The 72,089-nt window shown below is 42.5% G+C and overlaps 1 protein-coding gene across 2 annotated transcripts; it reads left to right on the top strand.

Annotated features, from left to right (window-relative positions):
• Positions 1 to 16,204: 16,204 nt before the first annotated feature.
• LOC122940336 (ovostatin-like) lies at positions 16,205 to 71,235 on the top strand. 2 transcript variants are annotated; one of them, XM_044296957.1, is made up of 36 exons: positions 16,205 to 16,343; positions 27,465 to 27,648; positions 28,312 to 28,468; positions 28,897 to 28,949; positions 30,101 to 30,121; positions 30,831 to 30,999; positions 32,380 to 32,464; positions 32,549 to 32,675; positions 33,169 to 33,280; positions 35,192 to 35,307; positions 38,178 to 38,336; positions 39,179 to 39,412; positions 42,017 to 42,074; positions 44,876 to 45,018; positions 45,343 to 45,492; positions 45,644 to 45,811; positions 46,159 to 46,243; positions 46,335 to 46,464; positions 48,492 to 48,723; positions 48,830 to 48,953; positions 49,048 to 49,163; positions 52,837 to 52,888; positions 53,034 to 53,117; positions 53,508 to 53,684; positions 53,792 to 53,870; positions 56,202 to 56,355; positions 56,828 to 56,911; positions 59,729 to 59,891; positions 60,005 to 60,222; positions 60,312 to 60,527; positions 62,604 to 62,728; positions 64,765 to 64,855; positions 66,120 to 66,191; positions 69,187 to 69,289; positions 69,532 to 69,578; positions 70,709 to 71,235. In XM_044296957.1, exons 1-36 carry the CDS (start codon positions 16,276 to 16,278, stop codon positions 70,742 to 70,744), a joined length of 4,392 nt encoding a protein of 1,463 aa, XP_044152892.1. In that variant the 5' UTR covers positions 16,205 to 16,275; the 3' UTR covers positions 70,745 to 71,235. The 2 variants fall into 2 exon arrangements, with proteins under 2 accessions (XP_044152892.1, XP_044152893.1); XM_044296958.1 differs by having other exon boundaries at positions 69,532 to 69,582.
• Positions 71,236 to 72,089: the final 854 nt, after the last annotated feature.

The raw sequence follows: 72,089 nt of genomic DNA, 5'->3' as shown, positions 1-72,089 counted from the left end.
ACACATAGATTGTATTTAAGCTAATATACTGCTATAGTAATATTTTTTAATAGTGTACATATTTTACAAAACTTAAGTTCAGAAGAGGCAAAAAAAAAATTAGAGGCAAAAAAAGGGATTATAGCAGTATATTAGCTAAATTACAATCTATATGTGTATTTTACGAAATTTCGTAATATTGCTCTAACTTCGTCTTTTAGAATATTCGTAATATTCTAAGAGACGAAGTTAGAGCAAATCACGAAATTTCGTAAAATACACATATTAGCCTAGCCATAGTCAATTAGCATAGGAACGTTGCCTTATACTATCAAGATAAATAATCGCAATACGCGAAAAAAAATATATATTCGTATATTATTCGCGATAATTGGAATAATTACGAATATTCGATTTCGACGAATATAACACGAATATTCATTCGAATATTCGCGAAATATCGCGAAATCGAATATGGCACCTCCCGCTCATCACTAATGTTCTATAGGCTCTACAAAAAATGCAGTGTTCGCCCAATCAGGCCTGATCTTGTGCGCACACTTGCGTTCAGTCCGCCCCACCTCAGTGACAGATTTTTTTTCTCTGATCACTTCAAAAACACAGTAAAATCGCTGCGGCGCTATAAAGATCACTTTTGAGGGGCATGGCAAGTTCATAGAAGATTTATTTATTTTTGCCACAAGTTAGCAGAATTTTTAAAAAAATTTTTCATGGGGGGCCATGCTCCCCAGAACCTATTCGACGTGCCAGGTGAGATGTTGTCATGCTGTGCTGCGGCTGTTGTGCCTGGAAGCCAAGAGCCACACCGGTCCTGCTCTCCTTTGGCTTTGCGGTCACAGGCCAATCAGCTCCCCTGGCTTAACCCCCCTTAATGACCATGAATGGAGTGAGTGTAACACCTGTGTATTTTATACAATACATATCAAAAACCTAAAAACTGAATCCAGAATACATGTAGTGATGTCTTGTAGACTAGGGAGTTACTACTGGCAAGACTATTGGTCGTAATGTCTCCAAGGGCCCCTGGAGATTTGGTGTAGACCTGACATGTAGTGGAAAGTTTCAAAACAGACGTTTCCACCACTTACTGTCAACAAGAAGAAAAAAAGATAAAACTGTCACAAGACAAAAAAACAAACAAAAACCAAACAACAAATTACAACCAAGACTTTGGATGGTCATATGCCTTGGCCACAAGTTGACCTGCTGGTAAGATCACCCAACTATCTAATGTGGCTAATAAACTATCTATGGGTAGGGACATAACTATATGTAGGGTAGAAGATGCACATTGGAGGACACATAGACCATATACTGTAAATATATACTTTACCAGTATTATAAATAACATGTGGTAGGTGGTGGGCTCAATGGTGCAACTGGACTCAAGAGCCTCAAGATCTAACTTTGCATTCTCGAGACTTGCATAACAACAGATGTTGAGGGAAAGAAGGATTGAGCATGTTGGAGTCCCCTTTAGCAGCAGCTTGTACTCCTCTCCCAATAACCAACCAGGCAGTAGTTGGGAGAGATAGCATTCGGCAGAGCAATAGTTTGGACAAAAGCTGTATCATGGACCGTATATACAGCCAACTTTAGCTTGACCTAGTTATGGCAGTTACAAATCGGTACGATTCATCTCAATGACATTTTCAATCACTGTGTTGCAATGTAGTAAACTGCAACTTCCTACGTACTTTTTCTTGGTGGGTGTTAATTGCCCCATTGTCTTAACATAATGAATAAACCTGTGTTGTAATTCTGATGATGAAATATATCATCAGCTTACTACTCATCAAGATGTAATTACGTAATTAGGATGCTTTAACGGGGTGGTGTGAGATAAGAAAAAACATTCAGCTTTTTTTCACTAACATTTGTTACTCCTGCCCATTGGCCATGTCTGGTATTGCAGCTCAGATCTATTTGCTTGAATGGAGGTAAACCACAATATCAGAAAAATCCACATGGACATGATGGGAAAAAGTAGACCACTTTTTACATCCTGAAAATCTGTGAACTGTGAACACTTAAATGTTTTTTTCCCCCGGGTATAAAGATTTATAAGCAAGTGGCCACAGCCTGACTACTGAAACAGAAGATTCATACTTACCTGCTCCATGCAACTCCTGTCCTCTGCACTGCCCCCACTGTCTCCATCTCCTGGTCCCTGCCAGTCATATGTGACCATGCCCATGCACCACCGGGTATAAACAGTGCAGGGACTGAAAGATGGAGACGGTGGAGGCAATATGGAGAACCTAGTGGCATGGAGCAGCTAAGTATTAATCTTTTGTTTCAGCAGGAAGGCTGTGGGCACTTACTTAAAGAGGACCTGTCCCCTCTCCTGACATGCCTGTTTTAATAGCTCCATGCATTCCCCATGTAATAACAGTTCTGGAACATCTATTCTTATGGCTCTATGTTGGGCCATTAGTTTATTATGTCCACTAGGAATTATGAATAAATTGCTAGCAGTCTGCAGTAAGGGTACAGAGGGGAGGTAACCAGTTGGGGGGGTGTACCTGCACAGACTGAAAATGGCAGCACTGATTGGATAGAGTGAGTCTGTGCCGGTACACCCCCCCCAAATGTTACCTCCCCTCTGTAACCTTACTGCAGACTGCTAGCAATTCATTCATAACTTCTAATAGAAATAATAAAGGAATGGCACAACATAGAGTCATGAGAATAGATGTTCCAGAATTGTTATTACATGGGGAATGCATGAAGCTATTAAAACAGGCGTCAGGAGAGGGGACAGGTCCTCTTTAAAAAGTATTATAGCCAGAAAATCCCTTTAAAGGTGTTTTCTCAATTCGATCAGCCAATCGCCTCTGGTCTACGTCTTCTGAAACGCTCAGCAAAGAGCAGTGGTCATTGGTGGATAGATAAAGTATTACATGTCGGTTATTTAAATGTATGGCCTGCCCTGTAATACATGACAAGATGGGTCTAACCAAGCGGGAGCCAGTCTTTGTTTTGCTCTAGTCAAGCCACTCTTGCATTGGGACCATTTGGGGAAGTGAACATGTCTGTAGACTTTAATGGGTCCACCTTTTAGTGTCCTTTTTTCAAATATTCTGGCAGAATGTGTTAGCATAACTTTTTTTTGTAATTGTATTGAAAAGCATAGTTGACTATACAAAGGAACCAGCAAAAATGCCTATGTGATGTACATTTTTAAATACATTTTTAAAGTCAGGCATGACATATACAACTGTACTGCATACAAGGTAGAATGCAAATCACTTTGTTTTCTCCTCTCTGGATATAGAAGGAGGTCCATATGGACATAGAAAACAATTCAAAAGCTTGAGCTAGCATAGCTCAAGGCTCAGATGCAAACATGGTCCCCAAGGGTCCAGCATAACATAACCACATTTAGAGTCCATCACTTGGGATGACCAGCATTTAACCAAATAGACTTTATTTATGGTATGTCTTGTGTGTACAATAATAAAAACAAAGATTACGATGGGCAATTAAAAGTGGATGTGCGCATGGTTTGAAAAGATGGACTGTGGACCTCAGAATCGTCTCCTCTGATGGGCCTAAGAAACCCGAGGTGTTGTTGACTATGACTTGGACAGGACCTACTAGGAAGTTCACATGATTAGTGATGGGTTTGATGTGTACTACATAGCAAGCCAACTAACCATAATTAAATAGATTCTGAAGCTATCATTACTATTTTTAGGTAATGAACCCTTAAGATGCATTTACAGTAAAGCAGAAAGTCATGAGAGGACACTGATTTTATCAGTAACTCTTCACCTTGAATGATGTTCCTCTGTGAGTCATTCAGATTATCTTAACCAAATAATTTCCAGATGAATGAAGATGTTCATGTAAAAAGATCAAAAAGTTTTATGACTTATGACTTTATTGTAAAGTTATATAAGTTTGAAAATGTCAAAGGGCAATCAAGTCCAATGTAAGACACTCTCCTGTTCTGCGATCCACTGGGGCCCCCAGGGGTCCTCGTGGGGCTCGGCCTGCGGGGGACCCCGTTGGCGTAGCGGGATAGGTCACACTTGTGCCTGGGGAGTCTTCAGTTCCGACTCCTTTGCGGGCAGACGCGGCAGTGCGTCCGCATGGTTGCCGGAGGGGGAGACCGCCGGGGTCTCGGAGGCAGATTGACTGGACTGGTGGCGGCACGCAGCAGCCAGTCCTGTCTCCGGTATCACCTACGGGTTCCGTTCCGGCGTCCGTGCCGACACGATTGTGTATTCATGCTGGGCTGCTCAAGCGTCCGTGTGCACGCTCGAGGGGAGGTTCGCAAAAGGGTACGCGGCCGAACGTATGTGCATCTTATTAGCTACGCCGGCCGCTGACGGGGAAAATACCTGTACGTAAATTCTAGTAGATTAGAGGGCAGGCATGGGTTAAATGACTATGGACCAGCCTAGGCCGCACAAGTGTCAGGAATTAGGATCATTATACAGTATGACCTATGAGGAATAGACACATGGCACTTTGTGATTGGCTAGCAGGTACTTAAAAGGTGATCTCCCTGGCTGGTGAGTGCCCACTGTTGTTTTGACATCCCGGGTGTATGTTGCGGTTCATATTCTCCCAGACTTACCTGTGCATGACCTCTTGATTTATCTCTAGAGACTGCCTCTGGATACCTCATCTTTGCTGAACAGTTTGTCTCGTGGATGTGGAAAGACACTGGGTTTTGCAGATGCTCACCCGTCTATTGTCATGTAAGGTGCTCTAAGTCTAACTGGCTCACCCAGCCAGTGGAAAATTGCATAAAGATAGGTGTGGTAGATAGACTGGCACACTAGATCTGGAGGCAAGTAGAGAGCAGACAGGGTGGGTATATTATACATTTATTTATTGCCTTTTAAAATATAGTATATAAAAGTCTGTAGGGTAGCAGAAAAAATAAATATAAACAGAACAAAGGAAAAAATGTTAAATTTGAATCACTTGTGGTAGTACAATATTCAACATCTGCCTTCCTAGGGCTTAAAGTATGAAAGTCTCAGTTCATCAGTGGTGCAATTGCCCTTAGGTAGCCCCTTGGTTGGTTAACAGTCAATATAGCCCGTGAATATACGGATGTTAGGTTGTGAGTTGATCCGTAATATGATGAATAGTTGACTGAACAGGCAGGGATAGTCCACTGGGTGGTTATAGCAGTGGATTTCTTATATATCCACAGGTATATGGCCTTACATAGAATGGCTATTTATGGTAGAAAAAACTGTCTCGTGTAGGACCTTGAATCGGAGCCTGGAAATCCTGACGTCTCATCCCTAGGTACCACGTTACACGGACTAATACTGCGCATAAGAACTTTGGCCTGGTCACTGGCTGTCCCCTTGGTGTTTCCCTGCACAGGTTATTATTTGGGTTGGTTACCTGTATACACTTACTGGTTTGGACTGTACTGCCGTTTATTTAATAAATCCACTATTGTTTAACCTCTGTCTGGTAGCTTGGGGTTCTGCACCATTACATCCAATCTGCAGAAGACCATGATACCTATGCTTTCCAGAACCGAAGACATGACCTGATTGGGATAAATATATTGCGTTGTAATGTAGGACAGTTGAGGTCAAATTAGTAGGACACATTTGTTTTGCTTTAGATAATGAAAATCTTTTAGGACGCTTCATGTTCTTGCAAATTAAACTGGAAAAAGACCTCCACTATAACAGGCTTTAGCCTGCCCCATATGTACTCCTAGAAAATAAACTTGTGATATGTTTAGACCAATAGAAACTGATTCAATGGGTTGAAAACCTAATTTAAAATACCCTATTAAGAAAAAGTGAGTTGATTGGGGGTGGACAGCAAAATGACTGCATAGAGCATCTCTGGAGGACCAATGTGTATGACATTGATTTTAGAAATCACTGTGTAATACTTAATTTCTCCTCTAGAGGTGCTGTAGGTGCTGAACAAGAAGTGAATGTCTAAAACAGACCAGACCTTTAAAGTATCAGGATATAGGTCATCAATATCATAATGCTGAGGTCCGACACCTGGCACCCCACCTATTAGCTGTTTTGGGCAGCCGCTAGTGTCAGAGACTATACAGTGGCCAGAACAAGAACCAGATCATTCTGTCCACTGTATAGTGTAGTATAGAGTGTAGTACGCTGGTGCTGGAAACTATACAGTGATCAGTCTGGCTCCGTCCACTCTACGGCTTTGAGTCCGAAACAGCTTAATGGCCGGGGTGCTAGATTTCAGACCTGCACCAATCTGATAGTGATGACCTATTTGAGTCCAGGAAAGCCCCTTAAACATGCCCCCTTTTAGTACGTTGAAGTAAAAACTGGACCAAACTTCAGACGATATTTATTAAAATTTTTAACCCCATTATGTCAGAGCAGGGACAGACGAGGACAGTGAATCCCTGAACTAAACTCATCCTACTAGCCACTTGCAGTATAAGCCCTAAAAGGCAGAACCGCAACTGGACAACGGTCCCTACTCTATATAGGTGCAGAGACGAACAACAACACACAGACAAACACAAAGTTCAAGTCGTCAGAAATGGGTCAGAACCAGACGGGCTACAAAACCAAGAGACAAGCTGGGGTCAGGAGACAAGCCGGGGTCAGAAGCTAAGAATATCAATCAGTAAACCAGAAACAGGGAACCAGGAACAACGCTAGTGAGCCAAAAGACTATCACTGGCAATAGTTCCATTACAAAAGGGGATTTAAATAGAGGACCAGAACCTTATTGGACCAGTGACCTGACTCTCCATAGGTCAACCACCAAACAAAAAATTTAATAGGACAGATAGGCAGTGTGCAGAATGACAGCCTATCTTGCCCAGGGCATGCATCTCCCTGCGTGGAGAAAGCAGAGCATTGCAACTAGTAACTAAGGACGTGGCCGTGTCACTAGGAGGGCGTGGCTCAGCGGCGTGTCTCTCCTGGCGTGACCATGTCGAAACTGAGGATCGTGCCACTGGAGCCCAGCCAGGCAAGTTTATTACACATTATTTGCCTTTTCTTATTTATAAGACAAAATTGTAAGATAATTGTGCAAAATAAATTCTAGAATAAAAAGGCATGTAAAAGGTGTATAATAGAGCGAGGCCTCAGCAAAGGAGTTTTCCATTTGGCTCTTTAACAAACAAAAGTGCAACATTACCGGCGGTAAGCCATGTTTCACCCACAGGGTTTGGCAATATTTTATGTAGTGTTTATTTATTTTTTCGACCCTTATATTTGTTTGCCCTCTATTAACAGTTTCTTAAATGTCTATTTGCAGGGTTTTAGGTTTTTGGATTTTAATGGCATTCATGTTGACAGCTGTGTGTTATGGAGATTTGTGTTAGGTCCCTTTCACACGAGCGAGTTTTCCTCGCGGGTGCGAAACGTGACGTGAACACAAAGCACCCGCCCTGAATCCACGCGCTTGAAAAACGCATCAAAAGTGATTGCACCCATGCGGGAAAAAACTGAAACACTGAACGCAATCGTAGATAAAACTGACTGAACTTGCTTGCGAAATGATGGGAGTTTCCCTGAACGCACCCTGCCACAATCCGTATTGTTCGTGTGAAAAAGGCCTTATTCTCCACAGGCTTCACTATAGAACTAAAAAAATGTCCCAAAAAACCCCACTTTGGCCTCCTGCACACGACTGTATGGCTATTTCAGTGTTTTGGAGTCCGTCTTTTACGGATCCGTTGTTCAGTTTTTTTGTTTCCATTGTGTTTCCGTTTCAGTTCCGTTTTTCCGTATGGCATATACAGTATACAGCAATTACATAGAAGAAATTGGGCTGGGCATAAAATCTTCAATAGATGGTGTCGCAAAAACGGAACGGATACGGAAGACATACGGAGTACATTCCGTATGTGTTAGATTTTTTTTTTGCGGACCCATTGACTTGAATGAAGCCACGGAACGTGATTTGTGTTCAATAATAGGACATGTTCTCTCTTTCAACGGAACAGAAAAACGGAAATATGGAAATGGAATGGATACGGAGTACATTCCTTTTTTTTTTGCGGAACCATTGAAATGAATGGTTCCGTATACGGACCTTATGCGGAGCGGAAAAAAAACGGCCCGTAAACTGGAAAAAAAAAAGTTGGTGTGCAGGAGGCCTTATACAAAATGACGTAATAGCAAACAAAGGACTCTATGGCAGTGGGTTCACACATAGGTTTCTTTTAGTGATTTTTTTTGGTGCTCTTTTTTGTTTTTGCTGGCTTTTTTTTTGCCCCTGTGTTTTTTGCTGTAAAAAATGTCAGCTCCAGCTGTCAGGGGAAATATAAAACACGGGACACGCAGAGGTTTTTGTACATAGATATTCTCCCTATGAAGTATAGCTTCATATACACAGCGCTAAAGGAGCACACCTTGTGCACTTCTATTAAAGTCCTATTACGGCTCTGTACAAGATAGAGCTATAATACGGTCATGTTCATAAGCTCTTGGGTTGTAAGCAGGATCAACCCTAATAAACTAGGCCTACCTGGTACTATTGATACTGCTGATTACAATCAGTGCACTGAAGTCCTCATTTGCATAAGCCATGGAAGTCTTTTTTTCTTGGGAACACCAAGACCGATCTTCACAAGACAGGTATAATTTTAATCGGCAGGATCAGCCCGACCAGGCGGTATACATGGTTTAATAGTGTTGATCCTGAAGACAGGTCTTCTTTAAAGTTCTCATGTGAAAGCTGTAGCCACACCGCTGTTTCTATCATTTCCTATGGAATTCTATGGACTATCACATAATCTCCTCTCCAACCATCAGAGATAGCTTACATGTGTGAATAATGCCTCATGTACAAGGGTATGAGACTATGAGGCTATTCGGTGTCTCTGTATCCCAACGCCTATAGATATATTCCGGCAGACTTGTTGTACAATTTCTGTGACTTTCTGAATGAGACTAAATCTGTTTGCATGTAAAGGGTATAGCATGCCCCGCTGCTGCTACTTGCATTATAATAGGGTTGCACCAGCTTCTTATATTACAAGGCCCTGATGCCTTTAGGGGGTCTCTGCATTCATTTGTACACTGCCCGGTTTCAGAATCACCATGATCACTCCTGAATGCACCTCATCTGCGCATGCGCCAAGGAGAGGTATAGATCTGGCCCCGTCCACTACAGAAGTGTTATCCCACCCATACCTCACAGCGGAAACCTGGTAAAGGATGTGATGTCGACGTAAGTTGCATTTTCAAAAGAGGAGCGGGGTGACGCTAGGGAAGCTCGTCGCCATCGGGGTCTGCTATTGGCTGATCCCCCCCCCCTTTCAAATCGTCGGCGGATGTTTTGACTGGGAGATGCAGTGGCGGTCGTGCGGGCATCAGGAGTGACGCAGGTGCCAGGGAGGGGGGTAAGTATGACCAGTAGTGATGGTCTTGCGGGTCGCCCGACGGTCGGTTCGCGGCAAACTTTGCGAGTTCGCCGAACATGCGAACATATGGTGATGTCCGCGTGTGCCATATTCTTTTGCATTGCGCCGAACTTTGACCCATGACACATCCATCAGGTGGGACAGGACAGCCAATTGAGACGTTTCAGCACATGGACATACACCCTACCTTATAAGGTGTGTCCATGTGCTGGACACAGTAGGTGTGATACACAGAGGGGTGTGATATACTTATAATATACTTTCTGACATGGAAAGTATATTATAGTGCATTTGTATGCTTCCAGAAAATACTGATTGAGGACTGCGATCTATCAGCTTCCAAAAATAGTGTTTGAGGTTTTTCAAATACCTGCGTCCACAAAATTACTTCTTGAGGGTGATATATCAGCTTCAACTAACAACTGATTGAGGCCTGCCATATATTAGCTTCCACAAATACTGCTCTTCCCTAGGGACTTTGGCACAGGGTCATTTTGAAAATGACAGGCAGAGGAAGAGGCTGGCCGTTCCGCAGGGGTGGTAGGGGTTGGGCAGGTGCAGCAGCCCGGAGCCTAAGTGGGAAGTTGCAGAAGGTGCGCGCGATTATGTCAAAGGACGCACCAGAGTTGGTTGAGTGGCTCACTCAGCCTTCCGCTTCTGCATCCTCCTCATCCTCTGTATCTGCACCCTCCTCACTCTCTGCTGTGTGCACCCCCACAGACACCACCACCAACACCACCAAAGCCCCTCCACTCGAGTCAGAGGAATTACTTTCCCATCCATTCCCAGACCTTACCGATGCGCAGCCATTCTTGGCATCAGATGAGGAAGAGGAGGTAGCAACGGTCGCCACCCAATGGTCTGACGACAGCACCCAGATCAGCCCAAGGAGGGTGGTCCCCGCTGTTGCTGCCTACTCTGAGATCTCTAATGTTAGTGGTGGTGAAGGTGACGATGATGACGTGTTGCTGGATGTCACGTGGGTGCCACCAAGAGAGGAAGAGGAGGGGAGTTCTGAGGGAGAGATGGAGCAGCAGATAGGGAGGAGAAGGAGGAGAAGCATGCAGAACTCGCAGTGCACAGGAGGCAAAAAGCAGACTGCTAATGTATCTGGAGGAAGCCATCCACCATTCGCTCCCGGGACGCCAGCACATAGCTCCACAGTGTGGGCTTTTTTTTACGTGTCAGCTGCTGACAATAGTGTTGCCAACTGCAGCCTGAGCTTAAAAAAATGATGACGCCGGATAATCCTCTTGCCCAAGGGCTGACCGTTGGCTTGTCGGAACTGCTAGCCCGCCAACTACTGCCATATAAATTGGTGGACTTGGAGGCCTTTAGAAAATTTGTGGCCATTGGCACACCGCAATGGAAGGGTCCCGGAAGGAAATATTTCTCCCAGAAGAGCATCCCTGAACTATATGGCCACGTTCAGTGGCAAGTTAATATATCTCAGACTTTTATTGCCCACTGGGTGAACCTTCTGACGACCATCAAGCATGTAACCCGTGGCACCTGTGTGGATTTGGTGTTACTGCCACGGATTGCATGCAGGCCGACCTCTTCTTCTCCTCCTCCTACTCCATCCTCTGTCTGCTCCTCGGCTGACTCCTCCTTTTCCACTGCTACCACCTCTTCCGCTGCACCTCCCAAGCTCCCCAGAACATATTCGACGTGCCAGGTGAGATGTTGCCATGCTGTGCTGCGACTGTTGTGCCTGGAAGCCAAGAGCCACACCGGTCCTGCACTCCTTTCAGCTTTCCGGTCACAGGCCAATAAGTGGCTAACCCCGCTCAATTTGACAGTTGGTAAAGTGGTGTGCGACAACGGTGCCAATCTGCTGAGCGCTCTGAAACAGGGCAAAATGGCAAGTCCTGAACTTAGTCGTGCAGTGATTCATTGCCAAATACCCTGGGGTCCAGGACGTCTTGTGGCAGGTACGACCCGCTGAAACTCCACCATATATATGCGGGATAGTCTGCTCCAGCAGAAACGTGCCGTTAACGACTACCTGTACGAACTCTGCGGCAGGACAGGTATTGGGGAGCTTAGTTTCTTTTCACCGCACCAGTGGCTGCTCATGTGCGACACATGCATTTGTTGAGATCACCAAACTGGTCAGTAGCAGCCAGGGTGCCATCAGTGACATCGTACCTTACGCCTTCTTTCTGGAGCATGCATTGTGTTGTGTTATTGATCAAGCTGTCGAAAAGGAGCGGGAAGATGAGGAAGTCGCAATGCTGAATGAATTCCCAGGAGGGGCTACTCCATCTGAGACAAGTCAGCAGGAGTCTGAAGAGGAGTCAGAGGAGGATGGTGGCTGGGGGGAGGAGGAGGAGCAAGAAGAACAGTCTTTAAACTTTCCGGGGATCCCTGGTGTTGTCCGTGGCTGGGGGGAGGAGACTGAGGACGACATTCTCCTGGGTGATGAGCAGGAGCCAGGGCGGTCCACCGCTTCCAATTCAGTGCAAATGGGGGCCTTCATGTTCCAGTCTTTGAAGAGGGACCCCCGTATAAAAAGCATAAAGGTTAAGGGCCTGTACTGGGTGGCAATGTACTTAGACCCCCGATACAAACACAAAATGGCGGACATGTTACCAGCATCTCAGAGGGCTGTCAGAATGCAGCATTTCCAGGCCTTGCTACGAGAGATGCTTAATTCTGCTGTTTCGGGCACTGGCAGAGGAATTTCTACTCACAGAGAAACAGGTGCGGGTACCAATCCTACCGCTCCTGCAAAAAGAAGGAGGTTTGAAGATGTGTTGGTCACTTTGGATATGAGATCATTCTTGCAGCCAACCCAAAGACAGCTGCCCTCCGTATCAAGCCTTAGGGAACGCCTAAATCGTCAGGTGTCCGACTACATCGGGTTAACGACCGATGTGGATGCTCTGGGAAGAAATGAACCCCTTGACTACTGGGTGTGCAGGCTTGACCTGTGGCCAGAGCTGGCACAATTTGCCATGGAACTCTTGGCTTAGCCCTCATAGAGTGTCCTGTCCAAAAGGACGTTCCTAGCGCAGCAGGGGGGATCGTGACCGTGTGGACTACCTCACATTTTTTAAAATGAATGAGGCATGGATCTCGGAGGATTCAACATCTGTGATGACACCTGTGATGACCACGTGTAATTGAATTTCCTCATGCCAGCCCACATATATCCGCCACCACCCAGAACAAAGAATGGTCCTTGCCTTATGTATATACATAAAAGGCCTTTTCTGTCAGGTGAATGGCTAATTTTTGGGGCTTGTACTGACCGATAGGTACATATTTCTCCTGTGACCCCCTCCAGCCACAGAATTCAAAGTTCTTTGCTGTCAGGAGTATGCCTATTGCATAATTTTTGGGGCCTGTACTGGCCAACAGTTAAATATTTATCCTGTGACCGCCTAATGTTCCTCCACCCACAGAATCTAAAGTTCATTGCTGTCAGGTGAATGCTTATTACCTAATTTTTAGGGCCTCTCCTGGCCGACAGTAATTTATTTTTTATCTCTAGCCACATAATCACACCCTTGTCTCACTCCTCTGCCTCTCATTATGGTGGCATATGAACCGCATTCACCATAAGGACCTTCTAATGTCACAGGGTCATGTGACTGTGCCCCTCACCCAGTACTGTGCCTCCCACACCCTGCATTGTGCCCTCTTACCACACCCTGTGCAGTGCCCCTAGTCGTTCCCTGTACTGTGCCCTCTTATACCCTTTTATCCAGTCACCGTATGGCGGTGTTATCCGGTCAATGTATGGTGGTGGTATCCAATAACTGGATGGCCATAACTGTATCCCTTTCCCTGCCCACGCCATCCTTTTGTAGACCTTACATGAGCGTGAAAAATATGCAGATTGCGGTGTTAAGGACCTTTGCGCCACAATCTGTGTCAGAAATACGCCTAATATAGACGTATTTCTATATAATGAATGACCACCTAATTGTATTATTATTCAGGGCAGGGCTAATAACTTTATTTTATATAGATTCTAGTGTATTATACTGTGCCCTGTATTTCCCCGTAGAAAATGATCCTTGGGAAACCCAGTCCTCATCCCTGACCACCAGGACCAGGTAGCGCTCTGTCAGTACATGGCGGCCTCCCCTCTCCGCCACGCTGCTCCGCTGTGTACTGGTGCTTATTCTGACACTAGGGCTGGGATCACATCCTAGTTTTGGCATCCATTTAATGCACACCAAAATTGTATGTGTTAACAGATGCCTCAGACTGATGCCGCACAGTGGCGCCCGTTCACCATACAGTTCCATAGAATTTTTTTTTTAACGTATGCATTTGGAGTGCTGCACATTTGTATACATCAAACCAATAGGATTAAAAAAATTCCAGGCTCCAGCAGTGCACATTTTTGAGAATTTCCCTTTAAGACGCATAAAAATGGCTCTTGATTAAAATACATATTTTTTGTGGGAATTTTGGCCAATGATCCCCCTCTGGTATACTGTATCACTGTCCATCTTGTGGGACTATTTGTGTACTTCTAGTAAGTGTTTGCTGACTGCAAATATGAGCTGAAGGATTTTAAGGTTCGCCTGCCATTAAAGTGAATGGGGCCCGACGCGAACACGCAGTTCGCGTACATTTGATCGTGAACGCGCGTTCGCGAATCATCCCGGCCGATGTTCGTCCATCACTAATGACCAGTATTAAGGGTCCTGGGTATTTTGGGCGGCATTATAGGGGTTGGATAACCCCCTTTAACTTTGATGAACAGCACAATCGTCAACTTGACAGCAACTTTACTCTTTACGCCTCCTTGTCTTTGCACTGTTCATTACATGAGTTAGGAGAGTAACTCCAGAAGATGGTCCCACGGCAGCAGCTCACTAGTGCAGTCATCTGTAGACACGATCCCCAACGCACATTCTTTAACAGTCTGGGACTCCAAGCGGTCAACCAAAAGAAGTCAACAGCACAGGAAAAACAATGATGGGGCATCTGTTCCAAAAGTTCCTCTATAGAAGACATAATGGAGATCCAGGCAGCACTCCAAGTGAATGACTATTTGCACATGCAACATTTTAGCTCATGCTTCAACCTTTCTGAAGATTAAAAGATCCTCAAACATGTACCTGTCACTTCAGGTGACTCCAGAATAAGCCATAATCTGTGTGTGCATAAGGGATAACACAATATCTGGCCATTATATGGCACATTCTGCATTTCTTCTCTGAAGACGCCATCTCGATTTTCAGTTTTCCCTGAGCTGGTGGTTGGAGATGAGCTACTATGATGTCTCCCATCCACAGCACACCTTGAAGCAGTGGCGTGCCTAGGGTGTTTCGCACACAGGCTCGAGTCCTTTCTCTGGAACCCTTACACACACTTTAAAACATTGTGCCCCCTCACATTTGTTATGCATACATTTTTCTCCCACACAGTAGTTATGCCCTCATTGCGCCCCTTCACAATGATTATGCCCAAATTATGCCCCCTCACTGTAGTTATGCACGGACAGAAACCCCATGGTGGCACTCTGTAGAGCTTCCGTGGGGATCCGTGCCTCCGCTCCGCACTCACCTTCCAGATTGTGGACCTAAGGGTCCATTCACACGGACCCATTCATTTCCCCCGCACTTCCGGGTCTGTAATTCCGTTCCCGAAAAAAATTGCCGGCAATGTGCGGTCCGCAAAATGAGGAACGCACATTGCCGCTGTGCATGTTTTGCGGATCCGCGGATCCGCAAAACACGTTGCGGACGTGTGAATGGAGTAAAATAGTCACAAGTCCCTTTTTTTTAACCGGTCGAGTGACAATATTTGTTGCAGCCAGAGGCTGACGTAGTTTTTACGCCAGACGCACGGACTGCCACAGATGCGCCTAATTTACCACGAGGTGCACACCACATAATAAATTAGACGGCAGCGCAGAGGGGGAAACTAAGGGTTGTTTCACACAAGCGAGTCCAATGCGGGAATCACCATGGTAACGAGCAGTGCATAATGTGATGGAAAAATGAATCCAGCCAGCAAAGGAAGCAAAATGGACAATCACAGTACATTAGTAAGTGCCTTGTGTTCACTTTTTCTACATCAGGGGTAGGCAACCTCCGTCACTCCAGCTGTTGTGAAACTACAACCCCCAGCATGCATACTTGCTCTGCTCTTCTAAGAACTCTCATAGAAAGGAATGTAGCATGCTGGGAATTGTAGTTTCACAACAGCTGGAGTGCCGCAGGTTGCTGATCCCTGCTCTACATGATAAATTCCATCTGCTGCAGTGAGACGACCCCTTTAAGGCCTCTTGCACACGAACGTTGCGTACCCGTGACCATATTGCGGGTCCACAATACACGGGCGCCGACCCGTGTGCACTCCGCATCGCGGAATCACGGATCGGAACCCCACGGAGTGCTTCCGTGGTGTTTATGTCCGTGCCTGCGCACCGCAAAAAAAAATCTATTTTTCTGCGGTGCATACGGATCACGGACCCATTCAAATTGAATGGATCTCGATCCGTCCCGGCCACCGCACGGACGTTTCCCGTGCATTGGGGACCGCAAATTGCAGTCCCTAATGCACGGAACGGATGCACAACGGCCGTCTGCATGAGGCTTAATTCTTTCCCCTTTTCCGATTCACTTCTGATTTTAGCTTCCAAAACTGCACGCAGAAACCTGACCGCGTGGCGGTGAGATCCCTGTATGTGTACAATGTATATAGCGAAGAGTTTCAATAGTAATAATGTCCTTTTTACATATAACAACCTCCAAGAAATGCATCAGGGCAGACGTGACTGAGGCCACAGGTCTGCCTGGTTTTCGCCTGCACCCCTCCCTTGCTGCTTTTCCTGCTTCCTACTTATTCCTGCAGTGAAGCAACAATGCAAATAAGGGACGGCTCCTGCCCAATGTGTCAGCTTATAAAGCACACAGCAGCCGGGAACCTGTCAGTCTGCTACCATGGGGAGGCTGATGCTGCTGCTGTGCGCTGCTCTCCTGAGCCTCGTCACCGGGGCGAGATCTGACCCGTAAGTCCGGCTACCTGTCGCATATTTCTCTTCATTGCTGCATTATGCACTAGGGAATGCTTCACTCATTGCTAACAGGAGGGTTTCTCTGGCTCAGGTTCCTGAGATCCATGTGCAGGGAATCTGCCCTGTAGGTGTGGATTAGGGTGCACTCCGATGCTGCGGATTTTATTGCAGAAACTTCTGCTACTGAAAATCAGTTCTATTCATTTGAATCCATGTGCTTGCCGGCCCTTTCAAAGGAATGGAACTAACTTTCAGTTGCGGATTTTTCTTCGACAAAATCCACAGTGTGTGAGTGCAGGCGTGTTTTTTTTTTTTTTTTTTTTTTTTTTTTTTTGCAAGGACAAACCTCAGCGCAAAGGCTCATGCACATGACTATATGTATTTTGTGGCCCCAAAAAAAAAAAAAAAAAAATGGACGACCTCCATATTTCATCCATGTGTTTTTTATTTTTTTGCAGATCCATTGTAACAATGCCTGTCCTTGCCCACAAAAAGGACAAGAATAGGACATGTTCTATTTTTTGGCGGAACAGTCATGGGGACATACGGAAATGGAATGCACAGAGTTATTTCTGTGTTTTTTGCGGACCCGTTGAAGTGAATGGTTCCGCATACAGACCTGTAGAAAAAATGGAAACGGAGAGGGTATACGGTCGTGTGCATGAGCCCTAATACAGTACCAGAAAAGTGTGAGATTAGAAAAATCTAATGTACAATTAGCTTTTTTTCTTCCGTGCAGAAATTGACCTGCCGTGCAGCTTTCGAAAATGTCAATCGTCGTGTGTTTTTTTTTTTGTTTTGTTTGTGCAGATTTCAGCCTTTTCAGTGGAAAGGTGAGATCTGCAGAAAACCCCCATTACATGCACACCAAAAAAAAATAAAAAATAAAAAATGCACAAACTGCAATAGTATGGATCTATGCCTGTTTTTGGCACAGCCACCCTTATAAGTTGTATTGATTTTAATGTAGAGTTGCACAAACTTCTCTTGACCATCTGGTTGGATTTTAGCGCTGATGCAATGAAATCTTGGCCCCATTTGCGGTGCACGTTTTAGAGCGTATTGAAGACTCCTGACCGTAACATCTCTGCTGAGGAATTTGCTGCAGGGACTTTTTGGGATGTAGATGAGTTAAGTTCTCCCCCAGGTTGTGATGATCCACCATGCTGCTCCTGCTGAATGCACACGTCAGGGCTCTGCATAGTATTGCATCAAGACCGACTATCAAGTAAAAATAATAATCCACGGCGTCTAGTGAGGAGAATGGCTGCAGATGCAACGGCGTGGCCAAATTCAGCTGCAAAATGTTGATTCAAAATAAGCCAACCAGTAGGCGGTGTAAGGCTAGGTCCGCGCGACACATAGGGCACAACTACACTGCAACATGTGTCGCGCAACATTTTTTTATAATGGTAGTCTATGGTGTAGTGCAACTGCGATGCGACAGTCGGCGAAAAATTCATTTTGGATGTTTTTTGGGCGACTGTCGTGTCGCAGCTTGACACCATAGACTATCCTTATACAAATTTTCGTGTGCCAAAATGTCGTAGTGTAGCCCTAGCCTAAAGTTGGACAAAGATGTCTAGCCATGCAAGAGACTTGGGGCTCATGCACACGAACATATGTGGAACCATTCATTTCAATGGGGCCGCAAAAAAACGAAATGGCTCCGTGTGCATTCTGTATCCATGTGTCCACAAGTCCGTTCCGCAAGAACATTTCCGATTCTTGACTAGGACGGGTATTGTTACAATGGACCTGCAAAAAATACTGATGTAGCACGAATGTTATTGCGGACCACAAAATGCATACGGTCGTGTACGTGAGCCCTTTAGCCTACAGCCATGGTCTGACTCCAAGGCCCCAGCTTACTGGGTTTGTCCAATTAGGAAAACCTATCCACGCATTTGAGATATGGTTCTAGTTGGCCTGGGTCCGACAGCTGTGTCCCCACACCATGGAGGGGGCCTGTGCTCCCCCATTTTGAATCGAGCGAATGTCAAGCATGAAGACTGCTGCTCCATTCAGCGATATAGCGCTGTCGGCGATGGCTGAGCATAAGTGCTTGTCTATCTCTAGCCGCCACATAGAGTTGAATGGAGTGAAGGACACATGCATGTCTACTGCTACATTCAAATGGGAGCATGGGCCCCTTTTCTCTTGATTGGCAGGGGCCCCAGCTGTTCCTCTGTCCTGTGGTAAGGGGACACACTTGGGGTCATTTAGTAACGCGACCGCGCCATGACAATAGTTTGTCACACGTACATTTTTGTGCCATGTTCAGCACACAGGAGTGTCTAGGGTGGGACGGGCAGGGATCCAGGCCGAGACTTGAGCCCTGACATACTTACCAATATTTACACCTGGATTGGTTTAGTTTTTCCGCCTGAAGGTGCATCTAATTTACGATGAGGTCCACACCTCGTTGTTAATTAGTAGCCTCTTCCGCCAGCAAAGCAAACGCAAGAAGGGAGTAATTGACACCCACGGTCTTAGGGCCTGCAAACAGTGGGTCCACAATATATGGGCAACGGCCGTGTGCGCTCCGTATCAAGATGTGGACCCATTCACTTTAATGAGTCCGGAATCTGCAAGATATAGAGCGGTGCGGGTGCACTGAGCGGAAGCCCACTGTAGCACTAGAACTTTTTTTGCGGTGGCGACTGAATCTTGCCGATCACGGACCCATTCAAGGGAATGGGTCTGCTCCGCAAACGGTGGGCACAGTCGGTGCCTGTGCATTGTGGTCCGCAGCACGGGTCGTATACGTTCATGGGCATGAGCCCTTAACGGAACGACTCCTTTCATTTACGTTCAAAGTAAAATCACTGGCTCATGCACGCGACCGTTGTCGTCCGATGCCCGTATTGCAGCCTACCAACAGCAGGTCCGTAATATATACGGGCACTGGCCGTATGTGCACCGCATCACGGATGTGGAACTATTCACTTGAATGGGTCCGCAATCCGGAAAGTGCGGTGCTGCAAGGAACCCCATGGAAGCTCCACGAAGTGGTATCGCGGGTTTTCTGTTCGTGCCTTCGCACGGCATGCACTACATTTTTGAGCTGCGGACCGTCTGATGTGGATCGCGGACTCTATTTAAGTGAATGGGTCCTGCCTCCACATATTGCAGCCCTGTGGTCGTTGACCTTTCGTGTGCATGAGCCCTTATTGCACCACATGGACGGCTTCAATGTTTCCCTAAGGCCACTTGCGCTGCGAGTCTGGAGCGTGGAACTCGCTCGCGTGAGAGTGTGTAGCAACTCCCGTCCTGAACTCTGGCGCACTGCCGGGGTGGCACAGCATTATATTGCTCTATGATGCTATGTAACCCTTACATTAATTAATGTATTGGATAACGCTGACGGTATTATGTCAGTGTTATCTCATACATTACAGAACTCTAAGGCTGGGTTTACACCTGAGCGTTTTACAGCGCGTTCCTACGCGCTGTAAAACGCTCAACAAGGAGAAACCAATGATTCCCTATGGGAATGGTTCACACCTGGGCGTTTTACAGCGCGTACGATTGCGCTGTAAAACGCCCGACGCTCAAAAAAGTACATGAGCGACTTTGGGGCGTTTTGACGCGCGTTTGTGGCCATAGGACACTGTAGTCAATCACACAAACGCGCGTCAAACGCGCGTTTACTATTACAAAAAACCCGCATAAAAATGCGCGACAAAAACGCGCGTAAAACGCTCAGGTGTGAACGCGCAACGCTCAGGTGTGAACCCAGCCTAAGGCCACTTGCAGACGAGCGTGTGTGGATTAGGTCCGGATGTGTTGCGAATGCGTTCAGTGAAAAATGCGCGATTTCCCAAACAAAGTCATTCAGTTTTGCCTGTGATCGCGTTCAGTTTAGTTTTTATCGCTCTGTTGCAATGCGATTTAATGCGTTTTGCACGCGCGTGATAAAAAACTGTATGTATACAAACAAAATCTATTAGCAACCATCCGTGAAAAACTCATCGCATCCGCACTTACTTTTGCGCATCTCCATTCACCTCTATGGGGCCAACGTTGCGTGAAAAAGATAGAAAATGTCCTATTATTGTCCGCATTACGGACAAGGTTAGTACTGTTCGATCAGGGGCCAGCTGTTCCGTTCCGAAAAAAAACAATGCACACGGACGTCATTCGTATTTCTGGCGGATCGCAAAATATTGAAAAAGCCATATGGTTGTGTGCAAGAGGCCTAAGACAGGTCAAATTAGTATGCACATGAAAATGTGGCCCAAGTGAGCTGAAGTTAGGCGCAATTTTCCATAAAAGTGGGCAAAATGTGGCACAACTTGCCACTGAAAACAGACAGAAAAGTACAACAGCCCCGAAATAGACAGTTTTTACGACTAAACCAGGCGGAAAATAAGGCGCATCTACATAAAAAGGTCTGAAAATTGGCACAAGTTTCTGAAAACTTCTGAATTAGTCTTTAAACTGAAAATGGATGCAAAAGTCTCAAACAGGTTCAAAAACAGTTGTTAAAGGAGACTTAAAAATAAGATAGTTGTAAACGGAATTTTTACTCATAAAAACAGGACGTTTATTAAATGTGCTCCAAGCTCTTCTTGGTCCGATTTTACGATTTCAACTACCAAGGTACAGCTGCTGCCCAGAGGAGCACATTGCAGTATGCAGCTTGGTTCGCGCCTGTGGACTGCAGCTGTTACTTATAGGGGTTATCCTATAGAAATTTAATGGGATCGCCGCGGCAGTTGCAAGAAATCCAGCCATGTTGGATTTAAAGCGACTGCCGTGGCGATCCCATTCATTTCTATGGGATCACTGATCCTGGCCGCAACAGGTGTCACGCGACCGGTGTAGCCCTTGCCTTAGACTCAGCGTGTTGCTATTAGTCTGACCCCTGGTGGTTGTTTTTCAGTATGACAGGTTCATATTCACTTAGACTGGTCTCATTTATTTGCGTGTGAATAAAGTTGCATCAAAGTGGCAAAAAGTCACATTTCTTCAGGAAAGTAAAACTTAAAAAAAAACTAAAAAACTCACACTCCACCACTCAAAACAGCCAGCCAGCTCTGGAGTGGGGTAGAGACTAGACTGTTCAGGCGGACCCACATAAGTAGATTGAAAAAAAAAAAAAAAAAAAGTTGCAAAAGTTTGAAAACTTCGAATTAGTCTAAAAATCAAAATAGTCGAAGGCGCAAAAGCCTCCAAAACAGGCGCAATTTAAATAGTAAAAGCGACTAAAAAAATAACTGTCTAAGGCCTAGTTCACACGAACGTCGTTTTTTTTTTTTTTTGCGAGTGTACTGGACGTTTTTTTGTGTTCCGTATACGGAACCATTCATTTCAATGGTTCCGCAAAAAAAAGGAATGTGTTCCGTATGCATTCCGTTTCCGTATTTCCGTTTGTGTTCCGTTGAAAGATGGAGCTTGTCCTATATTTGGCCGTAAATCACGGGTCGTGGCTCCATTCAAGTCAATGGGTCCGCAAAAAAAAAACGGAACACATACGGAAATGCATCTGTATTTCTTCCGTTTCCGTTCCGTTTTTTCAGAATCATCTATTGAAAATGTTATGCCCAGCCCAATTTTTTTCTATGTAGTTACTGTATACTGTATATGCCATACGGAACTTAAAAACTGAACAACGGATCTGTGAAAAACGGACCGCAAAAAACAATAAAAGCCATACGGTCGTGTGAACTAGGCCTAAAACAGACACTATAGTAAACGTGCTCCACTTCGCTTCATTTTTTCCGTGCAGAAATTGACCTCATGTGCAGCAAATGGCGGTCTGCAATGCTCGGGCATGCATCCGTGGATCTTTTGCGGACACATGGACAGCAAAAAATCACGGAAATGTGGACTAGGCCTAATTGCAATTAATTTTGCTCTAGGGCAGGGATGGGCAAACTGCATCTCTCCAGCTGTTGTAAAACTACAAATCCCATCATGCCCTGCTGTAGTCTGATAGCTGTAGGTGGACTGCACATACTGGGAGTTGTAGTTTTACAACAGTGGCATTACATGCGCAGACACCTACAGCCAACACTTTTCTTTTTCGACATTGTTACAAAAAATTATCACCACCACAAAAAACACAAAAAAAATTTTTTATAAACAAAATAAAGCTTAGAAAATTCTGAAAAGTTAAATATGCGTGCGTGGGCAGACTTGACATTCCCTGTTATGTCTGGGACCTTTGTCACACAGCCTGGGCACTTCTACTGCTCTACACCTGGGATCTGGGTTGTTAACCTTCTCTAAGCCCCTGCGAAAACATTGGGCCATGACCTTCCTGCTATCAGAACAAGGGACCTCTCCACCCCAGCCATGGGGCCCCAGCCTAATCTCACATCTCTGCTTCTTCTTTACAAGCAAATATTTGTTTTGTGTGGAGTGCGCTGTCATTTTAATGCTCTCACTCCGGTGCCATCTGCTTTCCACACGGTTCTTCATAAGTTATCTCCTGGGTCTGGTTCACATGCAGTAGTGGGTGAATTCTGCAGCAGTGAAGTACACCAAATCTGCAGAGTATTGTATGGAGCATGCTGGTGATCTAAATCATCAAAACTAGGAAGTGACCCTACAAAAAGTCACCGCTGAACCTCTTGATGCAATATCACAGTTGCACACTATATTAATGACTATTTGGAGGTTTCCTGTAGTCCCCATAAGAATACAATACACGCCTTAGGCATCTTTCACACTACCATTTTTTTTTTTATTTTTTTTTTGTTTTGCAGTCCGTTTTTTGTGTTCCGTATACGGAACCATTCATTTCAATGGTTCCGCAAAAAAAACTGAATGTGTTCCGTATGCATTCCGTTTCCGTATTTCCGTTTTTCCGTTCCGTTGAAACATAGAACATGTCCTATTATTGCCCGCAAATCACGGTCCGTGGCTCCATTCAAGTCAATGGGTCCGCAAAAAAAACGGAACACATACGGAAATGCATCCGTATGTCTTCCGTTTTTTTCTGAACCATCTATTGAAAATGTTATGCCCAGCCCAATTTTTTCTATGTAATTACTGTATACTGTATATGCCATACGGAAAAACGGAACAACGGAAGCAAAAAAACGGAACAACGGATCCGTGAAAAACGGACCGCAAAACACTGAAATGGACATACTGTAGTGTGAAAGAGGCCTTACTGCGTGGTGAACGATCACATTAGTAATTGGTGTGAAATTCTGGCCTAAAGTATGTGTAAGAGAAAACCAGCTGACCCCACCAACTACGGCAGCAACGGTCAAGGTGGCCACCTGACTTTCCCTTAAAGGGGTTCTCCAGGAATAAAAAAATAAAAAAAAATACTTAAATATTATTTTATAAATATATTGACAAATACCTTTCATCACTTAGAGTGGCTTGTTTTGTCTAGGGAGCAATCATTAGGAGAAATAAAATGGCCGCTGTCCTATCGGTACACACAAAACCTGTCCTAATCACACAGGATTCTTTGGAATTACGGACGTGCCTAGATATTTGGGGCACAATAAAAAAAGCACACAATGGGGTAGTACGTTCTAAATGGTGTTTATAATATAAAAAACGTGCAATGTAGGCACAAACCTATTGAAAGCTTGTTATACAAGATCTTGTCGTCTGGTGTGCTGCCGCAGGTCGTAGTTCCTTTGGCGAGGGATGTCCAGTCACTCCAAAAGGTGCTTTAAGCAAAAGACAAAGTTCCTGATTTGGCGCTCAAAAACCCGGTCTGGACAGTCTCTTGAATGTAGAAAGGTCTTCTTTATGCGCATTTTAATGAAATAAGGAAGACCTTTCTACATTCAAGATTGTCTGTGCCGGATCAGGAACTTTGTCTTTCTCTAATCACACAGGAGGACAAGTTACTTCACCACAACGAGACATAGTGCTGCCTCATCATCCTCTCTGCTTGTCAGGAATCATGATCCTGAATACTGGTGAATCTCTGTGGGAATGGAGATGATGAGACCTGTGAGGAGGGTAAGGTCTGGCTAATAAGCAGTCTGTATGCAGTCTCCATTACCGCAGTCTGTCCATCCTCTCTGTACTTCATGTCTCCATGAACTAAATTCCTCAGATCTTCAGCTGAAGATCTTATCAGCTGTATTTAGGATCATAATCCCTGACAAGAGAGGAGGAGGAGGAGGAGGCAGCTCTTTACCTTAGTGTTGTAAAGTAACTTGTCCTCATGTGTGATCAGGAAAGGTTTTGTGTGGTCTAATGGGATAGCGGCCATTTTGTTTCCCCTAATAATTGCTCCCCAGACAAAACGAGCCATTATACATAATGAAAGGTTCTTGAGAATATATTTATAATAAAGTAATATTTAAGTATTTTTATTTTCTTAATTCCCGGAGAACCCCTTTAAGAGATAAAGGGCGTCACTTACAAAGGCCAGCTTCTTACTCTGGTCTTTTACTCTTCTTTTGTGCTGGCTTTGTTGGCGTAAGATGCGCCTTATTGATCATGAGGTGGGCGCCTCTTTATAACAATAGGTGCTCCTTCGGCGGTCTGTGCGCCTGGTGGAAATACTAGACCAGCCACTGGTTGGAGTAGTTTTTCACCATCATTTATGCCTGGTGTAAATGTTGATAAATTTTTCAGGGCCCAGCACACCCTTGCCACACTCCTAAGCATCATACATGGCTCAAAAATGCTCGCACAACAAAATATTGTTGCAAGGGGCATGCAAAAATTGGGTTGTGTAACATTTTTACACCAATAACTGGTGTAAAAATGTTTGCAAAGGAAGGATCATTTAATTTCAATGTCTAATGATTTAGTTTGTTATTGGTGAAGATCAGACAGATTGGCATTTTTTTTTTTTTTTTTGACTGGTGCACCTTCCACACCAGAAAAGCCATACAGTAGAGAAGTAAAAGATCAGCATGACCTCCTCAAATTTAAGCCTTGTCACGACCTGGTAATCTGTGCATGTAATACCAAAAATATTAGTTGCCTTAGCAAGATTAGTGTAACCGGCCCCAGCCCAGTGCTGCGCTCACTCCCTTCTCCGCCCAATGTTCCTGCTCTACAGGTCTATCCTCCTGTGAATAACAGGGTGATGAATTCCAGCGTCAGCTCATATGATAATTCCTGGTCTGTGCTTAGGAGAGCATCAAAACACTAATCAGTACTAGCGGTATCGACAGAGCCAAGTCCCACCCGATCCTGGGCAGAGTACCTGGCTTAGCATTTTATTGCACAGCATTGACTAATTGGCAGAGATGTTGTAATTTATTCCTTTCACCATAAACTGTATAGGCTGTTTGGGTTCAATTAGGGAGTATTTTATGCAGAGCTGTTCCCCTACTTCCTTTATACTGAAATATGGCAGCTTTTTTCAAGATCAGTGCCACTCTTGCCCATGGGCTGTATTTGGTACAGCAGATTTAAAAGAATGAGGCTGATCTGCAACAATAATTACATCCTGCAGAGATGAGCGACTTACACTCTCTTCACATATCAATGCTTTGAAGGGGTTTTCCAGGACTTGGTCTCTTTTTAACTAAGGCTCCGGCACCTAGCATTTGCTAACTACAGAAAGAATCGCTCTCCTGCCCTCTGCAGCTCCAGTCCATCACCCTGGCTTTGTTTATTGATCTTCCAGTCTGTTTACTACCTCCTAACAGTGTACCAAGCACAGTGCCCGTCATTGTATAGTGACTGTACCTTGTATTGCAGCCATGATCTGTACCTAGGCCATGTCGCCGATGTACAGTAACATCAATGGCCTAGGTGGAGGCCGTGGCCTCTTCGCACAGCTAAGTGACAGGGAGTTGTGATGGTTGGAGAACTGTAGCAGACATGACCTGCCCCTGAGCCATGATGGGGAGAGAGTAGTGCAGCAGAAAGGACAAGCCCATAAGCTATGATCGGGAGATAGCTGCAGCAGAAAAGACTCTCCACCCCCCATAAGCTGCTAGTTAGAAATAAATGTAGTACAGCAACTTGAGCAATTACTGGGCGATCCTTGCAATCATGTGTGGTGCAGGGATGGTTTTTAGGGCTCTTTCACACTTGCGTTCTTGTCTTCCGGCATAGAGTTCCGTTGTCGGGGCTCTATGCCGGAAGAATCCTGATCAGTTTTATCCTAATGCATTCTGAATGGAGAGAAATCTGTTCAGGATGCATCAGGATGTCTTCAGTTCCGGAACGTAACGTTTTTTGGCCGGAGAAAATACCGCAGCATGCTGTGCTTTTTGCTCCGGCCAAAAAAACCTGAAGACTTGCCGCAAGGCCGGATCCGGAATGAATGCCCATTGAAAGGCATTGATCCGGATCCGGCCTTAAGCTAAACGTCGTTTTGGCGCATTGCCGGATCCGACGTTTAGCTTTTTCTGAATGGTTGCCATGGCTGCCGGGACGCTAAAGTCCTGCCTGACATGGTAAAGTGTAGTGGGGAGCGGGGGAGCAGTATACTTACCGTCCGTGCGGCTCCCGGGGCGCTCCAGAGTGACGTCAGGGCGCCCCAAGCGCATGGATCACGTGATCGCATGGCACGTCATCCATGCGCGTGGGGCGCCCTGACGTCACTCTGGAGCGCCCCGGGAGCCGCACGGACGGTAAGTATACTGCTCCCCACTACTACTATGGCAACCAGGACTTTAATAGCGTCCTGGGTGCCATAGTAACACTGAACACATTTTGAAGACGGATCCGTCTTCAAATGCTTTAAGTATACACTTGCGTTTTTCCGACTCCGGTGTGTAATTCCGGCAAGTGGAGTACACGCTGGATCCGGACAACGCAAGTGTGAAAGAGGCCTTAGCTTTGTTAGGAGATTTTCATGTAATATATGATGTTTGACTTTCACTTTTTACATAAATCATGGGATTAAAGAATCCCTTCACATATCTGTGTAGGGTGCAGAGGATTATTGTCATTTATGATCTAGGCAATAAGGGTGACGAACCAGCTTTATCCCTGATTGGATACAATTTCCACTTTTTGAAGAAGAATTGCCTGTCCTTTCATGATCCACGCCTGGGGGATTCTTTGGTGTATGGCTGAGAATGGGTTCTGTCTCACAGCCACCACATTGTTAGGATCTTTTTGTTGCTTTGGGTAGTAGCGGAATGAATGTTGAATGTCTTCACAAGGGAATTTAAGGGGAAAAAAAAACTTAATGTATCAATTGTATTTTTTTTTTAGAAATTATGTCCTCAGCACACCTGTACAGCTGGTCAGTGGCAATGCAGCAAAAGTCTGTATACACATTGTGGGGATAACTGAACCCCTAGCCGTCTCTGTAGTATTGGAACACGATGGAAGAAACACCAGCATCGTTGGAGAAGATGTTACAGAATCTAAATATTTCCAGTGTGGTGAATTTAAGGTACGTTTTTTGACTTCACTCCCATCTTCCTATTCATGGGCTTAGTGGAGATTAGATTGACAAATTCTTCAATATTCGGTTTGGTTGACAAATTCATATCAGAATGGATTCTACCTGAATCAAAACTGCTCCAATTGGCCAGAAGGTCTGTATGTGTATGTCTCATTTGTCCGAATTGAAACGCTAGATTCAGATGCAGCTTAATATATCTTTTTACTAATTTTTGGTTGAATTTGTTCAGATGCAATTCTCTCATCTCTATATCTTGGTCTTATTCAGCTGAATGGTAGAGCACCTCAGAGCCAATCAGTGCCACAGATAAGTGTGAAGCTGTTTCTATAAACAAATGCTTCCATGACGTGCTTTAATCATTGTGCTATTACCGGGTATATAGATGATGTTTTTCTTTAAATTCCCTGTTCTATTCTGATTACAATATTTAGAGTATGGCTTTGGGTTAGAAATAACTACAGTATTAATCTGCTAAATAAACGTGGTTGTTAACTTAGTTTATACGCGTGATTGAGAACCATGTGTAAGCCTATTGTATCTGGATTAGGAGTGCAGTTGCCACATCTCCGTACTTGGTCTCGAATTAGAGGTACATTACCTAGAGAAATAAAACAAATAGCTTAAATCCACATTTTATCCTCCTTCCCTCAGGTTCCTTCTGTCTCTAAAGCTGTTCCTGTGACAATCACCTTTTCAGCAATTGGGTCAAGTACAGAACTAAGAGAACGTAAAACAGTGGTGATTAACTCTGCTTCTAACAACTGTATGTATCAGATGGACAAGCCCGAATACAAGCCTGGCCAGAAAGGTGAGCAGCACTGGTGGATATGTGAAATGGGCCTTCTGTTTGCTTCTGAAATGTCTGTCTACCAATGTGCTGCATTATTAGAGGCATCGTGTTTTATTGAAGGGCACTCATTTCAAAATGCGTAATGGGGGAATTTAGTTTACATAGGGGGCTCTAAATTGGAAATCTAAGATTATACTGCCCCCCCCCCCACCTTGGTGTAGTGCCGCATAGACCACCACACAACCCAGTGATTTATTCTTGGAGACCTTCTTGAAAATTTTCTCTATGTAGTGGTAAGTGTGCTTGTAGATTTTTAGTTCAATTGTTTTCTTTATTTGCAGCTTGGAATCATTAGATGTATAAAATTTAGCTTTACAGACCCTGAAATGTGGGATGTTTTCTTTTTGAAAGACTATAAACCTAACCATGGCTTCCTTCTGTTGCAGTATTATTTCGTTTGCTCTGTCTTAATTCCCAACTGAAGCCAGTCAATGAGAAGGTGAGTGACTGTCTGCTACAAGACACCATACAGGAAGCTTGTATGGCTAACATGTTCTACCATCAGGGACTAACTGGGAACTGAAAGTGGCCCAGGAAGAAAAAAAAAAGTGACCCTATTGTGTAGTGGGGCCCAAACTGACAGAAGGCAGGGTCAACACAAGTAGGATATGCCATATTCAAGGACATTATACAGCCCCAGTAGAGCCAAATACCACAGTACATTACAAAATACTGCCCCAACAGCACAAAAAAACCTCCTCAAAAACTTTTGTTGCCAGCTGCCATGTTTTGTGTCCTCCTACTCCAGTTGCCTCAGGATGGCAATACAGTTACTCAGGAGGGGACATCGGATCATTAGTTACCATGGCTGGTGTCCCCCCTGGGCATCGACCCACCAGGAAATTTCCCTGTAGGGTCTCTGGCCAGTCCGTCCTTGTCTACCATACAGCCTTCATCAGGTGCCAAAAATACATGGCTATATGCGCAGCATTGGATAAACCATGGCATTTTTTTTTTTTTTCTGGCTAATTTTGGTCAAAAAGACCCTGCACCCCCAATATTACCAGCCTTGTGTGCATGCGAGAGGAATTCTGAGGTTAAATTTCAACCAATAACTACAGAACTGGAAGTGATCTCAAGGAAGTGTTATTTTGACAAGATGAAGCCATTTTTGTTACTTTCTATGATGTTAAAAGCTATGTACACCTTTTGAGGCTTTTTTTTATTATTGCATTGTACTTATTTTGGGCTGCAAAGACCTTTTTTCACTTGGTATTTATTCTTTGTAGCTGGCTCTGTATTTTTGCTGTTTCCCATCAAGCAGCTCAGCTGATGGCTTTTAAGGACCCGGTTCTTGAAATATATGTTGCTCACTGAGGACAGCTCCTTTCTGATATTTTTGGCATACAGGTATTCTAATGATATGCCATAAAGGGGAATACCCCTTTTTTAACAGCTCTGGTAGCTCGATTTTACTAATTTTGGAAAGGAAGGAGGCTGTGAAAATGTAAAATGATTAACAGTGTCTGAGACATAACCTTAGTCAGAAAAATTGTTTTTTTAACACATTGGTTGGGTCAAATGGGCCACTGCACACTAAACTGTATTTTTGTGCTGTAACTAATACATTTTGTTTTGTTTTACCTCCAGGTCACAGCTATCTACTTGCAGGTAAGCAATACTGTGCTGGACCTTTTTAGTCTGGGCTACTGCTCGATAACTCCAGGTCGCAGTGCAAATTGTTGAGTAACTCTGGTATATCATAGGAAGGCGGTGAGGTGCTCCTAAAGATTGAAATGGCTGTAGATTGATCTAAGTGGCTTCAGCAAAGCTCTTTCTTCATGCTTGCAAGTGCCTGTAGATTTCTTACAAAGTTCTTCACCTTTCCTCTTCCCTAATTGGGCTACATATCCATATGTATTTGGGAGTTACGTTCAATATGATTGAAAACTGTGCCCTAAATGTTTGTGTAGTAGACGGTGGAATGTCTTCCAAACGCTATACCTTCATGGTTGTGGTAAATTATACATTGGCCAACATATTCTAATAGGCATACCTCTGGGTAATGATGGCAAAAAGTCTACACCAGACAGAATGCTTAAATGTGACGTGGCTCCAATTTCTGCAAGCTAATCTTATGAGGTCACATTCAGCAATATGACGATAAACCTTGCATTGACATATTGCACTCTTTTAGCCCATGAAACTTTTACTGAAGCAATTCGTAGCTTGTCAAAGTTCGATGCCCCATCTCCATATTTAAACACCCATGTTAAGAAAATCTGTCAAGCTGGTGCCGGTCCAATCTTTATTTTACTGTATGGTGAGCTCTTCTTGAAGCACTTACCACCGATGTTCAATAAGTCTGCATTTATTACAGGATGCTTCAAATACCAAGATTTTCCAGTGGCTTCTTCCAGAGTTAAATCATGGCGTGATTTCCTTGGAATTCCAGCTGACCTCTGGTGCTTCTCTTGGTACCTATGTATTAATAGCTGAAAGAGAATCTGGGTATCCTATAAACAATTGGTTCACAGTGAAAGAATATGGTAATTTTATGCTTTTTATAATCTTTACTGTATGTATTGGACAATGGCCTTTATATAACAGAATAAAGAAACCAATCCTTGATGGAGTAGTCTATACTATCCAAGTGCAATTTGGGTTTTCTGTAGTAATTTAAGAGGATGGCCTAATTGTTTAGTCAAAAATTTATAAAGTATAGGGGAAAGTGCCATTAAGTCATAAATAGTGTCATTGGCCACAGGACTGACCTCATCTACCAGGACCTATGTGCAGCTGTTAAATCTTCACCCTCTATAGCTATGCCCCTGAAAGTGGCCTTCTCCCCTGACTTCCTCAAACATGAACACTAGACCAATTGTGTTTTTAGTGGTTTTTTACCTCTCAATGGTAACAAGTCTTCAGCATGGAGGAGGGGGGTTCACCTGTACAAACATTGGCCTTCTGGTTAGCTGGTTTGGCCAACTTTACAAATACGACCAGCTTTACTTTAACTTAAAATGGTTGTCTTACTTCAGCAAGTCCATTTATTATGTAGAGGAAGTTGATACAAGGCACTTCCTAATGTATTCTGATTGTCCATATTGCCTACTTTGCTAGTTTGATTAATTTTTTCCATCACATTATACATTGCTCGTTTCCAGGGGTTCCAACCACTCTAAAATCCAGCAGTGATGGCCGTGCTTGCACATTATAGGAACCAGACTCTCTCTCTCTGGCCAGGACTGCAGGGGAGCGCATAGGCCAGAGCTTTCCTCTAGTGTGCAAGCACGGCCACCGCTACTGCATTACAGGATGGTCGTAACCCCAGTGTATAATGTGATGGGGAAAAATGAATCAAGCCAGCAATATGGGCAATCGCGATACATTAAGTGCCTTATATTAACTTTGTCTACATGATAAATGCAATTTGCTGATGTGACGCAACCCCTTTTTAAGAGCTTCCTCAGTATTTTTGTAGGATGGAGGATAGTTTTTGTTGCCCATTTGGGGTGAAGGTCTAGATCAGGCATCCTCAAACTGCTGCCCTCCAGCTGTTGCAAAACTACAACTCCCGGCATGCCCAAACAGCCTACAGGTATCGGCCTGCAGCAGGGCATTGTGGGAGTTGTCGTTTTACAACAGCTGGAGGGCCGTAGTTTGAGGATGCCTGGTCTAGATGGTGAATGGAGTGAAGCTGTAACAGGGAGCATGGTGTAATAATGAGGGTGTGTGAGACTGGTAAAGTCATAGGAATAGTACAAGGCCGAGTAACTAAAAGTATGGCTGTCAACCATGCTAACACCAGAGAACATAGTCTTAAACGGAGATGTTTCAAACCCCTTGTTTGCTCATGAACAGTTTACTGTTCTATATGCCTTCCAATCCAAGTGACTTTGATTTAATTTTTTATTTTATTTTTTCAGTAATTCCAAGATTCAAGGTAGAAATAGAGGCTCCACAAACTATAGCTGTGACTGCTAAGTCCATGCACTTCAACGTTTCTGTAATGTAAGTGAAGCTCCTTCTAGTGTGTTCACTTTTTCTTAAAGTTGTATTTGATAAATAATGTTACTTTTGTGCCTTTTTCTTTAGCTACTCCTTTGGCGAGCCTGTGCCTGGCTCTGTCACTGTTCGGTTTTGTAAGCAGCCGCAGTTCTATGGGAGACAACAGAATTGCGTCAACGATAAAGGTGACTCCTGTGTTGATACAGTAGGAGAGGTGAGTAATATACGGAAAAAATAAATAAAACATAAAGCCCATTCTGTTTGAGGATTTTCTCATCAGACAACCCTTCTACCCCTGGCAAAAGCTGCAGGAAAATTCAATAGAAGGTGTACGCAGACAGCTATGATCTCGTCAATTGCGTTCTACACTCTTGCTTGCCTTAGCAGCAGCTGCCTGGCACTAGTTTCTAAAGTTCAATTTTCTGTCCAATAAGTCTCGAGCCATGTTCTCCTAGGCCAGTGATGTCACGTCTATCAGTCACATGACCTAGGGGAAGCTGCGTTCCATTCAAGTGAATGGAGCTAAGCTACAATACCAAGAACAGCCACTGGAGAGCGCTGTGCTTGGTAAGCTCATCTGTAGGGGTGCCAGGAGTTGGACTTCCACCTATTAGGTATTGATGACCTATCATAAGGATGGGTCATCAATATTAAACACCTAGAAAACCCTTTTAAACATTATATTTACATGTTCCCTCTCCCTACAGCTTGGCGCAGATGGAACCTACAGTGGCGCATTTGACCTTCACTCAGCCTTTGCAGGGTCTCCAAGTGGACGGTCCTTGACCCTGGAAATTACAGTGACTGAAGCAGACACTGGTAACTAGCTAACGTACCTCCCAGTTATGTTTTAGACATGCTATATTCTACGAAAGAGTGTTAAGGCTATTCTCTGTGACCTGTGCATAGGTCATTGCGCAGGGAGGGGAAGAAGGTAAACTGCGAACATCCCATACTGTGGATGGTAAAGAAAGATCGCCGCAATCCAGTGATATATGGCAAATAAAGATATAATTTATTTTCTTTTACAAAGACTTCGAAAGGGTTTCTGATCCAGACATATTTTTAACTGATATCCCACGATAAATTGCTGAACGTTTCGGTCCGAGTGGACCTTCTGTAGCGGTGTGACCTATAGGTAAGTATAGTATAATATAAATGGTAAGTCCTAAATCGCATGGTCAGAATGGACGTCGGGGTAAATTCATGGGGTATAAAGGATTCTACTAAAGAGCCTAAACAACAACAAAAAACCAATAGAGGGTATCAATCTAGAGACATACAAACTACAATATACAGAGGCATCTGGGAAATAAGACTTAAGCATATTAGATTAATCGGGAATAGATCCTAGTAGAGTGTCTACCATGACTGACAGGCTGTGAAGGAGGAGAGAAGGAAGGAGAAAAAGAAAGACAAAGGGGGACAAGAGGGGGATAAAAGATAGAAAAAGGAAAAAACAAGCAGAAGAAGAAAGTTAGAACAAGGGAAAGAAGAGAAGGGACGGAGCTAGAAAGCTTGTAGACACTCTGTGCTAGGACCTATATACATACACTTGCATCACTCTTCTGTTCCTGATTAATGATTAGGCCAATATGTTTAAAGGGACTGTCTCCCTTCAGCAAATATCATTCATCACGTAGAGAAAGTTAATACAAGCCACTTCCTAATGTATTGTGATTTGTCCATATTGCCTCCTTTGCTGACTGAATTCATTTTTCCATCACATTATACATTGTTCATTTCCATGGTTACGACCACCCTGCAATCCATCAGTGGTGGTCGTGCTTGCATAGGAAAAATCACTGGCCTATGTCTCGGCCACCAAATGGGCAGATGCTTTTTTTTTTTCTGTAGTGTGCAAGCACGACCACTGCTGATGGATTGCAGGGTGGTCGTAACCATGGAAACAAGCAGTGTATAATGTGATGGAAAAATGAATCCAGCCAGCAAAGGAAGCAATATGGACAATCACAATACATTAGAGACGACCCCTTTAAGTCTTATTTCCCATATGCCTTTTGTATATTCTAATTTGCATGTCTCTAGATTGATACCCTTTTTAGTTTTTTTTTTTGTTTAGTCTCTTTAGTAGAATTCTTTATACCACATGAATTTACCTTGACGTCCATTCTGATCATGCGGGTTATGACTTGCCATTTATATTAAACTTGACTATAGATTACACCGCTGAAGAAGGTCCACTCGGACCGAAACATTCGGTGATTTATTGTGGAATATCAATTATAAATATGTCTGGATCAGAAAGCCTTTTACATTAGATCTTTCTTTACTTGATGCATTGACCACCGGGTCATTTCGCTAGTGATTGAGTAGTGCAGACCCCAACTTCGTTTATGCCTACTGTACAGAGGTGTTATCTGTCATTGTAATTCTGATTGTGATAATGAGACGACTGCTGAGAAGTGATGTCTACCGAACAGACAGTGTCAGCTTATTCAGGCTCTGTGTATTTATTTATGTTATTTCATAGTGACATTGGAAATTTTTGAAAATATTTAGTATTTATATTGCACCAATATATTCCACAGCACTGTACCAACTGTCATCACTCACATTGGTCTACACCGGGGCTCATATAATCCAAATTAACCCATTAATATGTGTTTTTGGAGTCTGGGAGGAAATGTGCGCCAATATGGGGAGAGCATACCATTGTGATTGTCTCTGGTTTAAAAAGTTTTTATTTCGTTTTTCTTTAATTTTTAGGTATTCAAGCCACCGAGACTCGTTACATTTGGGCTACGAGCCAACCAGCTACAGTCAATTTTGATTATGAATCCTTGAACCAGTATTATAAGAGAGGAATAGATTACACTGTTCCGGTGAGTATTTAAAATTTTGGTAACCAAGATGTATCTGACTTCAAGATTGCTATCAGAACTTTTATTTTTATTTTTTTATGTGTAGGGGCAGTAATACTAGCCATTTTTTGTAATTTACTTTATCGGCTCTGCGGATCCAGAATCAACCCTTTCTTTTCTATATGTTAAATAGCTGCAGATATATCGACATTTTTATTTATATGCAAATGAGAAGCTCATTCACCATTAGGTCGGGCTGAATACTTTGAGCACTGCTTTGTAACACCCCCTGGGATCTGCACACTCCCTCCTTCCCTTGATTGACAGGACTAGACATGCTGAGGGCAGGGCTGTGTCTTAACATCTACATATCATATACTCTATGTACTATAGCTTTACCACACTGAGATTTGCTCAGAATGCTAATCTATGTATCTATTGCTACATACATGCATACATTATAAAGACACCAGTAACATGTGTTAGCCTCTAAGCATAGAAAAAACATGTATCTCCAAGTGATAATGTTAGTTTGGTGATAAGTTGTTTGAGAGACTTTTTATATAAACTTTTTGTTCTCCCCCCCCCCCCCCCCTCATTTAAGCCACAATAAAAAGCTATACTACAGGGTGGGCCATTTATATGGATAGACCTTAATAAAATGGGAATGGTTGGTGATATTAACTTCCTGTTTGTGGCACATTAGTATATGTGAGGGGGGGGGGGGACTTTTCAAGATGGGTGGTGACCATGGCGGCCATTTTGAAGTTGGCCATTTTGAATCCAACTTTTGTTTTTTCAATAGGAAGAGGGTCATGTGACACATCAAACTTATTGTAAATTTCACAAGAAAAACAATAGTGTGCTTGGTTTTAATGTAACGGTTATTCTTTCATGAGTTATTTACAAGTTTAGGACCACTTATAAAATGTGTTCAATGTGCTGCCCATTGTGTTGGATTGTCAATGCAACCCTCTTCTCCCACTCTTTACACACTGATAGCAACACCGCAGGAGAAATGCTAGCACAGGCTCCCAGTATCCGTAGTTTCAGGTGCTGCACATCTCGTATCTTCACAGCATATGCTGAAACTACGGATACTGGAAGCCTGTGCTAGCATTTCTCCTGCGGTGTTGCTATCAGTGTGTGAAGAGTGGGAGAAGAGGGTTGCACTGACAATCCAACACAATGGGCAGCACATTGAACACATTTTATAAGTGGTCCTAAACTTGTAAATAACTCATGAAAGAATAACGTTACATTAAAACCAAGCACGACATTGTTTTTCTTGTGAAATTCACAATAAGTTTGATGTGTCACATGACCCTCTTCCTATTGAAAAAACAAAAGTTGAATTCAAAATGGCTGCCATGGTCACCACCCATCTTGAAAAGTTTCCCCCCTCACATATACTAATGTGCCACAAACAGGAAGTTAATATCACCAACCATTCCCATTTTATTAAGGTGTATCCATATAAATGGCCCACCCTGTATAATAAATAATATAGAATAACAATAAAAGGCCTTATTATACTGAGGTGTTTTTTTTCTTTTTTTTTTTTTCTTAGAAAACTTAGGCCTCTTTCACACGAACGATAAGGTTTAGGTCCGGATGCGTTCAGTGAAACTCGCACCATTTTGCAAGCAAGTTCAGTCAGTTTTGTCTGCAATTTACATTCAGTTGTTCAGTTTTTTCCGCACGGGTGAAATGCGTTTTGATGCGCTTTTTTTCAAGCGCGTGATAAAAAACGGAAGGTTTACAAACGACATCTCCTAGCAACCATCAGTGAAAAATGCATTGCATCTGCTTCTGCTTGTTGACGCAATGCGTTTTTCACTGAAGCCCCATTCACTTCTATGGGGCCGGGGCTGCGTAAAAAACACAGAATATAGAACATGCTGCGTTTTTCGCGCAACGCAGAACTGGTGAGTGGAAAAATAAAACAAAACAAAAAAAAAAACCCTCATTTACACAGAACCATTGAAATGAATGGATCAGGATTCAGTGTGGGTGCAATGCGTGCAAAACGGATGACATTCCGTATGGCATCGTTTTTTTTTTTTTTTTTTTGCGGATCCGTTTTTTTTGGGCGGATCCATTGTAATGCCTATCCTTGTCCGCAAACTAGAAAAAAATAGGACATGCACTATTTTTTTAGCGGAGCAACGGAACGGACATACTGATGCGGACAGCACACTGTGTGATGTCCTTGTTTTTTGTGGACCCATTGAAATGAATGGGTCCGCATCCTATCCGCAAAAGAAAACTGATCGGACACTGAAACAAAATACGGTCGTGTGCATGTAGCCTAACGGATATCTCCACAGCTATTTAACATACAGACAAAAGATGGTGACAGAGCCTCTTTAATTGCTGAAATTGTACATTTCTATTACACTGACTGCTGCTGGCGCTCTCTATCCTATCGGCAGCAGTCAGTGTGGAGCGTGTCTCTACAGTTGGGTAAACAAAAGACCGGGAGCGTCGCTAAGGCACAAAATGGGCCATTTTAGAGCTATATTTCTAATGGAAATGTACAATTTCAGTAATTAAAGTAAATTACAAAAATGGTCCGTATCACTTCCTATATATATATAAAATCAACGGTTACAAAAAAAATTGTACCATATAATCCTTGCTTAAAAAGACTCCCTTTTTTTTTTTTTTTTTTTCTTTGTGGGTTGTAGTAACCTTATTTTTGTAGTAAAGTGGCCACTTTGCTGCCCTGGTATTCATTTATACAGACTGACTAACTTTTTTTTTTATTATTAAAAGGCTATTCTACCCCCTAGAAATAATAGCTGATGGGCCTTTCCATGCTATACATGGGTGATTAATTGGACTTTTTCATAAACAATGACTATAACCTCATTTATTTGATCATCTAGGGACAACTAACAGATGAGAGTAATAAACCAATTCCTAATCAAGAAATCGAGGTGCAGATTAACAATGATGAACCTCAGAAGGCAATAACTGATGCAGAAGGCCGGTTTGAATATGCAATAGACACCTCTAATATGGTTGACGTCAACTTTACTGTCAGGGTGAGTATACTAACAAATTGTAACCTAATTACACAGCCAATACAATGAAGCGGTGACTTTTTGCTTTTGCATAATTCCATGTTGGACACATCCAGTAGACATGTCCCCAGCGTTTATTCAGAATGTGTTTTATAGTCTGCAGATGTTTCAAGTTTGATAATGATGGGGCCTATAAAAGGGTGGACATCTGTAGACCATCTTTATGGAATACTGTGTTTGCTTTGAAGAATGGAGGTTGGCGTATGGCCACCCAGTCAGGTGTCTGAATGCAGATTTGGATCCCAAAACCAAGAGAATAAAAAATAAAAAAGAGAAGTCCTATCTGACCTTTTTATAATTTCCTTTTATGATCCACTCCTAATCTTTGGCTTCCAAAACTGCATGCAGAAAACTGACTGTGTGGCTGCAGAGAAGAGAAGAACATCTCAGAATTTGTTTCAAATGCGATTTATCTCAAATTGTCCATTTGATTTGGGTTCAAATGAATTCTACTAAAAAGTGCTGTGATTGCCTGGAAAGGTCTCTTGCCCTCTCCCTCTTTTTGCCGCTATCTTTACGGTTTGTCACGCCGCCTTAATTGATTTGCATAACTTTGGTAGTTCGGTAGAATCAGACTTTTTGAGAATTCTACTTACAGTTCCAAGTTCTTGAATCAACGTGCTCATCTCTAGTGGTGGTTAGATATGTTTTTTGAAGGTGAAAGATGTGGACGGATAGTAAAGAGATAGTACACAAGCATCTAGTACAATAATTGGATATGTATGAGCCTACTAAGGATGTTAACTTTATTGAAAAAAACGTTTCTGTTTTTAATCTTTTGATTTTCTACCTCTTCTTCACAGATAAGTTACACAAACCCTGATCAGTGCTTTTTTTCTCATCAATGGTCGGAAAGAGACTACCCCACTGCCGAACGCACAGTTTACCGTTTCTACTCCTATTCTGGAAGCTTCATACAAGCAAAACGACCTAAAGGAGAACTGAGCTGTGGACAGAGCCACAGTATTGATATTGCATACATCCTAAGCCCAGAAGGAACTGGTCCTGAAGTGAATACGGCCACTTTCAATTATCTGGTGAGTGTGGTCTAGAAACTTTAGTAGGTCAAGAGTATAGATGATCTCTAGCTGGTTCAAGGAGTTACTGGGCTCGTCTATAGTTTAGAGCCATTTCCTAGGTGAAGGCCTGTGTCAAAGTAATTGTACTGTTGCGTGCATAGCGGGACCATGTGAATGCTGGGTATCTGCAACTTCGTACTACTGAACTACAGGCACTCCATGTGCTTCTATAGTGAGCCATGTTATAGAGCTTGGAATGTCTCCTCGAAATATTACCCTGTAATATGGCATCTGATAGGAAATAACCCCTTTATGGATCCCTAATCTTAGAATTCTGTACTATGGTTCCTTCAATACGCACTTTTTTCATGGCTTTAAAAGAAAGCCTAAGAAAGAAAAACCTTACTGTATCTGCTTCTTGGTAGCCTTTCCTTGAGGCATTTTTGGCCAGATCACCTTTCCTGACTGAAATTATTTTTTTTCTCAAATTTTTCACTCCCTACCTTCCCAGAGCCTAAATAATATATAATAATAATAATAATATTTTTATTATTCACATCACTATTATGAGGGCTTGTTTTTTTTGCAGGCTAAGTTGCACTTCCTAAAGGCACCATTTAATATTGCATACAGTATAGTGGGAAGCTAAAAAAGCTACAACTTTGGTGAAATTGGGGGATGGGGGGAAATTCCATCATAGTTTAATGAGTTTTATTTTTACGACCCATGAACTTCATTCCGCGGGTCAATACAATTGCACAATTTTATCACATTTTTGTGTTTTAATAATTTAAAAGGAATTGTGAAAAATATATATATATATATATATATATATATATATATATATATATATATATATATATATAATTTGTTGGGACTCACTCTGGTAGACAGGATTAGCAGACGCAGTATAGAGGAAACAACAAGTTCTTTGGATCAAACAGTTCAGTGTTTTTATTCACACTTTAGGTAAGTGACAAAACAAACAGTCAAATTGCATTGTTGGTGGTAATTCACACATAATGTAGCAATTCTGCCTCAGAGTCCTTGCTGATAGCAGCACCAACCTGTTTTCATGCCAAACAGGTAGCAAGCCTTCATCCAGACACAAGGCTTCCAGATCCCAACACAGAGACATGGCTTCTGAGCCCAGCTGCCTATTTAAGGACAGCCAGGTGCTGCCGAAACCCGGACCAGCATTTAAAATCCGGTCCGGTACTTGACTTCACCTGGCTGTAAATCAGCCCAACAGCACATGCTGGGAGGAAAATACCTGTCTTCCCAGATGAGACCTCTCACTGTGTCACGATATATATTTATAATTTTTCCTTGCAACTCTGAGCCGTAAAACATTTTTATATTTGTTTATGGCGCTGTGTAGGGGGTCATCTATACTTGATACCATTTTAACGTATGTAGAACTGTTTGTTCACTTCACATCAGATACTGATGATCTATCCAGAGGATGGATCGGCAGTAAAAAACAAACAAACAAATAAATGCAGAATCCCTTTTAGGATGAATATGGCACTACAGAAAAGTCTTAGGCCCTTGTTTAATATTTTCTATAGATTATCATGCAACATCTTCTTCAAGTTCCCTAAAAAATGCAGCAAAACACAATTTAACTGCTAAAAAACCCATGTGTGACACGAACCTCACAGCTCAGTATAGATCGGAGATGTTCAAGAGACAGAAGTGTTAATGCTAGCTCTTTGCCCCTCCGAATGTGATGGTTGTATATTAATGTGTTTAGTTACAGCTCGGTATGTCATGATGTGTACAGTTAAGGGTGGGTTTCCATTGGCCTTACTGAATTCCCTTTATAGGTTATAACAAAATATAACAGAATTTTAGGACAAAATACAAAACTGAAGCTCTTAAGAGGCAAACTGTTTTGCTCCGTCTTAATACATGTCTATGGGTATATATAACGGTTCCGTTATACACGACGGGAAAAAATTGTCCTGTCAACGGGAACCAATCGATACCGTTGTGACCCCATAGACATATATTAGGACTGAGCAAAACAGAATCCCTCTTAAAGGCTTCAGTTTTGCATTCCATCCTAAAATTCTGTTATGTTCCGTTATAGCTCTGTTATAATGGAACCTATAACTGAATTCAATAACGCCAATGGATTTACACAACCCTATTTTCAGGCAGATTATCGGGAACGACCGTTCCTATGAATGCTTGTTTCCGAACAATCTGCCCATCTAAATGTAACGCCGACCACCCGATGAATGAGGGGAATGCTTGTTCGTCGGGTGATCCTGTCATTCATGCAGGCGCCATCAATCATCGTTCCTGGGCAGCAGATCATGAGGTCTAAACAGTGATCTGCTGCCCAGAAGCAATGATTCTGTGTGAGGACGAAGGATCGCAATAGCGACCGTTCATTCTCATACTGTGAATTTCTGCATGTAAATATGGCGGTCTCCTTTACTTTTCTTATCGACAGTCAGTTGGTCGTTCATTGAAGGAGACCAGCTGTAACATGGGATCGTGTAAACCCACCTTTACAAAGTGAGAGGTGCCATACTTATGGAATGTGACTAGAACAAATGTCCCTATAGTCTGTTTATTCTGACACCACAATTTGTTGTTTTTTATTTCTAGGTGTTGTCAAGGTCAGCCATTGTCCAGAGTGGTCAGAAAGATGTTGATTTAAGCAGCTGTAAGTTTGTGCATTGGCCACAAGTATTGTGTTCCCCTTGGGAAAACTTAGCAGCAAGAGTCTGAATTCACTGCAGTGCCCCCAGAGGAAAAATTGAGCATTACAGTGTTCATTCAAATCAAACTTTTTATTTTTATGTGAAACTGGTCCTCCAGAGCAAATGATGAGGATCCTGAACAGGGGTCCCTACCTCAATTAAAGAGGTGTGCCAAGGTTTTTAAACTTATCCCTTATCCACAAGATGGGGAAGAAGCATCCAACCAAGTGGTCCGATTTCTGAGACGCCCACCAAGTCCACCCAGTGAAGTCCATTCCCCTGTTTATGCTTACGCACTGCCACTTAATTGATTTTCTATGGAAGTTATGAAAATGGCAAATTACAGCCACTTAGCTATCTCTGGCAGTCGCATAGAGAATGAATTTAAAACATGCCAGCGCGAACTGCCGCCACATTCATCTGAGGGAATGGGACCTCCGTTCTTGGAGCCCAAGTTCCCTCTCTGAATTAAGTTGTAGTGCACCTGTTGGTCCTCCACTCCATTAATTTGTATGGGACTGACAGAGCTCTGTATACATTAGCTCTACAGAAGTGAACGTAGTGGTGGACTGACTGATTTGTTTTTTATCACCTATCCTGTCTAGTAGTGTGTGTGTGTGTTTGTGCTTTAAAATATGTTATTGTGTTAACTGAGGCTAAAGCAGACCTAAACCAAAGCCCCTTTTGGGTTTATTAATATAGATTTGTGATCTTGCAGAAGCAAAACCTGAGGATGCACTGCTGTGATTGTGTTAAAGGGGTGCTATAAAAATACTTAAATGGTACTTTATTATAAATATATTCCCAAATACCTTGCATTAGTAATGATGAATAGTTTTGTCTAGGGAGCAATGAGAAGGAGAAATAAAATGGCCGCTTTCCTTTTTAGTACAGACAAAAACTGTCCTAATCACACAGCAGGACAAGTAAGGGCCCTTTCACACCTGCGTTATAGTCTTCCGGCATAGAGTTCCGTCGTCGGGGCTCTATGCCGGAAGAATACTGATCAGGATTATCCTAATGCATTCTGAATGGACAGTCCGTCCTTCAGGATGCATCAGGATGTCTTCCATTCCGGAACGGAACGTTTTTTGGCCGCAGCAAATAGCGCAGCATGCTGCGCTTTTTGCTCCGGCCAAAAATCCGGAACACTTGCCGCAAGGCCGGATCCGGAATTAATGCCCATTGAAAGGCATTGATCCGGATCCGGCCTTAAGCTAAACGTCGTTTCGGCGCATTGCCGGATGCGACGTTTAGCTTTTTCTCAATGGTTACCATGGCTGCCGGGACGCTAAAGTCCTTGCAGCCATGGTAAACTGTAGTGGGGAGCGGGGAGCAGCATACTTACCGTCCGTGCGGCTCCCGGGGCGCTCCAGAGTGACGTCAGGGCGCCCCAGGCGCATGGATGACGTGATCGCATGGATCACATGATCCATGCGCATGGGGCGCTCTGACGTCATTCTGGAGCGCCCCGGGAGCCGCACGGACTGTAAGTATGCTGCTCCCCGCTCCCCACTACTACTATGGCAACCAGGACTTTAATAGCGTCCTGGGTGCCATAGTAACACTGAAAGCATTTTGAAGACGGATCCGTCTTCAAATGCTTTCAGTACACTTGCGTTTTTCCGGATCCGGCGTGTAATTCCGGCAAGTGGAGTACACGCCGGATCCGGACAACGCAAGTGTGAAAGAGGCCTTACTTCAGAACTCTGAGCTAAAGAGCTGCCTCATCCTCCTCTCTCCTTGGGAGGTGGGGATGTGGCTAATGAGCAGCAGCACTTGTCTGCAGTCTCCATTACCGCAGCCCCACATTACCACAGTCTGTCCTGTTAGTCCTCTATTTACTTCATGTATTTCTCTTGAAATCTATTCCCACAGAGATTCAGCAGAAGATCTTATCAGCTGTACTCAGGATAATAATTCCTGACAAACTGAGAGGAGAATGAGGCAGTTCTTTGGCTCAGTGTTGTGAAGTAACTTGTCCTTCTGTGTGATTAGGACAGGTTTTGTGTGTAATTGTAGGACGGCGACCATTTTAGTTCCTCTAGTGATTGCTCCCCAGACAAAACGAGTCATTCTAACTAATGGAAGGTATTTTGGAATATATTTATAATAAAGTACTGTTTAAGTAGTTTCATTTTCTTAATTCCTGGAGAACCCCTTTTTTAATGACCTGCCCCTTCTGATTTCAGTTTCAGACTCTATGCAGATACTGTAAATCGCCATTGACATCAATGTTTCCACACCTATGGCCACTATTCATACTGCTGTATTTGAGTTGGTTTCATACAAGTTCTGACAAAAATCATTAGTAAGGGAATGTTCTCACAGCAGATTATTTCTATGGAAATTTCCCTGCAGAAGACCCTCAGGTTTCTGATGAGCTTTTACTTTGGGACAGAACAGTCCACTGCTTCAGGGCCATTCGATGGGGCTAATCTGTCGTGGACACCTGTGCAGTGTCTATTTGGAAACGTCATGGATTCCCCATGGGGTTTTTGGCCTGGTATTCTCATCACAAACTGTGCAGAGGGAACTCTGTGTGGGTGAGGCGACACATGTCCATCCAGTTTAGACTTACCAGCTGTGTTGATTCAGAGAGAAGCCAAAAACTATTTTGATGTAGAAGCTTATTTTCCTTATCCTAGGGATAAAAAAAAAAAAATCCTGATAGAAAAGAATTCCTTCCTGGAGAAATGTAATCAATCTCTTAATGGTGACAGCCCTATAGCAGGAGTACTAACACCTCATTGTCTCTTTGCAGCAAGGAATGGTTCTTTCTCCTTGGATCTCCCAGTGTCTGCTGACATGGCCCCACGTGCTGATTTGGTTATATACAGTCTTTTGGGGAACGAAATGATTGCTGATACAGTCAGTCTCAACATTGAGAAGTGCTTCAGAAATCGGGTATATAACTCTATAGCGCCTACCTTCTAGAACGTATAGCAAGGAGGTGAAGTAGATTGTCTTTGTTCATATTGTTTCAGAATACAGTTTTCTAACCAAACTGTTCATGTATGTTCCACAATCAGATGTCTCTATGTAGAGCTTTGTCTAGTAGATTGATGGCCATGACACCAATAAGAAATTGTTAATGGGGCCACCTCTCCGATCATCTCATGCTCTTTATTGTACTGTTTACCTCTCATGTGGTAGAGGAACCTTTTGGGTGTCATCAGTTACCAGGATTTTTCTTCATTGCTCTGTTCATATATACATGTATCATTTTAGGTTTCTATGACTTTCTCAGAAGAAAAGGTAGCTCCAGGTTCCACGGTTGATATACAGCTTTCAGCAGACCCAAATTCATACTGTGCACTGCGTGTGATTGATACCAGCCTCTTGATTCTGAACCCCTATGAACAATTCTCAGCAGACAGTGTAAGTAGTCAGAAAACATTCATCTACTTTCAATTATGGGCTGGTCAGTGTGCAAAAATGTGTCTTGGTTTATGGTTGGCACTGTTGGGGATTAGTGGTGTGAGGCAGAACAAATTTTAAGACCACATCTAACTTGACCACTCCATTCCAGATCTACAACTCTGTCATATTTAATCCCTATGGTTACCGTGTGGCTGATTTTAACGCAGAAGACCCAGCCCCCCCCTGTGAGGACCCAGACAAATTGGTCTTCTACAATGGAAGATACTATGTACCTGTGAGCAGCACAACAGAAGGTGACACCTATAATAGTCTAAAGGTAAGTGGGTTTCTGCCGATTGAGGAGCAAATGGCTGACTAGGTTTACATCTTGTTTACAAGATTGTCTATTTAGATCAAAAGAGGTTTCAGTTTTGGCCCCAGGGACACATTCTCCCTTGTGATGCTGGAAAGAAAAAAAAAATACAATGTATGAAAGTAATCTCTTAAACATGATGTAAATCTAGCCTTCAGTATGAAGGGTAAAGTAAACTCCAAATTTTGTATTGTGATTTTATGAAAGCTGCACCACAAGTATAGATTGAAAAAAAAAAATTGTAAAACTTAGCATTTTTTTTTTCTCTGCAAAGAAATTATTACTTGGGGCATTTTTCTCCCTTTTTTCAGGCAGTCGGGATGGTTTTTGGAACAAGTGTCAGGGCAAGAAAACCTGAAGTCTGTGATAAGAATCCACCAGCTAATGTCTTTCCAGGTGAGTTGCCTGGTTTTATCTTTTTGTTTACTTCTGTGAAAATATTCCAAAATTTTCATAAACAAATTCTAAACTTTCCATCTTGTCATAGCCAGAGGTATTGGCGCTGGTGTCGAAGCTTTAAAATTTGCCAGTTCAGAATCCAGAGCTGACTCTACACCACAGGAAACTGTTCGAACAGACTTTTCTGAAACCTTTTCATGGGTTATGTTGACTCTTGAGTAAGTATCTTCATTTTAACTACATGTCAATCTAATAACCTTTACAAGAATGTTTTTTTTTTTTTTTTTTTTTTATATCTTTATCAAATTTTCAAATTTCACCAGTTTTTTGAAAGCTTGACTAATTTGAAATTTTGGTAAACTCCAGAAAGTAATCCAGTGTATTTGCTTGGATGATGGTACAGGTGGTTTTTCAGAGATGTATACCATAATGGGATTCCCGTGGGATCCAAGTGCCTCCTCTTTGCCACTAAATGTAATTCTACGGATTCTATTTATTGTTAGAAATTGCAACGTCGTTTGGTCGCTCACTATAGCGTGCAATTGTGGTTGAAGTCGCTAGTGCAGTCTTCTGTGATACCCACTCAATTAATGAAGATGAGGCCTCCACTCCATGACGGTGATGTGGTGCCAGATGAAGGCTCAGCAGTCAGATTAATCCAATATGCAAATCAAAGGCACTACAAGAGTATGCTCTTCAGTTTCAAATTTTATTTATATGTATAATGTACTCAGATGCAGTCAAGGTTAATAAGATTTGGAACTGAAGAGCATACATTATGAAGAGTTGTTTTGCAGGTTGGATTAAAGTTTTTTTCCGAGACTTTGATATTGATGACCTATTCTCTAGATAATTCAACAATATTGGGTCGATAGGGATCCAACACCCAGCATGATGCCAATCCTGTGTTCATAGCAGTCACTGGAAACTATTCACTATTAGTGTTGATCACGAATATTCGAATTGCAAATTTTTGTCTCAAATATAGGTACTTTGAAAATTCGTGAATATTTAGAATATAGTGATATATTCGTAATTTAAAATATTAGATTTTTTTTATTGCAAATTTTCATAATGCAATTTTTTTGTCACATTTTTTAAATTGCTGAGTATAAAAACATGATTCCTCCCTGCTTCTTTCTTGTGGGCCAATGACTCATTGGCCCACAAGCAAGAAGCAAGGAGGAATCATTCATGAGTCACTTTAAATGGGAAAAATTATGAATATTCTAAAAAAACTAATATATATATAATCACTATATTGAATATATTAGTTTTTTCGAATATTAGTAATATTCTAAAACAAGAATATATAGCTAATATTCGAAAAAATGAATATAGAGCAATTAAGCTAATATAGTGCTATAATCTTTGTCTAATAGTTGTAATTTTTTTTTTTCTCATCTGAAGTTTGGATTGGAAACATTTTTAAACTATATTGAAAAAAAAGATTATAGCACTATATTAGCTAAATTGCTCTACATTTGTTTTTTTCAAATATTCGCTGTATTGCTATATATTCTTGTTTTAGAATATTACGAATATTTGAAAAAACTAATATATTCGATATAGTGCTATGACTCATTGGTCCACAAGCAAGAAGCAGGGAGGAATCATGTTTTTACTCGGCAATTGAAACCTTTTTTAATAAAAATTTCACATCATTACCTTGTTTCCCCCCCCCCCCCCCCCCCGAGTAAGAAAAAAAAATCGTTGAATATAACGGATATTCGAATTCGCGAATATTCTACAAAATATTCGCGAAATATTGCGAATTCGATTATGACCTCTGCCGCTCATCACTATTCACTGTATCCATTTATGGGACTGGATGCAGAAGGCTCTATCCAGTATGTAGTGGCCATGCCAGCAGGGCTCTTCACTTCAGCTCCCATTTCAAGTGCTTCTGGCTTAATCTACTTTTATAGTTTTCAGTGGCTGCCATTAACAACTCATTGGTGGGGTTGCCTTTACAGGAGTCTGCTGTGTATGGAGAATACTATGGAAACTGAACATGTATGTAATTACTCTAACTTCAGATGAAAAATAACAAAAAAATAGTTGTCTACCTCCTTATGGTTTTCCACCTGATTCCATTGCCTGGATACAAAGATCGGAGTAAAAAAATTATATTGTCTTTGTAAACGAACCACAGAGTATTCACCTCCCCTGGCACTTTCTAGCTCTCTTGCCTGGTCCCGTGCCAGTATCTGTATATTCAGAATTTTCTGTCCTTTTTGTTTAGTACTGAAGGCCGGGCCACTCTGTCAGAGACTATTCCAGACAGCATCACAAAATGGCAAGGAACTGCTTTCTGTACCTCTGAAGAAACGGGTTTTGGTATGACCAGAAATCCAGCTAATATCACAACATTCCTTACATTCTCCATGGAGCTCTCTTTGCCATATTCTCTTCTCCGAGATGAAACCTTGACTGTGACAGGAGTTGTACGCAATTACATGGAACAGAGCATCAAGGTGAACAAACTATTTCAGTTATAATGGTATTGGTAGCACGGTCTTCTGACCACATGGTGGTTCCTTGTGCCAGTTACTACATATAGTTCCTTTTCTGCCACTTTAGGTCCAGGCTACTCTGGAGAACTCCAATGCATTTACCGCTGTACTGAAGGACGGTCAGCAAGATGTCTGTGTAGCTGCCAATGGTAGGACCGCCTATATCTGGGAACTACAACCAAACCTTGTTGGTAAGAGCGGCGATGCCCATGTATTTGTGCCGACCTAAACTTGGGAATTCCTCAAGTTCATACTTAGGATTATTTGAATGTGTCCCTTCCACAGGTGAGATCAGTATTACTGCATCTGCTCAGACCAGTCATATTGGCGCGTGTGATGGACCAAATGATGCTTCACAGTCTCCCCGCAAGGACACAGTTGTGAACACTTTTATTTCGGAGGTAAGCCCTGAGTGTAATTTGATATTCATTATTATTATTATTTTTTTTTTTTTTTTTTTCAGGATTTGTCATGGATTTCACCCATTGATATGAATTAAGATGCACACCTAACAGTCATTTTTGCAGTGGACTTAAACTAATGGGCAGCAGGGCTGGTTTTAGGTGGTCACAAACTAGGCATCTGCCTTCAAGGCAGTTACCCATAGACTGGACCTCCCCGGAAAAACCTGAATTTTACCTATTTAACCCTTTATAGAAATTCTGTGAAAATGTCTAATGATGGAGAGAAAAACTGTCATTTTATTGGAAACGGGAGGGGGGAGACTGCATGTAAATATTGCTCTCCAAACAATGAAAGGGCAAGGTCAGCCATTCACACTTAAAAAATGGATTAGGTCAACGGCTATTTCTTCTGAACGAATATCCACAGATTGGAATGGGCTGCTGAAGATGGTTTGGGTATGTTAAAATCAAACTGCCCAATCCTTCTTTACTCTGAAATCTGCTGTTTGGAGAGAGTTGAGGCACTAGATGGTTGTGACTAGAGATGAGCAAATTTCTCAAAAAGTAGATTCGGCTGGATCGCCAAATTTTCAGGAAAAAATCAGTTTGATCCGAATTTATTCGTGGCGAGTCACGTTAAAAAAAACGGCTATTTCCTGGCTGCAGAGAGCCTGTACAGGGCTGTAGAACACTGTGCCTTGCAGTAACACGCATAGGGATTACTGTGAGTATGACATGCAGATGACAGGCGTCGCTCTTAGAATCACTGCACACTTGAGTTATTTTGTAATTTTTGGCCCCATAACTGCCCAAAAAAGTGAAGTATGAACTCAGCCTCACAGGTCAATGTTAGTGCCAGGTATAAAGAACCGTGCAGAGGCCCAAGATCCTACTATAGTGTGAAAGAGCGCACTCCTTTTACAGTCGTCAGCTGATTCCACATGGAGTTCTACAGAACCTGTTCTATTAAACGCTGATACAAGTAGAGCCCCCTGACAGAGTGGAGAGGGGGTCAGCAGTAAGTTTGTGTTGACGTCACTGATTATTTTGCCCTTCCTCTGATCTGTCAGAACAATAACCCCTGTCTGTGGAGCATCCGCCTTCACTCGGTCAGCTTTTCGTCAGTAATCCATCAATATTGCTAAAGCCCAAAAACAAACAGGAGTGGATCCAAAACGGAGATGACACGTGAATGGAATATTTGCATGTCTTCTGTGTTTTGTATCCATTCCTGCTTTTGGCTACCAAATCATAAGCAAATTCTGATAGCTGATGCATCAGGCATTGGTGGGTCGAAATCCTGTCTGATCCACCCCTGATTCATCTTGACAAAGGGCAGTCTTTCCACATAACTATAGCCCCCACCGCACTAAACACCCACTCTGATGCCACACTATTGGCAGGACAGCTTTTCCAGGGCAAACTCTGCCAGTTGTGGCCACAAATCCAGTTTGGATGCGCAGTAGTCCAGCGGATCTTTAATGTGGGATGGCAGGATGCTGTCCAAGTATGCCACCAGGTTTTGCTCCCGGTCTAGCTGCTGCTGCTAGTGAGTAGTTTGTTCACTAGGGGGGTGAAGAAAGCTGCTCATCAGCGACTCTAGACTCAAGTTTCTGCTGCTGGAGCTGTAACTGCTCCTACCCCCACCCTGCCACAGCAGCCATGGCAGAGGAACGTGAGCACAGAGGGCCGCCCGGTCAGACCTGTGAGAGGATGGACAATTGCACAGATGGGCAACAGCCAATGTACTACATAGGATGTCTCTATAGTAGTTCAGTTTGTCCTCCCTCTCAGTGGGTGTGAAAAAGGACCCCATTTTGGACCAGTAGCGAGGGTCCAACAAGGTGGAGAGCCAGAAGTCATCTCTCTGTCGAATGCTGACAATTCAGCTGTCACTACGCAAGCAAGTGAGCATGCATTGGGCCATTTGTGCAAGTGACTTGGAGGGACTCTCTGCCTCCATCTCCACTGCATACTGCCACAGTGTGTCTGGGTCCTCTGCCTCGTCTCCCTCATCGCCCTGTAGCTCCTCTGGCTGTTCCTGCTCATCCTCTCCTGTCACCTGTGTAGAAAAACACATTGCTTGTGCTCCAATGTCCTCCTCCTCTTCCAGTTCCGCCACCACAGGGCTCATGTGGGTCATGTGGCTTACCAGCATCTGTTCCAGGACATGAAGCAGTGGAATGATGTTGTTCATACTGCAGTCCTGGCGACTGACAAATAACATGGCCTCCTCAAAGGGCCGGAGAAGACGTTGGGTGTCACGCATGAGTTGCCACTGGCTGACAACAAAGTTACACAGGGGAGTACTCCTGTCCGCTTGGATCATCAATAAATCATTTATGGCCTTTCTCTGTTCGTACAGTTGGTCCAACATATGGAGGGTGGAATTCCAACGGGTGGAAACGTCACATATCGCCTATGTTGGAGATGCCGTTCTGCAGCTTAAGAAGGGTGTTCTTTGTGGTGTACGCGTGGCTGAAGTACATGCAAAGTTTCCTGGCCATTTTTAGGATGTCTTGCAGATGAGGGAAGACTTCAGGAACCGCTTGACAACCAGATTGAACACGTGTGCCATGCAGGGTGCATGGCTCAGCCTTCCTTGACGCAGCGCCGACACCATTTTCTTTCCATTGTCGGCCACTATGGTTATGATTTTGAGTTGTCGCGGAGAAAGCCAGGATTTGGTTTCTTGATGAATCACACCGAGCAGTTTCCCTCCTGTGTAATTCCATTCGCCCAGGCAAACTAGGTGCAGAACAGCGTGACATGCCGTGTTCTGCACATGAAAAAAAAAACACCCCAAAAGTCTGTAATTTTCTCACTTCACCACGCAATGGCTAATAAGCCCCTTTTTTCCACTATTACACACCAAAAAAGCGCTATAGAACATATGACTGCACCGCTGAATGGCAAATAGGCCCTTACTTTTTTCCACTTATACATGCCACAAAAGGCTTTAGAACATATAATTGCACCGCTGAACTGCAAAAATATATTATTTTTTTTTGCCACTAATACAAGCCAAAAAAGGGCTGTAATTTTCTCAATTCACCACATAACGGCTAATAAGCACTATTTTTCCACTAATGCAACCAAAAAAATGCTTTAGAACATATAACTGCACCGCATTAGGGCAAATAAGATGTAGAAATATTTCCTTGTCATAAGCCCTGTTAATGGCTGTATCAGACAGCACTTGCACCCCAATAACAAGAACGGTTTACTGGAATTACAGAGCTGTATAACGGCAATTTGAATCCCCAGTCAGTGCAGCAAGGTGTAATAGGATTGTTCCTATTACCCAGGCTGTAACCTCCCCTACTAAACCCTGTTCTGCTTCAATACTGTGGAATTATTCCTCCCTATCCTTTCCCTGAACTTCTAGATAGAAAAATAAAAGTTTTAAAGTCTTTCCTAGCACTGTCCCACTTTCGCCTGCTGACGTCTCAGCCTCGCCCATCTTGGATTCTGCCATTTTCCACTGTACTTCGTGCAGGCAATCTATAGGGCTGTGACACCAGATGTTAGGTACCTTTTTTTTAAGGCTAGTCTGGGATCTATGGATCTAGATCTTTGTGTGTGCTTGCATCACTGGGCGGCTGCTGTTTTGTTCTTCTACCCACAAAAAATTGCAAACAACTGCAAAATTGTCATCTTTGTTTTTTAGTCTGAAGGAATCCGTCAGGAACGGACTTCAAGTAATCTAGTCTTCGTGGAAAGTAAGTAATTACCCCAACATCACTTTGCATCAAACTCCTCACTTTACTATTAAATGTCTTTTTCAAAATTCTGCTCCCTTTCATCTAAGACTCTTGCTCCTTTTATCTTTTTCCTTTTAATGATTCCAATTTAACCTTTTTAAAGACACAAACATTCAGCTGCCAATCAGTATAACTCCTCCAGAGGATACAGTGCCAGGCTCCATCACTGCTTACATCACTGCCATTGGTGAGTATTTCTGGACATCTGCTATTGTACAATGATAGAAATGCGCCTCTAGTGTTCTTGCCCCTGTGGGTGAATGTTTAGAAAATAAATGTCCATAGAAATCACAAGACTTCTATACGTTTTCGTATTAATTCACAAATTCCCAGAATCTGAGCTTTCTGTAGGTGAAGTATGTGTTTGTCATAAGGCTTATTGCTACTAAACCTGGTTAGCACTTCAGCTCTTAACTCAAATTTCTTAACACGATGAGTTATCTTGAGACAAAAGCCATTGAAAAACAATTGAAGGTGTTTGCTTAGATTAGATAACACAACTCAGAAAACAGGAGTGTTAACTCTACTCCATCCGTAGTTCTGAAACTTCAATGACTCCTCAATGTTACCTCCCCAGGTGATATCTTTGGACTCTCGGTACAACACCTTGAGAATCAACTCCTGCAACCCTATGGTTCTGGTGAACAAAATATTGCTCGCATGGCTGTTATTCCAGATGTAATAGACTATTTGAATTCCACTGGACAACTAAAGGAGGAAACATTCCAAAAGGCAAAGAGTTTAATGTTAGAAGGTGAGTGGTGGAGCCCGTTAATTCACCGTACATCTGTGGTCTTGCAGAAGAATAGCTCTTCATAGAAAACTTTTATTGTAATCTTCTTGTGTTTTTTTGCTTTTCAGGATATTATCGTCAACTCTCCTTCACTTCTGGTGGAGCTTATCGAACATTTCCAAACTCCAGAGAACAAGTTAACTCTTTGTAAGTAAAGTTATTGCTGTAAAATTAAGATCCACTTAAGTAACGTATAGCTAGGATATGCGCAATTATAGAACTTTTTTGGCCCCCTATAGGACTGAACTGGCTTTTCTGTTGCTTGCTAGGGCTACATCGCGACATGTGTTGCGCAACAAAAACAGTGCAACTACATTGCAACATTAGTGTCGCACCAAAGTCGCCCAACCTATTTTGCAATGATAGTGAAGGGTGTCGCACTGACAGTCACACAAAAATCCAACTTGGATGAATTTTTTGCAACTGTTGTGTCGCATTCGCAGTATGTCGCAGTGAGACACCATTGACTACCGTTATAAAAATTGACGCATTAATTTTGTACAACAAATGTCACTATGTAGCCCTTGCCTTAAGGCTACTGCCCATGGTTTCAGCAGTCCCTCTGGTCCCTGTTCGTTCCTGTGAATATTTAGAGGTATTCCTACTTTAGAACATTTATGGTATAGTCACAAGATTGGCCATACATATCTGGATGTGGGTTCCACCTCTGGCAGATGCAGGTAGAGAATAAATGGAATAGTTGCATGCATGTTTGGCAATCCCTGAACGAGTCTATGGGAGTTGCAGAAACTACAGAGGTGCTCAAGCATGGCTGGTGTGAGCAATAGAGCATAACAAAGATTGTCTGCTCTGATTTATCAAATGGGAGGATGTTCAGTATTTCTAAATTCATGTCAAATACTGATTTTTAGGAGTGAAGGGTTATTTCAACCCCACCCCACCCCAATGCTTTTATTTGCTATGAATTGCCACGTGACCATTGAAGTGGCTGTCCTATTGTGATAACTTGTACCTACAAGGTTAGGTTGGGTATAAGTGTCTGGGTGGGGGCATTCAACTATCGGGAATAGAGGCCTGTGTTTCTCAGCTGCAAAGGAGCAGTGATGCTCGTGTTTTACTACTCAATTCAACGCAATAGAACTGCCAGAGATCGCAGAGTACAAAGTCTCGGCTGAGTTTGGCAGTGCCATAAATTTGAATTTGGTGGACCATTCAGGGGATGAGTTGTTGTATCGGGACAACCCTTTCTAAGGATCTAACGGTACTTTGCAATTGTCCGAAAGATGGGTGTTGCTACGTTTTTTTATTTTATTTTTTGTCTGGACATTGCCCTAAGGCCGTGTGGATTCACTAGGAGGTAATTTATTTGGCAGAGGACTAAACCAGAGAATGGAGTGTAGGAGACTGTGTGTTCCTCACAACAACTCTCACAAGTAGTTATGGACTCCCTCGAAGAAAATCCCCCATGTCGCTACATAAGTAGTCTATATTAGCAGCTGACATAGATGGGAGACACTGGCTCATAGTACCAAAGCAGTAGGGAAGACATCTTAGCCTGATGTGACAAGGCCAGGGCAGGTAGGTTAAGTCACAATGCTAGACTAGCAGAGGTCAGGATCAGCCGCAGACAAGCAGATGTGGTCAATAAAGGAGCTGTTGATGCCAAATGTAAATGGAATAAGATATCTTTGAGAGCACGCCATAGCGGTAACTGTTTGTCTGCAAGTACACAGCCATGACCTCGTCTTCCACTCCATAACAATATTTTTATTAAGGTTCACGATTTGGACTTTGTGCACTGAGATTAGGTTTGGTAAAGGGCATTTACAAGTGTCTGTCCGTGTGTCTGCCGGATCTCCCCCTTACCAACTGCAGCTCCCAAAGACTGATCTAACTGTAGCATAATGATTTATTATGCAGCCCCTTCATATCTGATTGAGGGTCTCTTGTAGTAAATTGTGAGCTCAGTACAAGAGATTTGCAATATAAAATGACTACATCATAAAATACTATGATACAGTCCATTCCGGGGAGATGTGGTCAGTCCTGGAGATCTGGCAGGCACATGGACCGTGTTTCTATGGCCAATTGGTTTGTGTGAATGAGCCATAATGGAGAGACTGTCATTAAAGAGAGATTCAAGTAGGTAAAAGGTATCCCCTATCGATCATGAGAACGGCCTGTTGAAATGACCGGAGAAGCCAGATACACATGCATGTGGCCACTCCATTCATTTCTATGGGAGTTCTGGAGATAGCCAAGCGCTCTACTCGGCTATCTCTGGAACTTTCATAGAAATAAATGGAGCAGTTGTGCACATGTGCGACCGGCTGCTCCGGTCATATCAGGGGAGCAGCAGGGGATACACAGACCCCTTTCTTGTGATTGATGGGAATCCCAGAGGCAGAATAATTATCTGATAGTTATCCCCTATTCCGACCACAATACCCCTTTAAGCGCAGAACGCACTAATCTTTCAAATGACTTGACTAACTAAATGTGGTGTTCCATCTGCAGCGTGACTGCCGCCACCTTTAGGACATTTGAAAAATGCAAACAATATATATACATTGATGAGGACCGACAACAGCAAACCTTGATCTGGTTGGAAAACTCCCAAAGACTGGAAAATGGCTGCTTTAAAGCCCAGGGAACTCTATTCACAATACCGGTGAGAAATGACTTAAGTCAATAAAACATACTGACTTATAAGGGCTACTGTATGTACACCTTTGGGGGAATTATTTTTATTATTGCATTGTACTCATTTTGAGCTAAAAATATATTTTTTTCCCTTATATGGAGCCCTTTTTCTGTACAGGGCTGAGATGCTCTAATAGCAGGATCTGACTCTTGAGTCAGCTTTGTTGTGTAGACTGAACTGGTGGAGTTTCAGATAAAGTGGAATGGCAATGCTATACATATAGATAAGACTATGTAGATGGCTCCTCTACAACTCCTCCATCTCTGGGGGAAGCACCGTTAACCATTATTTTCTGGAAAGTTTAATAAAGAACATTTCACTTAATTCCCATTCATTGCAGCTGTCATAACGCCCAAACACCTTGCTGTTCAGTCCATATGATTGATACATGAGGAATGTAAATTATCTGAACATAGAAAATTGTATGTATTTTAAACAGGATACGGACACGGACCGTGATGTCTACTTTACGTCTTTTATGGCCATTGCACTTATGGAATCTAAATCTCAATATAGTTTGGGGGTAAGTAACATGTCTGACCTGAATTAATTTGGACTCTATAGTGTGATTAGGCATGTAAATACTAAGTGTGATATTTGCTTTTATTGCAAAATAGTCTTCAGAATACTGAAGGGGAAGAAAAAAAAAACCTTGAAATAGTTAAAACTGCTGGGGGGCAGCGATTGGGAAATAACAAACAGTAATTTGTATCTGTGTGGTTTTGCGGGTTTTGCTGATGTGGTAGTGTTTATTATTCAGTATAGTAGAGTTTCATTCTTATATATAGAGTTTTCCAGGGAAAGGAGTAGGGGTGCTGCCACAAGTCGTGGCTGTGCTGCTCTTTGGAATGCGACAAAAAGCATCAAAAAACTAAATTGGGTTTTTGCAATTGCATACCTTCGGTTATTTAGCATTTTTCTCCAGCAAGGGAAAACGCACAGCAGACTTAGATTACATTAGGTCATCAGTATCTAATCAATGGGGGTCTGACACCATGCCTAGGCCATGTGGCGTCAGTCATCAGTAACGTGGCCTGGGAGTAGCTCAGCCCCATTGAAGTGAATGGGGCTAAGCTGTGATATCAAGCACAACCGCTATAGAATGTATGGCGCTGTGCTTGGTAATCAGGCAGAAGGCCGTGGCGCAGGACTCGCAGGAGCACCGCTGCCTTCTCAAACAGCTGATCAGTGGGGTTTCTGGGTGTTGGACCCCCACTGATCTAATACTGATGACCTCTCCAGAGAATAGTTCATCAGTAAAAAACTCTCCTTTAGGCTACATTCACACGGCCGTTGTTTTGGTCCGCATCCGAGACTCATATACTTCAATGGACCATCCGTTGCTCCTATTCTTGTCAGATTTGTGGACAAGAATAGGAATTTCTATAATGGGCGACCCGTTCCGCAAATTGTGGAAGGCACACGGGCAGCATCCGTGTTTTGCGGATCGCAAAACATGACATGGTCGAGTGAATGTAGTCTTAAAGTAACTTTATTTTGTAATTAATGTAATTTAGTTTTGCTGTGCGTGATTTTACTTCCCCTTCCCCCCCCCCCCCCCCTCCTCTTTGCTGGAAGAAAACGCAGGTTTGCTGTTGCAAAAACGTATACTTTTTTGGGGGGGCTTTTTATGCTGTATTTTGCCACATCCAAACAGCGGCACAGCCGTATTGTGTGGCAGCACACTTATGATCCTCCTTATACCCTCATCAGTATTGTTCATTCACGTGTACCTCTCAAGTGTTTATTGCTCGCGCGTCTTCACATTCATGCATAAAGCTCCAGTAGTGTTTGGTGCGGCTGCAGTCCGCTCAGTGGAGCTTGCGTTTACTATCGCTGTTCTCTGCCAGCGCTTAAAACAAACATTTGCACGGCTGACGTGACTAGTATTCCAAAAAAATTCTTAACTGCTTATTCACTGGAAAAATGTGCCTTTTTACGACTGCCATGAAGAGGCCTTGTTCTACAGCACAGTGGTGTAAGTAATGCAGGAATATCTCCTGCCACCTGGCTTAGCTCCTGCTCTAACTGCTGGAATCGGAGGAAATTCCAATCCCTGTTCTTTAAAGGGGTATTCTCATGTGGATGTTTTATGGTGCGGGTCCCACCTCTGTTACCTGTTCCTCAGGACTAAGCCCTACCATGACACAACACACCCCACATGCGTGGCTTCCTACGTATTTAATGCTATGGGACTTCGTACAATGGCCGAGCTAATATGCGGCTATATTTTGGAAGTCTGATGGAAGTGAATGAAGTAAACCATGTAAAAAAAGGTGTGACATCCATTCAAGGCAGGGCCCTTATTTGGAGGTGGATCCTCTACCTATTGCAATAAATGTTCAGATGAGAAAACCGGTCTAAAGTTGTCCATACACATTCTTTTGTCGGCAAAACCATCTGTCGAGGAATAGTCGGCAGCTCTGTTCTCAGAGGATGTCGGTGGAGACCAGGATCGGGTGAAATAGTTTTTCCCGATCCTTTTGTTCTATGGGGAGATAAACAGTTGCCAGAATTGTCTGGCAGCAGCTTTCTCCTCTCTCCCGATAGAATACACACGCTCGACGTTGAGGGAGACAGCATAGATAGGCGTTGGCCGAACGATTGGCTGACAGCTATTGAATGTGTATGGCCAGATTAACTGTTTGAAAGTGACCATAGCATGATCTGTGGGTATGCTGTACTTTGGGTCACTGGGTCCCCAATGGGATCTGATCAGGAACTGTGATGTCTTTGGGGGACCTGGAAAGGACCCCAAAGTGGAGTGTTGCCTTAATAGCCAGTGTCGTGTTGATACAGATCATAATGGAATGACATACAGGGAAAAAACTGAAACTTGAAAGACACTCTCACAATGGAAAAAAAAATGACAAATACCATTTAGTAAAACACCTTGAATTAAAACAAAAATCTAGATTATATTGGGTATCACGAAGAGTGAATTTAAGAGGTTATTTAACGTGCCCTTTGGACAACAGAATTTTTTTCAAAGTGGTGTAAAGTAGAACTGTCTGAGTTGCCCATAGCAACCAAGAAGATTAATCCTTTCATTTTTCAGTTGCTTTGGAAAATGAAAGGTGGAATCTGGTTGCTACGGGCAACTCAGCCAGTTCTACTTTACACCACTTTGATAAATCTCCTCCAATATCCGTACCACAGACAAAATGTATAAACTAATACATTAACCTATATTCAGCCTTGAATGGTGTGATAAATACAATTTTGTTACAAAAGATCTCATGTAGTCACATCAGTGAAAAAATACAAAACATTTGGCTGAAATGCAGAGAGGCAAAAACAAGAAAAATTTGTGATGGTATTAGTTGCTCTTGCTTTCCAGAAAACCCTGTTGAACGGTGCCCTGGAGTGTCTGAAAAACGCATCTAAGAGCGAGCAGACTATCTCTACTAAAGCCATCATGCTCTACGCCTTGACGTTGGCTGATCTTCAAGAATATAGAGAACCCTTGCTTCAGAGTGTGATGAGACAGGCCAAAACTGAAGGTTTGACTTTCAAGTCCTGTAGATTGCTTACCTAAATCTCACATTGCAAAGATCAATGCCAAATTCAAACTTTATATATCTAATTTTTTCTTTTTTTTTTTTCTTTAATGCAGGTGGCACAATCCACTTTGAACGTGAGAACATGCCCACCATGAAAGCAGTTCCATTTTTCTTCCCGCAATATCCCTCACTTGAGAATGAGATCACATCTTATGTGATGCTAAGCTATGCAGCTGGACCCATTAATCAAGAAACCCTTACCACAATGGGACAGATGTCCATTTGGCTTGTTCGCCAGCAAAACTCACTTGGTGGTTTCAGATGCACAAAGGTAACTAGAAAAGTTAACGACTAAAGAAACACTTCCACAGTTTTTCACTTTTATATCATTGTCAACTTTATTTTTTGCTTTGTTTGCAGGACACTTCTATAGGCCTCCAAGCTCTGGCTGCAGTTGGTAAACTGCTATATACTCCTAGCGCTCAGCAAACTGTGGTGGTCAAAAGGGGCAATGGTGAAGTGAGCACACTAGAGTTAAATCAAGACAACAGACTGGTGGCCAATAGAGTGCCCCTTCCAGAAGCTACAGGAGACTACAGCATTGAAGTCAGCGGGTCCGGCTGGTGCATGATACAGGTTACCTTCAATACTAACTTTTCCAGCTCTTTGGCTTTATTGCAGTATAACAGCTGAAACAAGTAAAGAACTATAGGGGTAGCGGTCTCCTCTGTGCCCTGACGTCTCAAGACGCAAGTTTTGTAAATGGCACATGAGGGAAGCCTGTGACAAAATTTTTCATTGGGACCTAGGAGCTCCAACTTATGCCTCCTCTTCCAGTGTGGCTGTTGAATTAATGGGCTTCTGTCACCCCCAAAAGTAATTTTTTTTAATTTTTTTTTAGGCTAATTAAAATCCTTATACTGCGATTTTTCAATATATAGGGCTCTTACCCTTTTCTGTTGGCTAGTTTATAAAAAAACTGCACTTTTATAATATGTAAATTACCTCTCTACCAGCAAGTAGGGCGTCTACTTGCTGGTAGCCGCCGCATCCTCCTTTAAAAAAAACGCCCCCTCCTCCTGCTTATTGAAAGGGCCAGTGAGTGCTCTCCTCCTCCGGCTGGCTCTGTCTGCAATTCAAATCCCGCCCGGCGCAGGCGCTCTGAGAGAAGGATGCTTCCTCAGTGCGCCTGCGCCGATGACGTCACCTCTAAACCCGAAAGAGAAGACGTCATCGGCGCAGGCGCACTGAGGAAGTGCTGAGGAAGCGAGTGTCCTTCTCTCAGAGCGCCTGCACTGAATGAGGTGCAGGCGCGGGATTTGAATTGCAGACAGGGCCAGCCGGAGGAGGCGAGCGCTTGCTGGCCCTGTCAATCAACAGGAGGAGGGGGCGTTTTGTTGAAAGGAGGATGCGGCGGCTACCGGCAAGTAGACGCCCTACTTGCTGGTAGAGGGGTAATTTACATATTATAAAAGTGCAGTTTTTAAAGAAACTAGACAACAGAAAAGGGTAAGAGCACTATATATTGAAAAATCGCAGTATAAGGATTTTAATTAGCCTAAAAAAAAAATTACTTTTGGGGTTGGGGGGGGGGGGGGGGGTGGTGGCGACAGAAGCCCTTTAAATGGGCCAAATGGCTCATGAGGTCTTCTAGTGCTAGGTCCCTCAGTGATCAGCCCTGATTGCTGGGCAAACCTTGCAGAAGGTTTTTATTTACGATGCAATGGCCCATAGGAAAGAGAAAACATTACACAGTGCCCATGGACACGATGGGTCTTCCAGAATTAAGAACACGCTACCAGAGGATGGGAGTGGTGGTAGCTCTGACACGGATCACAGTGGCTATCCTCAAACCAATGTCCTTCTAGGTCCATGCAGTGATAGAACGGTGCATTCTTACTTCCCTCGAGGCACACCCTGATATTGCGGCTCCTTTGAGGTGGTACTTAGGGTGCACTTGGTGTTAGATGTTTTGGTGGAGTGCAATACCGGAATGTAGATGCAGGTGTAATGGCTGGCGTATGGTGGTCGCGTCAGTGACCTGGCCAGTTAGTGCAAATAGATAGGTCTCTCTTTACTAAAGTACAGGAGCAGTAGTACATCAAGCAGTATCAAGGAAACCTTTCCACCAGCAGTTCTTCCCAATGGCAATGTATGGATAGCAGCAATGATGAGAGTTGTGGTACTCCTTTCTGTCTCCTTAAAGTTTCTCTGCTGAACCTCAGGCAGTTTAAGTCTTTGGTATGGGTTCTGTAACTCCTAGGTACAGATTTAACCTACTGCTAGCCAAGGGTGCACTGGCAACATTCCCTCCCAGCAGCAATGTCTATATATAATGTCTCTCTCTGTGTCTCTAACTTGGGGGCAGACCTAGGTCTATATACTAAAAGTGCTCAGTCAGGGTTGTTAACCCTGACCCATCCATACAATACTATTCAGTAACAAAATAGCTCAATAAACAACATTTCAATTAACTAAACTACATTAGAACAATTAACCTTTTGCAGATACCCTGTTCTGGGGTACTGCATCTCCTTTATGGCTATGTAGGGGGGACCCCTTCTCCACTAACTCTCTAATACTTTTATGGCGAAGGAGGCTTATGAGGGAAGTTTTAAAATAGCTTGCTGTGTAAAAAGGTTTGTTTCATGTTTGCTAAAAGTTTTTAAATTAAATGGTGATTTATATTTTCTGTTTTCTTTTTTTTTCTAGACTACAGTTGGGTATAACATCCCAATACCCAAAGAAAATGCTGCTTTCTCATTGTCTCTATCCACCTCTTCAGATGGCTGTGTCAATGGAGTGGCTCGCAGCATAATTATTAAGGGCAGTGTCAGGTAAAATAAATGAATGGCTCTTGTTTGAATCCCCCCCCCCCCTCCAATATATTCTAAATCTAAGCAAACACCAATGAGGGGGTCTGATTTGGTCGTCTAAATCATTTGAACCCAAAAAAGCTCTGATTGCCTAAAAAGCTCTCTCTGATTTTTCTCAATCGAATCGCACAAAATTCAGGCACAACCAGAATAAAAATTTAAAAAATTACATTAAATTTCCAAATTTCAGAATCCATTCTCTCTCCTCTTTTAAAAATGAATTGTTCAGAGGTAAATTAACTTTTTGCTAGTTTAGCATGAACCTACAGAATACGAATGTGTGTTTTTTATTTATTTAAAAAAAAAAAAATTGCGAGTGTACGGGCCTTTTTTTGTGTTCCGTATACGGAACCATTCATTTCAATGGTTCCGCAAAAAAAAAATGAATGAACTCCGTATGCATTCCATTTCAGTTTTTCCGTTCCATTGAAAGATAGAACATGTCCTATTATTGCCCGCAAATCGCGTTCCGTGGTTCCATTCAAGTCAATGGGTCCGCAAAAAAAAAAAAACACATACGGAAATGCATCAGTATGTCTTCCATATCCGTTCCGTTTTTTTTCTGAACCATCTATTGAAAATGTTATGCCCAGCCCAATTTTTTTCTATGTAATTGCTGTATACTGTACATGGCATACGGAAACGCAGCGGAACTCAAAAACTGAACAAGGGATCCGTGAAAAACGGACCACAAAAAACTATTAAATCCATACGTTCGTGTGAACTAGGCCTTAGCCAAAGTCTAAAACGGAGCTGCTGAGCCTTATACTTAATCTGCACATTGGCTCACTTGTTAGACCTGCAATTTTTGCAATTTTGCAATTGAAACCAAGAAACCTCAAAAATAAAAAATAAATCACATTGAGGTTACAAGGGGTTACCCAGGAATTTGATACTGAAGGCCTATCCTTACGATGGGTCATCAATATCAAATTGGCAGGGGTCCAACTCCCAGCATTCCCACTGATTAGATGTTTGAAGCGGTTTCTGCACTCACTGGATCTCCGGTGGGCACTGAGGCCTCCTTACAGGTTACCAAGCACTACACCATAAATTGTATTTACTTGAATGGGACTGTGCTGCACTTGGGCCCGGTGACTAATTTAAACTTGACCTCACATGGCCTAGGGAGATGCCTAAGCACTCGTGGAGTGCCTCGGCCTCTTCGAAACAGCTGATTGAAGGGAGTTGGATCTCTGTGACCTGATATTGATGACCAGTCCTCAAGATAGGGTCATTAATATCAGATTTCCAGATAACAATACCTTTAACTGGGGAATGAACAGGAAACTCCTTTTTATTTGTCGATCCATTAATTTTTCCAGGCTCCTCCTCTGCCGACAATGATGGTATTTGGCAGCCCAAACCACTTTCTGCTATTCTTGGATCGGACAGCATTGCTCACATGAACAGTGCTGGCCAATCCAACAGAAGGGCTGGACAAATGGGAAGTTATTTGGGTTACTGGTACAATTTTCACCAGATGGCAAGATAGATGGCAAAGGAGGAGCCCGGGAATTATAGAGGATCTGCAACTATAAGATGAAAATGAGGACACAATGTAATTGTTCTGTTTGCTCCCCAGTTAGGGTCCATTCAGACGTCCGTAGTGCATTGCAGAGCCTGCACCCCCATAGAACTGCCTATTCTTGTCCGCAATTGCGGACAAGAATAGGACATGTTCAACTTTTTTTTTCCAGAGCCGCTGACCGGAAGATCGGGGGGGCGCTCCAGAAATGCAGATGCGGAGAGCACAAAGTGTGCTCTCCGCATCCATTCCGTCCCCATTGAGAATGAATGGGTCCACACCCGTTCCGCAATTTCCGAAACTGATGCAGGCCCATTATACGGACGTGTGAATGGAGCCTTAATGTGATTTTTATTTATTATTTGAAGATATATTAAACTATTTTCTGCCATTACTCATATCCCACATGAATCAGTGGAGGAAGAGATGTACTGTAAAAGGAATTCCATGCAACCTTTTTTTCTTTCAGTTATCACGGACCCCGTAATGAATCTAACTTGGCCATTGTCAGCATCAGGCCGTATTCTGGTTACACTGTTGACTTTTCTTCACTTTATGAGGTTGGTGATGGTTCTTTTGCTTTTAGGTGAATTAAATAAAGTCCTACTTCTTAAAAGGATTGTCCAGCTCACAATAATTTTGTACATGTCTGAAAATAAGATGTACCACTAGCTAATATACTTGAGATAACAAAGGTGCCTCAATCTCCAAATATTGGTGCCTGTTGTGATCACTAACTTCCCGCTTGCTGGAACCAGAGCTTCTATCTGGAGTTTGGGCACCTTTTTTGTTAAAATAAAATACTTTCTATTAGAATTATATTATTTTTATTTTTTTAAATTTGGGGGTTATTTGTTTTGAACCTTTTTTCCAGGTTGGACAACCCCTTTTTATATAGGGACACTCCTCAAAGACCATTCTTTACCTAGACTGTATTTTTAATTCCATCTCTTTCTACCCCTCTAGAAGGTTAACATTGGGTGGGGCCCAAAGTCTATATTTTCTATTGAGTAATTTTTGTTCAGAACTCCCCTTCCCCCTACATTTTTATAGACTGCAAGCAGTAGAAAGTGTCTAGCAGGGATGCACAACTTTTTATTGAATGGTTTGGATTGCACATGCACACGAACAGTCACTTGAATGGGGTCCGCGATCCACATCTGACGGTCCGTACTGCATGCAATACTTTTTTTGCGGTGCAGAGGCACGGAGAGAAACCCCACAGAAGTACTTCGTAGTGCTTCCGTGGGGTTCCATGGCTCACTTCTGCACCAACCTTCCGGACCCGCTGTTTGCAATGGCTGTGTGCATGAACTCGAAGGCTGAGGCCTACTCCATAAATGTCCTATGCTTCAGAGATTCATTTCTAGGACCCACTTATCAGGCAAATGGAGTCCAACTGGCAGTACTGATTGGATAGTGTCAGACAGTGCAGGGACAACCCCCACTGGTAACGCCCTGATGGACCTTTGTTTCAAACTGCTTGTAATTCATTCATGGCTAATAGAAGCATAATAAGTACATTATAGTGTCATAAGAATAGATGCTACAGAATTATAATTTTTTTTTATCACATGGGAAAAATAAGTGGTTCCTAAAACGGACCTGTCAGGAGTGGTGGCAGGAGCCGTGTAGTTTATCTCGTAAAATGTGAACGGTTAATACTTGAGATGTTCACCAGTGCTTAGACATGTGCGTCCTCTGCAAGACTGGCCTCGGCGGTCTATTGTTTCAGTGTTCATATAAAAGATCTGTATTTTCAAATGACAAATTTACAATTTTTATATAATTTATTTAATTAACTTTTATTAATTCTTTTTACAGTTAAGGGAACAAAAGGTCATTCTAAAATCTGAACAGGGCCCAAAAGGAGAGGTCATCCTGTATTTTGAAACTGTAAGTGATCTGAGCATATTTTTTTTTCTTCCAATAGAAAACTCTTTTAAGCTTTATGGCAGCAAGTGTGGGGGGGGGGGGGAAGGGGCTTCTGCTGCGGCCATTTGCTTTACAGTAAAGTACAACTGCCAAAACAGCAGAAAATCGATTCATCTCCTGAAACACATAGAAGATTTGTTAAAAGAAAGGGACGGTAAGGGGCCGTAGGCTGTGGAGCAGGGACCCGGCTCTCACATGAAAGCCGCGCTTCTGCTCTAACAGCCCGGACTGGCTGGAGTGCCGATCCGGGCTGTTTAACGCTTTACATGCCATGGGCAATGACGCCTGCTGCATGTAAAGCAGTGACAAAGGGAGCGGACTCCCTCTTTCTCACTCTGGCACCCCGCAAATGTGATCGCTGGGTGCCGATGTGTGCAAATGGTTGGCTGGAGCCTGGTATAGGCCCCAAGCCAGCGTTGAGTATTTTCCAGCAGGCTGTGCCTCTCATTAAAATGCAATGCATATAAGGATAGTGCATTTTATATTAAAAGCAATCAGAATGTTGTCTGTTAAAGTCCCCTTGTGGGACTATTAAGTGGTTAAAAAATAACACATTTTAGTCAATTACAAAAATTCCAGTAAAAAAAAAGCTTTTTTTCAAATCGAAAAAATGCTTTTCAATGAAAAATTGCAAAAAAAAACTCCCCCGCATGTTTTATATCATCATGTCTGTAACGCACCACTCTACATAAATATCATGTAAATTATCCCCTACAGTGAACGCCATAAAAGTTACATAATGACAGACTTGTTAATTTATTGTTAGTTAATTTATTCTTAGTTGCCACCGAAAAAAATACGTAATAACAAGCGATCAAGACACATGATATACTCCAAAATAATACCAATGAAAACTACAATTCGTCCTGCAAAAATCAAGCCCTCACACAACTCCATAGAAATAAAAATAAAACGGTTATGGTCTTGTGAAGCGGCGATGCGAAAAGATTTTCTTCCTTTTAAAATATAAGGGGTTTTATTGCACAAAAGTAGTAAAACGTAAAGAAAATGTATTTGGAATCGCTAACTGTACTAGAGAATAAAGATATATTATGTTAATTTATATAAAAAAAATAAGCGCTGTAAAAATTCAGTGGCAGTATTGCTGTTTTTTCCCATCTCCCTCCCAGAAAGAGTTAATAAAAACTAATTGGAAAGTTGTGTACTCCAAAATGGCACCATTAAAACTACAACTTGTCCTGCAAAAAAAAAACAAGCCCTCCTACATCTATGTAGATGGAAAAATAAAAAAGTTATAGCTTTTGGAAGGCAACAATGAAAAAAGGAAGAAAAACACTTGGTCGGCAAGGCCCAAAACAGGCTGGTCACTATGGGGTTAAGACTAGTTGAAAATATTCAGTAAGAATATGCTGCCATCACTTCTTTCTGGTCTGGTTTGAACGCAGCATGGCTGACTTCAAAAAGTAGGGGTAATATTGAAATGCTTCTTCTGTTATAAAATCCAATACCTGTGGTGCCAAATTGGTTCACTCCACAGCACAATGTGAATAGGAGCGAATTGTAACTAATGAAGAATATTCTAATCGTGAACGTTGAGAATTTGCAAATATCTATAATATAGTGCTACATCTTCGTAATAGCAAATATTCAATTTTTTTTTATCACTAGATAAACCTATAATCTTTTCTCACTTATTGTATATAGCTTCTCTTTATCCTTGTTGTTCTATATATCAGTCATACCTTTTTTTTTCTTTTATAGTTATTATTTTACCCATCATTAATAGACTTGTATTAAGTATTGTCCTACCAATCATTAATAATTTATTTTTATAGATGCTATATTTTATTTTTAAAATAAATCATTACCTATAACCTACAATAGACAACATATAACAAACATTCATACAAAGGTTGTATGCCAAAAGCCAGGTATGTGCAAGCCAAACAACCTATCCATGAGACAGGTATAGTCATCATACCTTACAATGGCAGCCTTGTGTACTATAAGACATACAAAACCAGCTCTCTATCCAAAAGAAGAGATCCAGCGAGCCTCAAAGTTGCATGACCCGCGCACTTAACTCACTAGGGTGACACAAATTTTTTTCTTTATTTTTGTTTTTTGGATGCCAGCTAACTCTTCTCTCACTGCTTAGGAGAGCTGCATAAAAAATTAAGTTTCTAAATGTCCTAACATTATATTCAATAACCTTTCTATACTGTTTTGTCATGTAAACTCATTTGTATAAATTTGGGCATGTGGGAAAGACATATAGTGTTTCAGCTAAAAGACGAGGCAGATTCTGGTAGTTTGCATGTCTTTCCCATATGCCCAAGTTTATGCAAATGAGTTTACATAACAAAACCGTATAGAAAGGTTATTGAATATAATGTTAGGACAATTAGAAAACTTATTTTTTTTTTATTTATTTTTTTTTATACAGCCCTCCTAAGCAGTGAGAGATGAGTTAGCTGGCATCTAAAAAAAATAAAAATTATAATTCAATTTTTGTCACCCTAATGTTGGTCCCCCAAGCCATCCAGCTTAAATCAAGCAACTTTGAGGCTCACTGTCATTTTCCTTTTGGATAGAGAGCTGGTCTATGTATGTCTCATAGTGCACAAGGCTGCCATTGTAAGGTATGTTGACTGTACCAATCTCATGGATAGGTTGTTGGCAAATATCTGGATTTTAACTTGCATCTTTTGTGGGATTGTTTGTCTGTATGTTATAGGCAATGTAATTGCACGTGCAATATGCAAATATTACATTGCCGATGTTTTGCAATCACAAATTCTCGAATTTGTGAATTTACGACGAATATTCAGCAAAAAATTTATGAAATACCTCGACTTCTTCGATTATTGCCTATGCAACTCATCACTAAATCGTTCAACATGTTTGTTTTTTCAGAACATCAATGATTTTGATCTTGACAATATATCCAGGTGAACTGAATTCTAAGTAATGACTAATCCCTATTATCTTTTAGATCACCGAAGATCCTATTGACTTTAGCTTAAGGTTTTTGATTGGCCAACGGGTTCTGAATGTGAAGACCAGTTCAGCGGTGGTGTACAGTTATTACCAACCAGGTAACTTTTCGTAGTGGAGATAAATGAGCTAATTAATTAGAAAATGGGGCATCTCTGGTGTAGAGCTCTCAGGCTGTAAATACAGGCTTTTGAGAATGCACGTCATCAACATAAGTCAAAAGAAATGTAATGTCACATTGCACTTTCCCAAAACGTAAGGTTGATATTGGCATCTATCATTTTTTAGACCAATAACCTAATATTGGCTGCATAATAAGGTACATTTTTCTTTCTTCTTTCAGATGAGAATGGAGCCGCCTCCTATAGCCACCCCTGTGTTGGAGCTACAGTAGGTATGAGGACATTCTCTGGTTTATTAAAAGGTTTGGCATGTTGGGACAACTCCCCTTCCATAAGTCAGTAGTTTTCCTCATAATCATGATGCTCATCATGGAGTTGATACAGGTCAAGTGGGCACTGAAAGCTCTGGGGAATAGCTGGTATGTCCAGGGTATGATGCCAGCTAGAGACAAGTGAATTTCTTAAGTTTCACACAAAAATTTGCTTTGAGATGAATTACTTCATCACGTAGCTAATTTTTATTTGTAAGTAGTGGGTGCAATGACAGGGAGCTGTGATAGCGCCGCCACAGTCATTGTACCCCTCATATGTCGTGTTCATACATGATCATGGCAACAGAGTGTAAGATAAAAATAAAATGAATAAATCAAACTTACTGCCTCCATTTGCTCAAGACGGGCCGGCCACCAACATCTTGCTTGAAGATCTCAGCCGAAATCCTGTGCGGCGTGAGATTACGTCATCATGCCGGCTGGCGTGGAGACATATGACAGATTTAATCTCGCGCAGCACTGGATTTCAGCCGAGATCTTCAAGCAAGATGGCGACTGGAGGCCCGTTGCGAGAAAATGGAGGCAGTAAGTTTGAATTGTTTTCTATACTATTTCAGGTTAAATCGATTCGCTGACACGAAGCACGAGAAAATTCGGCTTCTAGGCGAATCGACTTTATCCTTCGTGGGATTCAATTTGCTCATTTCTAATTCCAGCACACCAGTCTCTTTAAAATCAGTTGAAATCCAACTGGTCATGAGTTTGAGGTAGAGAGGAAATGTATTTGTCTAGTCTACCATGCTCTTGCTGTAAAGCCATACAATACCTCAAAATAAGAAAAACAGGAATACTCTAGTATTGTTCGCATCATACACTTTGCAGGGTTTGTCCTCCAGTGGTCCCATCGTATGACACCGTGATGGACCAGCAGAAAACAACCCTATTTGGAGGTGACTTTAGGGCCATTCCTTTGCTGCTACAAGCTATTTCTTATGGAATGACTGTGTGCAAAGATTACAATGCAGTTCAATGTGGATGTGCACATGTTCTGCATAGATGGAAGGCGGTCCTTTTAGAATACATATTTTGTCAATTATGTGGTGATGTTTTTTATTTTTTTTTGTAGGGTCTTCATGAGAAGATGACTTGCTCCAAAGAATGAAATAAAGGAGAACACTTTCTACTTGACTTCTAGCAACACAAGGCCACTTTCTGGAGAAGGATCAAATTTGTTTTATTTTTTCTTTCTCGTGGAGGATTTCGTAATATTTTGAGGACTGAACAATAGCTTGCATTCCTTCTGTTTTATGTCTTAAATGTTTTGGGAAACAATCAGTTTATTGTAGAGCAGTGGTCTTCAACCTGTTGCAAAACTGCAACTCTTAGTATGTCTTGACAGCCTTTGGCTGTTAAGATGCTGGGAATTGTTGTCTTGTCGGGATGGAACCCATGGTTGTAGAGTGATAGATTCATACAAAAGCCATTAAGTCCTGCTCCTCTACAGATGTCATCATTTTAAGGGCAATATCCTTTCAAGTTGGAATTGAATTGCTGACATCTTTTAAGACCACTTATATCTGTATCCTGGGCATGGTGCTTCTCCTTCCAACTCGCAAATTATATAAATAAAAAGTCAGCATTAAAGAACCTGAATATGTGTACAATGGTTTAACTATAATATTGAGAATGCTGGCTTTGTGCCCAGTATGGACTCTACACAGTATTTGATAATGTGAATGTTCTCTGCGTGTGTGCCACTCTGACATCATAAGTTCAAGTGGTCTATTAGTATTTAGGATTAGTGTTGATCAAGCACATTGGAAGTCAATAAGAGAACCAGAGCGTTAAACCGGGCACCCCCTGCTCTGAAAAGGGGGGGGGGGTGTCTGGTTCATACGAAAAGGTCAGAAATAGATGGAAACGCCACCAAAATGGTTCAGGAATGTTTGGATGCATCTTGGACTCCCAGGATGCTGCTGGGAACGATGATGTCCGAGTAGTACGCCACTTTTACAGACTGACACTAATGTACACAAAACTGAAGATTTTAGAGGAAAAATTGTTAGGAAACATTCTTTTCTGTATATTTTCTTGTATGTAAAGTGCAAGTGCTGCCAAAGAATATAGGGAAGAGGCACTCCGATACAACCTTTATATCCCAGAATGGAAATCTAATTTAATACAAGTTAGCAAGACCAATTTAGAGTCAGTTTGGGTTACCTTGCAGCTTGACAATCATAAGGTAACTCGGCTAGGTGGTCTATATATCACACCTACACAAGTCAAAGAATTAGATGATCTACTAGTTGAGGAAATGGCTAAAATGAAATTGAAAGGGGAAGTTATCATTATGGGAGACTTTAACCTTCCTGATGTAAACTGGAAAACAAAAATAGCTAGTTCTGCCAGGAGTACAGATATTCTAAATTCCCTACTGGGATTATCTCTACAGCAAGTAGTTAAAGAGCCAACCCGGAAGGAGGCCATTTTAGATTTAGCATTCACAA

This window comes from Bufo gargarizans, chromosome 6 (genome assembly GCF_014858855.1).
Source record: "Bufo gargarizans isolate SCDJY-AF-19 chromosome 6, ASM1485885v1, whole genome shotgun sequence".
NCBI lineage: Eukaryota > Metazoa > Chordata > Amphibia > Anura > Bufonidae > Bufo > Bufo gargarizans.
Note: the sequence above shows the minus strand (reverse complement) of the source record. Positions and strands in the feature narration are given on the sequence as shown.

What these genes read in the sequence shown, in the direction of transcription:
- LOC122940336 (XM_044296957.1), top strand. Translation starts at nt 16,276, where the DNA reads ATGGGGAGGCTGATGCTGCTGCTGTGCGCTGCTCTCCTGAGCCTCGTC. An exon ending in TGAAGCCAGTCAATGAGAAG is followed by an intron (nt 28,950 to 30,100) that starts GTGAGTGACTGT and finishes TTTTACCTCCAG; the next exon opens with GTCACAGCTATCTACTTGCA. An exon ending in GTACAGTTATTACCAACCAG is followed by an intron (nt 69,290 to 69,531) that starts GTAACTTTTCGT and finishes TTCTTCTTTCAG; the next exon opens with ATGAGAATGGAGCCGCCTCC.